At 45.7% G+C, this 55,048-nt stretch overlaps 1 protein-coding gene across 1 annotated transcript; it reads left to right on the top strand.

Moving 5' to 3' along the window:
- The first annotated feature begins 37,600 nt into the window (after window positions 1-37,600).
- On the top strand, window positions 37,601-54,087 carry LOC109908769 (nuclear receptor subfamily 2 group F member 5). Its single transcript, XM_020507457.2, has 4 exons — window positions 37,601-38,685; window positions 49,128-49,408; window positions 49,776-50,022; window positions 52,000-54,087. The coding sequence occupies exons 1-4, from the start codon at window positions 38,319-38,321 to the stop codon at window positions 52,314-52,316; spliced, it is 1,212 nt and encodes a 403-aa protein (XP_020363046.1). The 5' UTR covers window positions 37,601-38,318; the 3' UTR covers window positions 52,317-54,087.
- The last annotated feature ends 961 nt before the right edge of the window (window positions 54,088-55,048 follow it).

Below are 55,048 nucleotides of genomic sequence, written 5' to 3'. Positions count from 1 at the left end.
TATGTGGTACATTGAACTATATGATATGATATGAAGTGATGGAGTGTGTCTGTTTTGTCTGAAAATAAAATGTCTTGTATGTGAGGGCAGAAGTACGAGAAGTCAAGACAGAATAAAGGTGCAATGTGGCAGTTTTGTGGTTGCCATAATTTATGACATTATTTATATCATTATACAAATTTAATGAAATATTGCATGTAATGTTTTTGTTTTGCATACTACCTTTGCATACACATTGCAATATAGGTTTAGAAATGGATGTGTTTTGATTTTGAAATGGAACTCTAAATGTAGTACTAATGTTACCACATGAGGGCAGTATGTGCAAATGTTATGTTGATTTGAAGTGCAGCGTTGACAGAATGATGAAACATGGCTTCATTCTTTCATTATGACACTGCCTTTCATCAACTCTTCAACACAGTAATGATTAAATCCCATAATACTTTTTATTTCATTTCTCACCATAACAAAATGCCAGTGTTATAGCAACAGGGGATAATCACTCAAATTGTGGAATATAAAGTGTTGGTTAATAGAGATGGTCAAACTCGATTGTCTTAACTCACATACAGGGTGTATCACAGTTCACTTACTTCCTTATCAATTTGACTTATTAGCCTGTCTTTTCTAATTATTGTGGATGGCTTAGGGCCAGAAGACAGGGTGAAAGATGTTGGTGGTTCTCAGAATGACATATCCTAACCCTATCATGACCGTGTGTTTCTATTTCTGTCTCGGGCTGTATGTGTCAACGTGAAGGTCCTCTTGTCCTACCCTCAACCCCAGGACCTGCCAGAATATCTGTTATTACAAAAACATGTAAGAGTAATGGCACGAAAAACATTGTTGGTGATAGCCTAAACAAACAGTGAGCAAACATCTTTCCACAATGTGCTGTTTTTCCAATAAATTAGTAAACATTTTAATGTTTTAGGAGGTTTTATTGAAATATTTCAGTACATCAACAAACAGGATCACTTTAAAATATGCAACTAAATCAACAATATTCAACAGAGCCAAAACAACCATCCAAGCGGCCATTTTTCCCATGAATGTTTTAAGTGCTGAAAAGCTCATAAAGATGGTCCTTATTGAATGTGGAGACAACTCAAGGTTGACTTCTACAAACGTCCCTGTCTGGAATAGACAACCTGTCAGGCATTACAAAAGGCCCTGTAAGGAAGGTGAACAACTGGTGTCACTGGTTTGAAAAAGGAAAACAGTAACACAACCATTTTATGACCCTGTCTATTAAGAGTCAGGCCTCAGGGGGAGACGTAAACTACTACACAGGGGCAAAAAGCGAAGGGTGAAGGCAATTGCAATAAAGTCTACTGCCTCGGGAAGCAAAGACTTGTCTCTGCAAATTAGATTTACCTGTCACAATTCCAGGTGCTGTTATGAGGGAGTGGTGAGGAAGACACGTCAACCATTTTAAACCAGCATAGCATAGTGCTGTTGCAACAAAAAATGACGAAGTTGATTGGTTGATATCCTTCATGAGTTGTTATGAGATGAGAGTTTGTAGAGTTTATTGAACTGCTAGTTCACAACTCAATCAGAAAATTCTGACGGTGTATAGGTAGCATGGGTTAGGGTCAATTGCTTTCCAATTGGTAATACTTTGAAATGTATTCATTTAAAACTATAAGTAATGTTGAAATATAATGGGTTATCTTCAATTCATGAACTGAAAGGAAATTAAATTAATGGATGGACAATATTAAAAACTAAAACAAATTACAGCCAACTCTGGTAGATAGGCTGCTTTCCCTCTGGCTGGTCCCTGGTGATGATGGATCATTCAGGGGGTCCCGGGTTGCCCACGTGTCCTGGTCTGGGTGATCCATCAGTGGGAACCCACCTCAGTGGTAGCCTGCTCTACGTCAGAGCCAGGAGTAATGGTGCCAGGCCGGTCTGGGACCCTGGGCAAGGCAGGGTTCCCGCGATGGCCCCTGATTTACGCTCCCGGCTCTGGACCAGGTCTCCTTTTGCACAGCTGACCCCTCCAGGTTGGCGGTCAGGGGGGCTCGAGGAGAGGAGGGAGGGAGGCACCAAATGGGTGTCTACTCTGAGAAAAGGCCCTGCCGGGGCCTGCTTGACCGTCCCAGGGGACTATCTCCCTCCACAGCCCCCCTGGTCAGCTGCAGTGTCTGTGCAGCATGTGTGTGGAGGGAAAAGAGCTTGTTAAACACATTTAATTAAACCCCACTAGTAACAACACTTGTTAAATTTACATGTTTTGAATGATAAAGCTGGGGGTGTTACACATTAAAAACGATTAATCATTGTAGGAAATGTTACAAAGACCCATGACTATTATATGGGATGATTTGTACTAGCTTTATTATCCTATTTTGCCTTAAAAACATACTTTGGCATGTCTTCACAGTACACTCGTAGGTCAAAATAGGGAATACATCACATTCAAAACACTAATTACAAGTTAGAAACTTCAGAAAAGGTTTTAAAAGTTCACACTGATCTGATAAATAATCATTATCTGGTTTCACAATGTGAGAAAAAACAAGTGTTGGATTTAAGATGACAGTAATAGCCTATTATAAAAGCCTACTAAGTCCTTTAATTGGAAAGTTTTTCTCTCTCACGCAGCACACTGCCTACTAATGAATTCAGTGAATGGGCGGCTTGAAGGAAAAGGACAAAGAAAGAGATAGGGGAAGACAATATCCTTGTGTGGGAGAATTAGTTACACTCAGTAGTCTAAGTATTCAAAGCAGAGAAAAGGGCTGCAGGGATTAAGAGAAAAGTCCACACAGGTGGGCTCTGGGAGAAACCAGGGTCACATGACAGGACGTTACCTCGTTTGATAAACACCAGCCGGGCTCACAGGAAGAAGGAAGGGAGTTATTTTATAGGGGAATTAACTGGTGCTACACATCAGGTATTTATTAAGGCAGATCTCCCAGGTGTGCAGTACAACCAAGTCAAGCAAAACATCTTGGAGGGTTGCTTAATGAGAAACATCTTGGATCTAATCTTCATAATGGTCAGTAAATAGTCATACTGATAAGGGTTGTGATTTGAGACTAAGAATGAGGCTAAGCATATTTCAGTCTTCATGGGAGAGGAGTTAAACAATCTCAAACAATCAATCACACGTAATCACTTTTGCACATTTTCCTCTGCACATTGGTCAATCATGTCATTAGATGAGAAGCATTCTTCTACCTTTGTCCCTTTACATTTTCACTTATTTTATTCTGGGTGCAAGAATATTTGACCATCACAAACTCCAGTTATAAAAGAAGCATGTCATATCGATTGTTTTTTCCTTTTCAACCAAAGAAGACAAAATGTTCAGTTGTGTAAAAAATATCTACTCAATCCCCAAACTCAAAGGAATTATGAAATTGAGTAACATTTTACTTGTGCCACGCAGAGTATCTGCCTTTGTGTGATGACGACTTTTGGGTTGTGCATGGTTCGCTGACTCACATGACAGTGGAAAACCATGACTTCAGAGTTGAGTCTGGGGCTGGTTAGGCTGGTTTTGGGCCAGAGTGCACAGGCCTTACCCCTAAGCCCTCTGGAGGATCCACGCTCAGTAACTGACATGCATGCCTCTTATTCTCTCCCCTGCAGGGCTTCAACTAGAGGAGTGTACATGTCAAGACAGATGGGACACAGATAAGACTCCCTCTTTCAACCTCGTCTCTCTCTGTCCTCCCTCCTGCCTCTCTCAAGCTCTCTCTTTCTCAGCCCCCTGTCAGCGTTTCAGCAACCTCTGATCTTCTCTGATCTTTTGTTGATCTATGATGCGTCTTTTAACCTCTTCCCGTTCCTTTCTCAACCTTCCCTCTTCTTCTAATCGTCCTTCAACTGTTTTTAGTTTAGGACCCCCTCTCAATCTGCTCTCGGCCCCCATGCATAGTTTCTCTCGATGTTCTACGCACAAACTATTTTCAAACTTTTCTCAACTTTCCCTCTCAACTATTTCAAAGCATCCCCTTTGAATCCACTTCCAGCCGCCTCGCTCATTCTCTCTGAACTTTTTGTTTTTCTTTCGCAGCCTTTTGCTAACTTTTCTCAACCCTTCCCTCAACCTTCTCCATTTCACTCTTCACTTTTCCTCAACTCTCTCTCAACTTTTTAGCCGGCCCTCATGTCCATCCTCTGTAGACCACCTAACGTAGCTTGGCTGCACTTTGTCCTTCAACCTTCTCTCAACTTTTCTCAACCAGCCCTGCCATTCAAATGAGCTCCATGCTCCGCTTCTTATAGAGGAATACCAATGCTGAGCCCCTGAGAGAGCTGATAGAGCCTATTTATGTTTAATGCACAGCCTGAAGCTATTATCATATTACCATGTGATGTTATTGCTTTGCCCCCTGAGAATTACTTAATGTTCATGTTTTTAGTCAGAGGTTGTAAGTTATTCAAACATAAATGTTGGGAATCTTTTAGTATTTTGAGTGACAGCCGACAGAGGTACATGAGCCTATGGCTGTAGGGTGCGGCGCCTGCTTTGGCATCAACTCTCTCTTCCTTATGGTCTCTTTCTGGTTTAGTTTGTTGGACCCAAAATGCACTGACATGGATGGTTACTCACAAATGTAACTTCAACTCATAATTCATTCCCTGTCTATAAGAAATGATCAGAAAATGCTCAGATACTGAATAGATGAATGCTTCATTCTCAGGATGTTGACGAAGTATTTAAGAGCAAACAGTAGTTATTCCACATAGTGCTATGGGGTCCCTTTTTCCTGTTGGAAAAACAAGTGGTCACGGTTGGGTCACCCAAACCTAACGTTGCAGTAAACTCTCATGAATGCCCCCCATTCTATCCCAACCTGCTGAATTGCTGAGGAAAGGCACCTGGTGTGTGTTGGTTGTGGTAGTAGTGTCCTATAGAGATTGTTTGGCTGGGCGTAGGGCATAAAGGTCATCCCAACGCAAGGCCAGTGAATAGAGGGTTAATCTTCATCGCTTCAGATGTACGGTCAAGCTGAAAAGAGCCAGAACGCTTGACTCGGGGCTCCGACAAAATGTGATCTATTGTTCATCTGTCGGGCGCCCGTGATATATTCTATCCTACACTCTCGGACAAAACGTACCCGGCGATTATACAAGCGGGGCCGCTGGCCTGTAACAACGCCAGCTCAGGGAGTTTGGACACCAGGGTGTTTGACCTCTCGAGTCCTCTGCTCTTTTGTTCCCAGTGACCTCTGTCCCTTTACCCCCCCCCCCTCTGAACCTAAAATCTCAGTCCCCGCCCTCACTCTCCCACACACCCTTCACACAAACAAATAAAGAAATGGGGCCCTCCAGTTTATTTTATTAGCACTTTGAAACCCAGGCCTTTTAAAGGGGAGGAGAGAAAAAGAATAGGATTTATTAGGGTTGAAATAAAACAACGGGGCTCAGGTGAAGTTCTGGGTCAGATGGGGGTGTCACCGTGTTTGATTTTAGGAACCCCTCCGTTTTTGTCTTTGACCTTGGAGCTCTGAAATGGTGAAAAACGCAGACTTGGAGACCCCAGTTCATATGTTGACGTCAGTGAGTGAGGGGGGTTGGTGACCATATGGGCTCACGCTGAGGACCAAGGACCAATGCAGGGGTTATTTCTCTCATCCCCCCCCCCCCCCCCCCCCACACACACTTTTCTTCAACAACTAATAGGGATCAAATATTAAATAAAATAAATCACACACACATAACCAGTCCAGTCCTGGTGTGGTGTTTGTTCATTGCCAGGTGACTGTTGTCCCCTTGTCTAACTCTGTGATTTGACCTAGTGAGTAGTGGTGACAGGTAGGCAGCCCATGTCCCTTCCTGAATCCAATTTACAGTAAACACTTTCCACATCGGTCTCCGCTCTGCTGACCCTGTGTCTTGCCCACTTCTCTTGTTCCCTCTCCTCCTCTTCCCCTGTTCCTCTACTTTACAGTTGGTGCTCCCATCATCTTTTCCACTGTTTACTAAACAGACAACAGACTCTCTTGCAGCCTCACACCTACTTCCATACCCCTTTCAAAGGTGATTAAATCTTTTGTCTTGCCCATTCACCCTCTGCATGGCACACATACACAATCCATGTCTCAATTGTCTCTAGACTTAAAAATCCTTATTTAACCCGCCTCCTCCCCTTCATCTACACTGATTGAAGTGGATTTAACAAGTGACATCAATAAGGGATCATAGCTTTCACCTGGATTCCCCTGGTCAGTCTATGTCATGGAACGAGCCTAAAAACACTGTTCCTAATGTTTTGTACACTCACTGTATTCCAGCAGCAGGCCTGGCGTTAAATTGCAGTGCGAGACAGGAGTACTTAGGCGCTCATTCTGGGAGAGGGAAATCTGACAGTGCCAGTCTCCTTCCCTGAGGGGGAAAACCCCAGAGCACAGGGGAAGCACAGCAGCTATACACAACACTGCAGAACACAGCCTAGCACAGAACACACCTGTCTATCACAGAACACAACAGCCTAGCACAGAACACACCCGTCTAGCACAGAACACAACAGCCTAGCACAGAACACACCCGTCTAGCACAGAACACACCTGTCTATCACAGAACACAACAGCCTAGCACAGAACACACCTGTCTATCACAGAACACAACAGCCTAGCACAGAACACACCCGTCTAGGAGAGAAAAATAATAGGATTTATTAGGGTTGAAATAAAACAACGGGGCTCAGGTGAAGTTCTGGGTCAGATGGGGGTGTCACCGTGTTTGATTTTAGGAACCCCTCCGTTTTTGTCTTTGACCTTGGAGCTCTGAAATGGTGAAAAACGCAGACTTGGAGACCCCAGTTCATATGTTGACGTCAGTGAGTGAGGGGGGTTGGTGACCATATGGGCTCACGCTGAGGACCAAGGACCAATGCAGGGGTTATTTCTCTCATCCCCCCCCCCCCCCCCCACACACACTTTTCTTCAACAACTAATAGGGATCAAATATTAAATTAAATAAATCACACACACATAACCAGTCCAGTCCTGGTGTGGTGTTTGTTCATTGCCAGGTGACTGTTGTCCCCTTGTCTAACTCTGTGATTTGACCTAGTGAGTAGTGGTGACAGGTAGGCAGCCCATGTCCCTTCCTGAATCCAATTTACAGTAAACACTTTCCACATCGGTCTCCGCTCTGCTGACCCTGTGTCTTGCCCACTTCTCTTGTTCCCTCTCCTCCTCTTCCCCTGTTCCTCTACTTTACAGTTGGTGCTCCCATCATCTTTTCCACTGTTTACTAAACAGACAACAGACTCTCTTGCAGCCTCACACCTACTTCCATACCCCTTTCAAAGGTGATTAAATCTTTTGTCTTGCCCATTCACCCTCTGCATGGCACACATACACAATCCATGTCTCAATTGTCTCTAGACTTAAAAATCCTTATTTAACCCGCCTCCTCCCCTTCATCTACACTGATTGAAGTGGATTTAACAAGTGACATCAATAAGGGATCATAGCTTTCACCTGGATTCCCCTGGTCAGTCTATGTCATGGAACGAGCCTAAAAACACTGTTCCTAATGTTTTGTACACTCACTGTATTCCAGCAGCAGGCCTGGCGTTAAATTGCAGTGCGAGACAGGAGTACTTAGGCGCTCATTCTGGGAGAGGGAAATCTGACAGTGCCAGTCTCCTTCCCTGAGGGGGAAAACCCCAGAGCACAGGGGAAGCACAGCAGCTATACACAACACTGCAGAACACAGCCTAGCACAGAACACACCTGTCTATCACAGAACACAACAGCCTAGCACAGAACACACCCGTCTAGCACAGCACACAACAGCCTAGCACAGAACACACCCGTCTAGCACAGAACACACCTGACAATCACAGAACACAACAGCCTAGCACAGCACACACCTGTCTATCACAGAACACAACAGCCTGGCACAGAACACACCCGTCTAGCACAGAACACACCTGTCTATCACAGAACACAACAGCCTAGCACAGAACACACCCGTCTAGCACAGAACACAACAGCCTGGCACAGAACACACCCGTCTAGCACAGAACACACCTGTCTATCACAGAACACAACAGCCTAGCACAGAACACACCTGTCTATCACAGAACACAACAGCCTAGCACAGAACACACCCGTCTAGCACAGAACACAACAGTGTAGCACAGAACACAACAGCCTAGCACAGAACACAACAGCCTAGCACAGAACACAACAGCCTAGCACAGAACATAACAGCCTAGCACAGAACACAACAGCCTAGCACAGAACACAACAGCCTAGCACAGAACATAACAGCCTAGCACAGAACACAACAGCCTAGCACAGAACACAACAGCCTGGCACAGAACACAACAGCCTGGCACAGAACACAACATCATAGCACAGAACACAACAGCCTAGCACAGAACACAACAGCCTGGCACAGAACACAACATCCTAGCACAGAACACAACAGCCTAGCACAGAACACAACAGCCTGGCACAGAACACAACAGCCTGGCACAGAACACAACAGCCTAGCACAGAACACAACAGCCTGGCACAGAACACAACAGCCTGGCACAGAACACAACGGCCTGGCACAGAACACAACGGCCTGGCACAGAACACAACAGCCTAGCACAGAACACAACAGCCTGGCACAGAACACAACAGCCTAGCACAGAACACAACAGCCTAGCACAGAACACAACAGCCTGGCACAGAACACAACATCCTAGCACAGAACACAACAGCCTAGCACAGAACACAACAGCCTGGCACAGAACACAACAGCCTGGCACAGAACACAACAGCCTAGCACAGAACACAACGGCCTGGCACAGAACACAACAGCCTAGCACAGAACACAACAGCCTGGCACAGAACACAACAGCCTGGCACAGAACACAACAGCCTGGCACAGAACACAACGGCCTGGCACAGAACACAACAGCCTGGCACAGAACACAACAGCCTAGCACAGAACACAACAGCCTAGCACAGAACACAACAGCCTAGCACAGAACACAACGGCCTAGCACAGAACACAACAGCCTGGCACAGAACACAACAGCCTGGCACAGAACACAACAGCCTGGCACAGAACACAATGGCCTGGCACAGAACTCAACAGCCTGGCACAGAACACAACAGCCTGGCACAGAACACAACATTCTAGCACAGAACACAACAGCCTGGCACAGAACACAACAGCCTGGCACAGAACACAACGGCCTGGCACAGAACACAACAGCCTGGCACAGAACACAACAGCCTAGCACAGAACACAACAGCCTGGCACAGAACACAACAGCCTAGCACAGAACACAACAGCCTAGCACAGAACACAACAGCCTGGCACAGAACACAACAGCCTGGCACAGAACACAATGGCCTGGCACAGAACACAACAGCCTAGCACAGAACACAACAGCCTGGCACAGAACACAACATCCTAGCACAGAACACAACAGCCTAGCACAGAACACAACAGCCTGGCACAGAACACAACAGCCTGGCACAGAACACAACAGCCTAGCACAGAACACAACAGCCTAGCACAGAACACACCTGTCTATCACAGAACACAACAGCCTAGCACAGAACACACCCGTCTCGCACAGAACACAACAGCCTGGCACAGAACACAACGGCCTGGCACAGAACACAACAGCCTGGCACAGAACACAACAGCCTAGCACAGAACACACCTGTCTATCACAGAACACAATAGCCTGGCACAGAACACACCCGTCTAGCACAGAACACACCTGTCTATCACAGAACACAACAGCCTAGCACAGAACACACCTGTCTATCACAGAACACAACAGCCTGGCACAGAACACACCCGTCTAGCACAGAACACACCTGTCTATCACAGAACACAACAGCCTAGCACAGAACACACCTGTCTATCACAGAACACAACAGCCTAGCACAGAACACAACAGTGTAGCACAGAACACAACAGCCTAGCACAGAACACAACATCCTAGCACAGAACACAACAGCCTGGCACAGAACACAACAGCCTGGCACAGAACACAACATCCTAGCACAGAACATAACAGCCTAGCACAGAACACAACAGCCTAGCACAGAACACAACAGCCTGGCACAGAACATAACAGCCTAGCACAGAACACAACAGCCTAGCACAGAACACAACAGCCTGGCACAGAACACAACAGCCTGGCACAGAACACAACAGCCTAGCACAGAACACAACAGCCTAGCACAGAACACAACAGCCTGGCACAGAACACAACAGCCTGGCACAGAACACAACAGCCTGGCACAGAACACAACAGCCTGGCACAGAACACAACATCCTAGCACAGAACACAACAGCCTAGCACAGAACACAACATCCTAGCACAGAACACAACAGCCTAGCACAGAACACAACAGCCTGGCACAGAACACAACAGCCTAGCACAGAACACAACAGCCTGGCACAGAACACAACGGCCTGGCACAGAACACAATGGCCTGGCACAGAACACAACAGCCTGGCACAGAACACAACAACCTGGCACAGAACACAACAGCCTAGCACAGAACACAACAGCCTGGCACAGAACACAACAGCCTAGCACAGAACACAACAGCCTGGCACAGAACACTACAGCCTGGCACAGAACACAACAGCCTAGCACAGAACACAACAGCCTAGCACAGAACACAACAGCCTGGCACAGAACACAACAGCCTAGCACAGAACACAACAGCCTAGCACAGAACACAACAGCCTAGCACAGAACACACCTGTCTAGCACAGAACACAACAGCCTAGCACAGAACACAACAGCCTGGCACAGAACACAACAGCCTAGCACAGAACACAACAGCCTAGCACAGAACACACCTGTCTATCACAGAACACAACAGCCTAGCACAGAACACAACAGCCTGGCAGAGAACACAACAGCCTGGTACAGAACACAACAGCCTAGCACAGAACATAACAGCCTAGCACAGAACACAACAGCCTAGCACAGAACACAACAGCCTGGCACAGAACACAACAGCCTAGCACAGAACACAACAGCCTGGCACAGAACACAACAGCCTGGCACAGAACACAACAGCCTAGCACAGAACACAACAGCCTAGCACAGAACACAACAGCCTGGCACAGAACACAACAGCCTGGCACAGAACACAACAGCCTAGCACAGAACACAACAGCCTAGCACAGAACACACCTGTCTATCACAGAACACAACAGCCTAGCACAGAACACACCCGTCTCGCACAGAACACAACAGCCTGGCACAGAACACACCCGTCTAGCACAGAACACACCTGTCTATCACAGAACACAATAGCCTGGCACAGAACACACCCGTCTAGCACAGAACACACCTGTCTATCACAGAACACAACAGCCTAGCACAGAACACACCTGTCTATCACAGAACACAACAGCCTGGCACAGAACACACCCGTCTAGCACAGAACACACCTGTCTATCACAGAACACAACAGCCTAGCACAGAACACACCTGTCTATCACAGAACACAACAGCCTAGCACAGAACACACCCGTCTAGCACAGAACACAACAGTGTAGCACAGAACACAACAGCCTAGCACAGAACACAACATCCTAGCACAGAACACAACAGCCTGGCACAGAACACAACAGCCTGGCACAGAACACAACATCCTAGCACAGAACATAACAGCCTAGCACAGAACACAACAGCCTAGCACAGAACACAACAGCCTGGCACAGAACACAACAGCCTGGCACAGAACACAACATCCTAGCACAGAACACAACAGCCTAGCACAGAACACAACAGCCTGGCACAGAACACAACAGCCTAGTACAGAACACAACAGCCTGGCACAGAACACAACAGCCTGGCACAGAACACAACAGCCTGGCACAGAACACACCTGTCTATCACAGAACACAACAGCCTAGCACAGAACACACCCGTCTAGCACAGAACACAACAGTGTAGCACAGAACACAACAGCCTAGCACAGAACACAACATCCTAGCACAGAACACAACAGCCTGGCACAGAACACAACAGCCTGGCACAGAACACAACATCCTAGCACAGAACATAACAGCCTAGCACAGAACACAACAGCCTAGCACAGAACACAACAGCCTGGCACAGAACATAACAGCCTAGCACAGAACACAACAGCCTAGCACAGAACACAACAGCCTGGCACAGAACACAACAGCCTGGCACAGAACACAACAGCCTAGCACAGAACACAACAGCCTAGCACAGAACACAACAGCCTGGCACAGAACACAACAGCCTGGCACAGAACACAACAGCCTGGCACAGAACACAACAGCCTGGCACAGAACACAACATCCTAGCACAGAACACAACAGCCTAGCACAGAACACAACATCCTAGCACAGAACACAACAGCCTAGCACAGAACACAACAGCCTGGCACAGAACACAACAGCCTAGCACAGAACACAACAGCCTGGCACAGAACACAACAGCCTGGCACAGAACACAATGGCCTGGCACAGAACACAACAGCCTGGCACAGAACACAACAGCCTGGCACAGAACACAACAGCCTGGCACAGAACACAATGGTCTGGCACAGAACTGAACAGCCTGGCGCAGAACACAACAGCCTGGCACAGAACACAACATTCTAGCACAGAACACAACAGCCTGGCACAGAACACAACAGCCTGGCACAGAACACAACGGACTGGCACAGAACACAACGGCCTGGCACAGAACACAACAGCCTAGCACAGAACACAACAGCCTGGCACAGAACACAACAGCCTAGCACAGAACACAACAGCCTAGCACAGAACACAACAGCCTGGCACAGAACACAACAGCCTGGCACAGAACACAATGGCCTGGCACAGAACACAACAGCCTAGCACGGAACACAACAGCCTGGCACAGAACACAACATCCTAGCACAGAACACAACAGCCTAGCACAGAACACAACAGCCTGGCACAGAACACAACAGCCTGGCACAGAACACAACAGCCTAGCACAGAACACAACAGCCTAGCACAGAACACACCTGTCTATCACAGAACACAACAGCCTAGCACAGAACACACCCGTCTCGCACAGAACACAACAGCCTGGCACAGAACACAACAGCCTGGCACAGAACACAACAGCCTAGCACAGAACACACCTGTCTATCACAGAACACAATAGCCTGGCACAGAACACACCCGTCTAGCACAGAACACACCTGTCTATCACAGAACACAACAGCCTAGCACAGAACACACCTGTCTATCACAGAACACAACAGCCTGGCACAGAACACACCCGTCTAGCACAGAACACACCTGTCTATCACAGAACACAACAGCCTAGCACAGAACACACCTGTCTATCACAGAACACAACAGCCTAGCACAGAACACACCCGTCTAGCACAGAACACAACAGTGTAGCACAGAACACAACAGCCTAGCACAGAACACAACATCCTAGCACAGAACACAACAGCCTGGCACAGAACACAACAGCCTGACACAGAACACAACATCCTAGCACAGAACATAACAGCCTAGCACAGAACACAACAGCCTGGCACAGAACACAACATCCTAGCACAGAACACAACAGCCTAGCACAGAACACAACAGCCTGGCACAGAACACAACAGCCTGGCACAGAACACAACAGCCTAGCACAGAACACAACAGCCTGGCACAGAACACAACAGCCTAGCACAGAACACAACAGCCTGGCACAGAACACAACAGCCTGGCACAGAACACAATGGCCTGGCACAGAACACAACAGCCTGGCACAGAACACAACAGCCTGGCACAGAACACAACAGCCTGGCACAGAACACAATGGCCTGGCACAGAACTCAACAGCCTGGCACAGAACACAACAGCCTGGCACAGAACACAACATTCTAGCACAGAACACAACAGCCTGGCACAGAACACAACAGCCTGGCACAGAACACAACGGCCTGGCACAGAACACAACGGCCTGGCACAGAACACAACAGCCTAGCACAGAACACAACAGCCTGGCACAGAACACAACAGCCTAGCACAGAACACAACAGCCTAGCACAGAACACAACAGCCTGGCACAGAACACAACAGCCTGGCACAGAACACAATGGCCTGGCACAGAACACAACAGCCTAGCACAGAACACAACAGCCTGGCACAGAACACAACATCCTAGCACAGAACACAACAGCCTAGCACAGAACACAACAGCCTGGCACAGAACACAACAGCCTGGCACAGAACACAACAGCCTAGCACAGAACACAACAGCCTAGCACAGAACACACCTGTCTATCACAGAACACAACAGCCTAGCACAGAACACACCCGTCTCGCACAGAACACAACAGCCTGGCACAGAACACAACGGCCTGGCACAGAACACAACAGCCTGGCACAGAACACAACAGCCTAGCACAGAACACACCTGTCTATCACAGAACACAATAGCCTGGCACAGAACACACCCGTCTAGCACAGAACACACCTGTCTATCACAGAACACAACAGCCTAGCACAGAACACACCTGTCTATCACAGAACACAACAGCCTGGCACAGAACACACCCGTCTAGCACAGAACACACCTGTCTATCACAGAACACAACAGCCTAGCACAGAACACACCTGTCTATCACAGAACACAACAGCCTAGCACAGAACACACCCGTCTAGCACAGAACACAACAGTGTAGCACAGAACACAACAGCCTAGCACAGAACACAACATCCTAGCACAGAACACAACAGCCTGCCACAGAACACAACAGCCTGGCACAGAACACAACATCCTAGCACAGAACATAACAGCCTAGCACAGAACACAACAGCCTGGCACAGAACACAACATCCTAGCACAGAACACAACAGCCTAGCACAGAACACAACAGCCTGGCACAGAACACAACAGCCTGGCACAGAACACAACAGCCTAGCACAGAACACAACAGCCTGGCACAGAACACAACAGCCTGGCACAGAACACAACAGCCTGGCACAGAACACAACAGCCTGGCACAGAACACAATGGCCTGGCACAGAACACAACAGCCTGGCACAGAACACAACTGCCTGGCACAGAACACAACAGCCTGGCACAGAACACAATGGCCTGGCACAGAACTCAACAGCCTGGCACAGAACACAACAGCCTGGCACAGAACACAACATTCTAGCACAGAACACAACAGCCTGGCACAGAACACAACAGCCTGGCACAGAACACAACGGCCTGGCACAGAACACAACGGCCTGGCACAGAACACAACAGCCTAGCACAGAACACAACAGCCTGGCACAGAACACAACAGCCTAGCACAGAACACAACAGCCTAGCACAGAACACAACAGCCTGGCACAGAACACAACAGCCTGGCACAGAACACAATGGCCTGGCACAGAACACAACAGCCTAGCACAGAACACAACAGCCTGGCACAGAACACAACATCCTAGCACAGAACACAACAGCCTAGCACAGAACACAACAGCCTGGCACAGAACACAACAGCCTGGCACAGAACACAACAGCCTAGCACAGAACACAACAGCCTAGCACAGAACACACCTGTCTATCACAGAACACAACAGCCTAGCACAGAACACACCCGTCTCGCACAGAACACAACAGCCTGGCACAGAACACAACGGCCTGGCACAGAACACAACAGCCTGGCACAGAACACAACAGCCTAGCACAGAACACACCTGTCTATCACAGAACACAATAGCCTGGCACAGAACACACCCGTCTAGCACAGAACACACCTGTCTATCACAGAACACAACAGCCTAGCACAGAACACACCTGTCTATCACAGAACACAACAGCCTGGCACAGAACACACCCGTCTAGCACAGAACACACCTGTCTATCACAGAACACAACAGCCTAGCACAGAACACACCTGTCTATCACAGAACACAACAGCCTAGCACAGAACACACCCGTCTAGCACAGAACACAACAGTGTAGCACAGAACACAACAGCCTAGCACAGAACACAACATCCTAGCACAGAACACAACAGCCTGGCACAGAACACAACAGCCTGGCACAGAACACAACATCCTAGCACAGAACATAACAGCCTAGCACAGAACACAACAGCCTAGCACAGAACACAACAGCCTGGCACAGAACATAACAGCCTAGCACAGAACACAACAGCCTAGCACAGAACACAACAGCCTGGCACAGAACACAACAGCCTGGCACAGAACACAACAGCCTAGCACAGAACACAACAGCCTAGCACAGAACACAACAGCCTGGCACAGAACACAACAGCCTGGCACAGAACACAACAGCCTGGCACAGAACACAACAGCCTGGCACAGAACACAACATCCTAGCACAGAACACAACAGCCTAGCACAGAACACAACATCCTAGCACAGAACACAACAGCCTAGCACAGAACACAACAGCCTGGCACAGAACACAACAGCCTAGCACAGAACACAACAGCCTGGCACAGAACACAACAGCCTGGCACAGAACACAATGGCCTGGCACAGAACACAACAGCCTGGCACAGAACACAACAGCCTGGCACAGAACACAACAGCCTAGCACAGAACACAACAGCCTGGCACAGAACACAACAGCCTAGCACAGAACACAACAGCCTGGCACAGAACACTACAGCCTGGCACAGAACACTACAGCCTGGCACAGAACACAACAGCCTAGCACAGAACACAACAGCCTAGCACAGAACACAACAGCCTGGCACAGAACACAACAGCCTAGCACAGAACACAACAGCCTAGCACAGAACACACCTGTCTATCACAGAACACAACAGCCTAGCACAGAACACAACAGCCTAGCACAGAACACAACAGCCTGGCACAGAACACAACAGCCTAGCACAGAACACAACAGCCTAGCACAGAATACACCTGTCTATCACAGAACACAACAGCCTAGCACAGAACACAACAGCCTGGCAGAGAACACAACAGCCTGGTACAGAACACAACAGCCTAGCACAGAACATAACAGCCTAGCACAGAACACAACAGCCTAGCACAGAACACAACAGCCTGGCACAGAACACAACAGCCTAGCACAGAACACAACAGCCTGGCACAGAACACAACAGCCTGGCACAGAACACAACAGCCTAGCACAGAACACAACAGCCTAGCACAGAACACAACAGCCTGGCACAGAACACAACAGCCTGGTACAGAACACAACAGCCTAGCACAGAACACAACAGCCTAGCACAGAACACACCTGTCTATCACAGAACACAACAGCCTAGCACAGAACACACCCGTCTCGCACAGAACACAACAGCCTGGCACAGAACACACCCGTCTAGCACAGAACACACCTGTCTATCACAGAACACAATAGCCTGGCACAGAACACACCCATCTAGCACAGAACACACCTGTCTATCACAGAACACAACAGCCTAGCACAGAACACACCTGTCTATCACAGAACACAACAGCCTGGCACAGAACACACCCGTCTAGCACAGAACACACCTGTCTATCACAGAACACAACAGCCTAGCACAGAACACACCTGTCTATCACAGAACACAACAGCCTAGCACAGAACACACCCGTCTAGCACAGAACACAACAGTGTAGCACAGAACACAACAGCCTAGCACAGAACACAACATCCTAGCACAGAACACAACAGCCTGGCACAGAACACAACAGCCTGGCACAGAACACAACATCCTAGCACAGAACATAACAGCCTAGCACAGAACACAACAGCCTAGCACAGAACACAACAGCCTGGCACAGAACACAACAGCCTGGCACAGAACACAACATCCTAGCACAGAACACAACAGCCTAGCACAGAACACAACAGCCTGGCACAGAACACAACAGCCTAGCACAGAACACAACAGCCTGGCACAGAACACAACAGCCTGGCACAGAACACAACATCCTAGCACAGAACACACCTGTCTATCACAGAACACAACAGCCTAGCACAGAACACACCCGTCTAGCACAGAACACAACAGTGTAGCACAGAACACAACAGCCTAGCACAGAACACAACATCCTAGCACAGAACACAACAGCCTGGCACAGAACACAACAGCCTGGCACAGAACACAACATCCTAGCACAGAACATAACAGCCTAGCACAGAACACAACAGCCTAGCACAGAACACAACAGCCTGGCACAGAACATAACAGCCTAGCACAGAACACAACAGCCTAGCACAGAACACAACAGCCTGGCACAGAACACAACAGCCTGGCACAGAACACAACAGCCTAGCACAGAACACAACAGCCTAGCACAGAACACAACAGCCTGGCACAGAACACAACAGCCTGGCACAGAACACAACAGCCTGGCACAGAACACAACAGCCTGGCACAGAACACAACATCCTAGCACAGAACACAACAGCCTAGCACAGAACACAACATCCTAGCACAGAACACAACAGCCTAGCACAGAACACAACAGCCTGGCACAGAACACAACAGCCTAGCACAGAACACAACAGCCTGGCACAGAACACAACAGCCTGGCACAGAACACAATGGCCTGGCACAGAACACAACAGCCTGGCACAGAACACAACAGCCTGGCACAGAACACAACAGCCTGGCACAGAACACAACAGCCTAGCACAGAACACAACAGCCTGGCACAGAACACAACAGCCTAGCACAGAACACAACAGCCTGGCACAGAACACTACAGCCTGGCACAGAACACTACAGCCTGGCACAGAACACAACAGCCTAGCACAGAACACAACAGCCTAGCACAGAACACAACAGCCTGGCACAGAACACAACAGCCTAGCACAGAACACAACAGCCTAGCACAGAACACACCTGTCTATCACAGAACACAACAGCCTAGCACAGAACACAACAGCCTGGCAGAGAACACAACAGCCTGGCACAGAACACAACAGCCTAGCACAGAACATAACAGCCTAGCACAGAACACAACAGCCTAGCACACAACACAACAGCCTGGCACAGAACACAACAGCCTAGCACAGAACACAACAGCCTGGCACAGAACACAACAGCCTGGCACAGAACACAACAGCCTAGCACAGAACACAACAGCCTAGCACAGAACACAACAGCCTGGCACAGAACACAACAGCCTGGCACAGAACACATCAGCCTAGCACAGAACGCAACAGCCTAGCACAGAACACACCTGTCTATCACAGAACACAACAGCCTAGCACAGAACACACCCGTCTCGCACAGAACACAACAGCCTGGCACAGAACACACCCGTCTAGCACAGAACACACCTGTCTATCACAGAACACAATAGCCTGGCACAGAACACACCCGTCTAGCACAGAACACACCTGTCTATCACAGAACACAACAGCCTAGCACAGAACACACCTGTCTATCACAGAACACAACAGCCTGGCACAGAACACACCCGTCTAGCACAGAACACACCTGTCTATCACAGAACACAACAGCCTAGCACAGAACACACCTGTCTATCACAGAACACAACAGCCTAGCACAGAACACACCCGTCTAGCACAGAACACAACAGTGTAGCACAGAACACAACAGCCTAGCACAGAACACAACATCCTAGCACAGAACACAACAGCCTGGCACAGAACACAACAGCCTGGCACAGAACACAACATCCTAGCACAGAACATAACAGCCTAGCACAGAACACAACAGCCTAGCACAGAACACAACAGCCTGGCACAGAACACAACAGCCTGGCACAGAACACAACATCCTAGCACAGAACACAACAGCCTAGCACAGAACACAACAGCCTGGCACAGAACACAACAGCCTGGCACAGAACACAACGGCCTGGCACAGAACACAACAGCCTGGCACAGAACACAACAGCCTGGCACAGAACACAACAGCCTAGCACAGAACACAACAGCCTGGCACAGAACACAACAGCCTGGCACAGAACACAACAGCCTAGCACAGAACACAACAGCCTAGCACAGAACACAACAGCCTGGCACAGAACACAACAGCCTGGCACAGAACACAACAGCCTAGCACAGAACACAACAGCCTAGCACAGAACACAACAGCCTAGCACAGAACACAACAGCCTGGCACAGAACACAACAGCCTAGCACAGAACACAACAGCCTAGCACAGAACACAACAGCCTGGCACAGAACACAACAGCCTGGCACAGAACACAACAGCCTGGCACAGAACACAACAGCCTGGCACAGAACACAACAGCCTGGCACAGAACACAACAGCCTAGCACAGAACACAACAGCCTAGCACAGAACACAACAGCCTGGCACAGAACACAACAGCCTAGCACAGAACACAACAGCCTGGCACAGAACACAACAGCACAGGTCGTTCAAAGAAGATGTGACCCGTTAATTGCTGAATAATGTGAGATACTTGATAGAGGTTTTGTAAATGCACCAAACCAAGACAGGATCACCAACATGGCAAGGGTTGCTAAAAATGGATTAACTCTTCATCTGAAAAGAATCGACACCCAGAATCACAATTCTGTGATGAGGCCGACAGCAGAAGACAGATGTGAGGAGAGATGTGGGTAATATAAGTGGCTTGCTCCTGGATGGCCAACTAGGTCAAGAGAATCAACACGGGGGTGAAGGGGCTCACGAAGGCGTGAGGAGAAGGTCAACCGTGAAATCCCCCCCCCCCCTCTTTGCCACTGTGACCCCCCAGGGAGGAGCCATGAGGACTGGAGAGGAGTGTGTGTGTGTGCGCGAGTTAGAATAGTATGTCTATTCATGTTAAGTGTGTGTGTCTAATATTTCTGTGAATGTTTTGTGGTGTGTGTGCATGTATGTTCGTGTGTGTGTGTGCTTCCAAGTGCATGTATGTGTGTGCACATATCTAGGTCGGGGAATCCTGGTTATCTGCCCTGCAGTCAAACAACTCATCCTTGTCATACCCTGCCCCACTTGGCAGGTTTCTTTTTGCACTCTCTCCATGTCAGAACCCACCTATATAGCTACCGCTACGGTTACTTACCTATTGTTTACTAGGGGATTGGCTTCTCCTGTAAATCCTTATTTAGTCCCAATGTGCATTATTAAATGCTGAGACTTTAACATTTATGGTTGTAGTAACATAGACAGGTAAAGTGTAATTACAGTGTAGATATACATTGTTAGTACTTAAAACTGTTATTTTAATTCTTAAAAAGGACACTTCTTAATTAAGAAGGGTATTTATTTTCCAGTAATTTAATTTGACCTTTATTTAACCAGGCAAGTCAGTTAAGAACATATTCTTATTTTCAATGACGGCCTGGGAACAATGGGCTAACTGCCTGTTCAGGGGCAGAACGACAGATTTGTACCTTGTCAGCTCGGGGGTTTGAACTTGCAACCTTCCGGTTACTAGTCCAATGCTCTAACCACTAGGCTACGCTGCCGCCCCAGTAAGACACCGTAGCCAAACAAATTGCAATCAACACAGATAGTACGTCCCTCAAAAACGCAGACTGACCAGTGACCACTGTTCCTTTTGAAATGTGTGTTAAATGAACATCACATTGACTCATTCAAGTAGTAGCCATCCTAGTCCTAGAGAGTCACAGGGAGTCCTGGACTCAGTGTTCCTTTTCTCGCCCAAATCCCATCCATAAACTTGAGTTGAACACGCTTAACTCTGACCATTGCGTAAGACAGTCATGCACTGATGTCAAACCAAGATTTACATGACAACGTGAGTAATGCACACACTCCTTAAGTTAGGATTTGGGACGTCAACTAATTCAAAACCAAAGACAGTGGTGTTATGTTCATAATGACTTACGGTCATTTCAGTCCAAAACTCATGTAAACTACTAAACTGGACAGAGCTTGCTTCTTTCAGAAGAATCCAAACCATAATCGATCATCAGTGAGAGTGGCCTTATTTAAGCTTATGTAAGAGCATGGAGAGTGATTTCCCGAGTGAGCATAGTTTAACCGCTGCCATGCTGAAAGTCCACATAATGAACAAGCATTAACCTATGGTAGCCATGGTCACAGCTTGGAATTGATGACTGAGGAATTTACTGTAAAGGCCAGTCAGAGGACCATGGAGTGTGTTTGTGCGTGTGCGAGGACCAGGTGGTGTGTGTTGGACGGGGAAAAATGTATTTTAACAGCTTTGCAAAAGGAAATAAAAGTCCATGAGCAATCATACATTATAGAATATTTGATCAATCTTCAAGTACGGTAACCATAAAACAACCCCAAAAAAGTCCACTCACAGATAGTATGCATCTCTTTCGGTCTCCATTTTGTTTGTGATTGTGTGTGTATGTGTTCATGTGTGTGTGTTAGGAGTGGTAGGTAGTAGGGCTGGAGGGTCAGTCAGCAGGAGGAAGGCGGTGATGGTGGACTAGGCCCCTCCCTCAGGTCAGGGGAGAGAGGATGAAACCTGTCATTAGAAAGGTGAAGGGAAGAAAGGCCTCAACGGGGGAGCTATTGTCCCGGGGACGGCGAGGAGGTCCACCTCTTTAGTGCCTCAAATAACACGGCCAGGCCGCCATTGTGCCAGAGTGAAAGGGGGGGGGGGCTCCTAAACAGTGGTCAGAGGAGAAAGCCCCCCATGGGTTAGGGGGTTGTGGGGGCAATTTGGGGGGCTTTTCCCACTCTTGTTTTCTTTTTCTTTCTCGTCAGCTCATCCAGAACCCTTGGTTTGAGAAGATCGGCAGTGGTTTTATCGAGGGGTGTGCGTGCGAGTGAAGTAGGGGGGGTGCAGCTTCCTTGTCTTAGAGAATGGGGTGTTGCAGATTGAATGCCATAGTTTGACATCTAAGCTGAGGCTCAATGCAGAGTCAGGACCTTTCACTCATCCCTGTGTTTTAAGAGGACGGGTCAAACCAAAGACCAAAGCTTTCCTTTTTTTTCAGTGGCACAGTGGAGAGATTCTTTACAACTCTGTCAATTCTCTGAGCACCGACCGCAAATAGAAGAAATACACTTTCACGACAAATTAGCAGCACTGTTTGTATTAGGGAATCCCTTTAAAAAGTGGATGAAGCAGTTATGATGTTGTACAAAATGTGCACCATTCTAGACCACCTCTCCCATTTCCTCTCATTTCAGTGTTGTATGTTTTTCCCTTACAATACAGATACTTTAATCAAAGCAATTTCAACTTCTGAATTTCATTTACCTTGACTGAATAAACGAGTATTCTGCTAATTATGTATACTTTTCTCTAAAGCTGTTCCCACCACCAGAGCACCTAATAAACTGATTGGACTAATTACCAACTCCATCAGAAGGCTTTCACCCAATCCCAAAGCGCTGATGACTTTAGAGGGCCAATAAAACCTGCTGAATGTTTAGGAAACCTGAGAGAGAAGAGGACAAGCTAAAGTCAACAATGTCACATACTTCTGACAACAAGTACAGAGTAAGCAGGTCAAACACAATGGTGAGAATGAAGAGTGCTGACTGAGTGTTGCTCTGTGCTGGCTTGGTCTGCACGTCTCTTCATTGGGAACCTGTGGTAGATGGCTAGCTCAATGACCAATGTCAATGACACATCTGAAATAGAATGATGATCAGTGGTAACCTGCTGCTAGAGAAACATAGGAGAAGGGGAGGGAGGGAGAAAGCGAGAGAGAGCGAAAGAGTGTGTGCTTGAATGTGTATTGAGGGAAAGCAAGGATGTGTATTGGGAGGTGGAGATAGGACGATTCTGCATTTCCAATCCATTGAGAGATGAGGCAAATAGCAACAAGGCTCTCTAACAGTGCAAACTGTCACAACTTGTATTAGAAGGCAGAAGAGGCGGAGGAGAAGGAGGAGGAGCGGCTGCTTTGCCTAATCACTTTCCCCACTGACTTCTCAGAGGGGAAGGAGTGACAGATCACAGCCCCACAAGCACAATGCAGCAGTCCCATACTCCTCCCTCTCCTGTATTCCTTTCTCCTCCCTCTATCCTCCCCATCCCATTGAGAGGACGCCCGGGGTGCCTGGTTCTCTAGTTCTGCCCACTGGGCTATTGAGGATGTGATGGATGGCTTCATAAAGAGACTGTTGTTGAATCCCAAACCAGCCCCTTGCCCCTACCAACTTGCTTGGAAGGACCTTCGTTGTCATGTGTTGCTGACGGAACATAAAAGGTGACTTCCAGAGTGGCGAGGGGGATCAACTAAACCCATCAACTTTGGGACACACCCGTGACCTAAATGGTTTCATTTGTTACATGTGTCACACCTGGAAATCAATGTCATATAATTAGTCATGCCTCTCCATTCTTCTGTATGAAATTATGCAAACTCCAAACATATCGCGGTGCGTGTTGGGTTACAACTTCGCTGTGAAGCCGGCAGCATAGCTGGCTTGGTTGAAGTGGCTATTGGAGGGTCTAATTAGCCCCTACACCCTCAATCATTTGCACTCCCTCAGCTTTGGGACACTGATTTGTGGTTCAGCCTCTCTCTCTCTATCTCTCTCCTTTTCTGGGGTGGTAGTAGGGGCTCGTGGTGGTGAAGGAATTTTGGCCTCTCTCTCTCTCTCTCCCTCCCTTGCGCTCTCTTCTTCTCTTTTTTACTCTCTCTTTCTCTCCCTCTCTCTCTCTCTTTTTCTGTCTCTCTCCCTTTCTCTCCCCCTGGGGCTGAGGACAGATGCAGAGGCCTTCCTTTCCCAGCATTCCCAAGGGAGAGAGTATACAGGTCTTAACGCCCTTTTGGGGATGGAGGGATGGGGGGGTTGTTGTTGTCCAGGGGTCATGTATTTGGCGTCAAGTGATGCATAATTAATGCGTTGTTTGGTGTAATTTCGGGTGCTTTTCCTGATTTGGCTTTTAATTGGGTCGTTCTCCATAAAAGTATCCTGTAAAGACAAGTATTTTACAGGCCTAGTATTTTACATGGTTAGTTTGGGCAACACAAATTGACAGTTGAATGCAGTTGCAATTGGATATAGTTATTTAATTATGCACCTTCATAGGGTTAATTCAACTATGATTTTTGGACCTGCACGTTTTAAAAAAGTAGTTCCAGTTACCATTCCCCTAATCACATTTGTTCTTGTTAATATCCATATTACTGTAGTTTTTTTGCCCCAGTATGTCTTTATGTTGCAGCTCTTTGAGAGAAACTACAAACAGACCTTTCATACGGCTCTTGATGAAATCTTCATATCGCAAGCTGGCAGTTCTAACCAGTCTGGCAGTTATTTGGCTCATTCTCCTCAGGCTATTGAAGTGACAGCACATGGTGGTTTGACTGTGAGGACCCATTCAGCCTGTTGGCCTCCATAGCCCAGGCGTAAAAATCGGCTACATTTAATCAGACACGGTGCAGAGTTTAAAGAAAGGGATCAAGAGACCTTTATCTTAATGGATTGGCTACAGTTTAGGGATCCACCACACCGAGTTACCTTAGATGAAGGCATGCCACTCGGTAACAAACTAACTCAAACCACATGGTGTTTCCTGGAATTTTTAGGCTTCGAACATAAAAAGCTGTGTTGTTTAATCATTGGAGAAGCTAGACTGGGTTAGTTAATAAGGATATTGGTCAGCCGTGTTTTCAATTGATGAGTCCATCAAATCATTTCAAAATGAGGCAATCTTCAAAGAATTAGCAAAAGGGGAAAAAGTAAGCCTTGTTTTTTAACAGGATCATGTGACCTTCTTTCGCTTCTCAGTCTGTGGTTCTATTCTCCAGTCTATCAGTCTGTACATTAGAATTTCAAGCTTATGGCCATGGCATTTCTTAGAAATACAGAAATGAGAAGGCATTAAAAGGCCACCACAGTCCAACACAGAAGTAAATCAAGTGGTTTGACAAACACTCACCAGACAGTTTGCCGTTTGTCATGGACGTGAATGGAACTAAACGAGAAGTGCGGACACATCGTTCAGATCGACATTGCTCAGATACTGCACAAGAGGCCTTTTCAGACAGCTGCAACACTGATTACATTGTGAGAGGGCCAATCAAAGAGGAAAATGACGAGAGCAGTCACGCCGGACACACACAATGCACAAATGGCACTGGTCAGATGGTGGAAAGAGAGGTGGTGCACCACAGGGTTTTAGAGTCGTACTGGGGCTGTTGGGGCAGCGGCATGGGAACGGAGGACTCACAACATCTCGCAAACATGCACACACTTACGCACAAGTGCGCACGCACACTAACACAACAACGTGCATGCACACACATGCACGTCTGCAAGCCCGCATAAATGCAAGCATGAACACACACACACCGATACACACACAAACACACACACGCATTCAAACCTTGGTTAGAGACCAAGATATTAAGACTCATTATGCCATGTGCCTGAGGGGAGGGTTTGGCCTAGAGGCGTCCCAAGTGTGTGTGTGTGTGTGTGTGTGTGTGTGTGTGTGAGTGAGTGAGTGAGTGAGTGGGAGAGAGGGAGGGAGGATTGCTAGAACAGGGGATTTTTTTGTGTTGGGGGGAAAGAGAGGCTTGGACACTTCATCTTCTCTTCTCTGTGCTGCCAAAAAGGGCAGAGGTCAAAAGTCAGGGCGATTGGAGAATTCCGTGCTGCATGCCTACAGATCGGGTTTCAGGGGTGGGGGAGGGACGTGGACTGCCCTAGAGGGATAGGTGTGTGTGTGTGTGCGTTTGTGTGTGTGAGCTTGTCCGGACAGCTCTTTATTTAAAACTTCTCCTTACAGCTTTAGTGCTCACAGCATTTGAAACTTTCTCTTGAAGTTTACTGCTCTGCAAAAAAAAGCCTTTTGGGAAAAACTTGCCCAACATGTTGCAAAACTAACACTCCTAACTTGGTGTCTAGATTAGAACACCCCATCACACTGCATTTTGTAGAGTAAGCATTTACTGATAAAGTGACTATGGTGTGAAGAGATTTTAAGACAGGACTTGAGAACCAAAGCTAAACCTTTTAATCCAAACATAAATGATTTCAGCACTTTTCAAAATAACTTGGAACACAGGCTCGATATATGGTGGATTCACCTTGCGCTTGGGACAATAAAAGGCCACTCTAAAATGTGCAGTTTTGTCACACAACACAATGCCACAGATGTTGCAAGTTTTGTGCGATTGGCATGCTGACTGCAGGAATGTCCACCAGAGCTGTTGCCAGAGAATTCAATGTTCATTTCTCCAATGTCTTGAGATGCACAGAGATACCGTGACGAGATCCTGAGGTCCATTGTTGTGCCATTCATCCGCCACCATCACCTCATGTTTCAGCATGACAATGTCGCAAGGAATTCCTAGAAGATGAAATTGTCCCAGTTCTTCTGTGGCCTGCCTACTCACCAGACATGTCACCCATAGAGCACTAGTGGGATGCTCTGGATCGACGTGGATGACCGTATGTTCCAGTTCCCTTCTAATTTGGGGCAGCAGGTAGCCTAGTGGTTCGAGCATTGGGCCAGTAACCGAAAGGTTGCTGGATCAAATCACAGAGCTGACAAGGTAAAAATCTGTCTTTCTGTCCCTGAACAAGGCAGTTAACCCACTGTTCCCCAGTAGGCCGTCATTGTAAATAAGAATTTGTTCTTAACTGACTTGCTAACTTGTTAAAATAGTTCAGTTATCTGTTGTGACCACCTCATGCAGAACGACGCATCTCCTGTGCATAGAGTTGTTCAGGGTGTTGATTGTGGCCTGTGGAAAGTTGTTCCACTCCTCTTCATTGACTGTGTGAAGTTGCTGGATATATATATTTGATAAGGAAAACTGACTGGTTTTAAGGAAAACTTGAAAAGCATTTAAACAATCGGAGGTGTTTTCAGCTGTTTGGGGCGGCAGGGTAGCCTAGTGGTTAGAGCAGTGGACTAGTAACCAGAAGGTTGCAAGTTCAAACCCCAGAGCTGACATGGTACAAATATGTCATTCTACCCCTGAACAAGGCAGTTAACCCACTGTTCCAAGGCCATCATAGAAAATAAGAATTTGTTCTTAACTGACTTGCCTAGTTAAATAAAGGTCAAATAAAATATAGAAGTTTCTCCAAACATTATTAATGACAGCATTTCTTTCAAATTAGAGGAGAGTTGAGGGGGAAGCAAGTAACTTGCTGATTTGTTTCTTAAGTAAATCGATGTTCAATAGCTAATAACTGTTTTTACACCCAGCCCCAATGGGCTTAAACCGTCGACTCATCCACGATCAATTTAAGACGACATCCTCGGTTATACATTTAGCAGAAGGTTCGGTCATTCAAATGATTTGAGATGCAAAGCCCTACAGCCCTCAGCAACTACTTCCACCATTGTAGCCTTTGTAATTGATCATTAACGAACATGTGCTCCCAAGTCTCCAGTGGCTCCAAGACCCCAAATAGAGAGCACAGCTGTCTTTCCATTGTACTTATCCACGGAGCCACAAAATAACACAACGCTCTGAAGCCTACTGCCCTGGCTATGTGCTGGAATTTATAATGTTTACTTTCCAAGACTTGTAGGAGATGAGTGAAAAAGGTGTTGGGTGGTTGACGTGTGTAGGAAGCACTAGAGTAAATGTGAGGGGCTCACTTTTATGATTTCAAAAAGAATGACTGATTTATGGACATACAGGTGGTTTGTGGCCGGTAAAGTTACACAGAGAACTAAAGAGAGTTTAAAGGGACATGTCAGGTCAAACCCATAGAGAATTAGCTGGATAGTGTGTTATTATTGCACGGTGCAAACATGGGGAAAGTCATTCAACTACGACTGCTCTTCTTCAAGCCATGTTTGCTATAATACCAATGAGTGGATGTAATAGCTATTTAATCGTGTGGGTAATATTAACATACTATATAAAGGAAGTGTTGATTTTATGTTCATTGAGCCATCAGGCAATATTTTCTTTATTGAGGAATAGTACAATTTGTGAATGTTGCATACTGTAGAGCAGCCCATAGCAACTTATTCAGAAATGTCTCCAGAAGCTTGGGTGACACTCCAACAACATAATGTTGAAGTAAAACTTTTAAAACTTCATATTCTGTTAACTCATAACCAAATAATGTTGTTGACTCATTCTATACTCGTATTTGTAGCCAAAGTATAAATTGGAGAAAAAAAGACTTAAAAAACACCACATCAGACTGTTAAAAAAATATTTGCTATTTCCTTATAGAGGATGATGTCATATATTTAATATTTTTAATGACCGGTATATGCCCACACCATTCTGTTGTTGGTGTATGCCGACACCATTCCAACACTGAAAATATGCTTTTTAAAGTACTTAAAGGAATACTTAGATATTTTGGCAATGCCCTGCGTGCAGTTTGAAGAAAGTTGCTAACTAATGTTAGCGCAATTGCTAACTAGTGTTAGCGTAATGACTGGATGTCTATGTAACCATATAGAATGCTAGCTGTTACCATAGACATCCAGTCATTGTGCTAACGCTAGTTAGCATTGGCTCACAAAACTACCTCTATCTTCCTTCATACTGGATGCAGAGACATAAACATGGTGTCCACAATTTCATCTATGCACAAATTGTGTGTTGCAGATCAGGCGGTTTCGGGGTTTTGTGTGGATGCCAATAGACGTGTCGGCTTTATTATACATTAACAGTGAACAAGTGCTCCACTCACTGTCCCATTCACAGCTTCCACTGCACAACCTTGGCCCAGAGAACAGTGCAGTCACACAGAGGAACACACAAAGGTCAGAACCTACTCCCACCACCCCCTGTTCCCCCTTCCAAAACCAGAGACTCTCCCTCCCTTGCCCCTCAGCCACACACACTTCCCTCCACTCTCAGGCCCCCATCCCATCCCAACAGAGCCTATACACTGAGGCCTGTTTACAGTTTCAGATCCCTTACTACCCTCTTTCACGCTCAAATTTTTTTACACGACCAGGGATCATGAAAGAGAGCAAACGAGTCATTGATGGATCGGACGGGGGTCTAAACTCGGGAGGCCGGGGGCACAAACCCAGCCTCACCCCCAATCACCCCTTCCAGTCCTAGGGCTGTGTGAGTGGTGTGTTCTGATCAGGCCCGGCTCTCTCTCTCAGGTCCTAATGGGGCAACTCGTTGAGGGGGCCGTAGCTTTGATGCCGGCTGGGTTTCTTAACAATGTGTCCTTTCTGTGATTGGGGTGAGATATCGCCAGCAGGGTTCCAAGAGAGGGGAAAATGTAAACTACGGATTAGATCGACTAATGGCCCCTCGCCTGTCATTGACGTTAATTAGCGTTAATTAGGAGCCCCTCATTAAACGCGATGGGGGTACGGCCATGGAACCTGTGTGTGTACGCTGGAGGCTTTCTTTCAGAGCCCATAGGGGTCCATTTAGACCTGGGCGACTCGGTAGAGTTAAGTACAGTCGCTTTTATGTGAATGAATTTCGGAGCATGATGGGAACATGTCGGGAGTGCATTGGTAGAAATTCTCCCAGAGAATCTGATCGCCTTGTCCGGTCTTGTCGGTTTGACATCCTGTGACATTAGCAAATCACGAGCCAATCACCACAGAGTGTGGGGGTGTTCCCAAAGCATGGCATTGGTCCCACGTGGGGAAAAACAGTGCATCTCAATATGGATGGAGCACAGAGCAGACAATGCATGTATCATCTGGTAACTTTTTTCCTGCTGTGACAGGTACATTTGCTGCAGTCTATAAACACAACAAGACTGATGGAACAGACCCTGGGCCACATCGGACTGATATGAATTGCTGGTTGGGCCATAGGTTGGGGGCTTTACAATGAGTTGGTTCACGGGGTGTTGGAACCAAATCTGGTGGTTGTCTGCTGGTTGTCTGCTGTATATACTGTAATTTGAGCTTTACACACATATACACACACAAGTCAGGGACTCTCTGTTAGCATGGCGGCTGCAGCCACTAGCACTTGTCCGCTGATGGCTTCCCTCTGTTGCTCTTCACTCGCTGGGTTTTATCTTCACAGCTATTCAGGGGGTCCTCTTTTCTACTGTTCCTGGGCTCAAGCCACCCCACACAACTCTAACCCCAGTATGCCACCTTATAAACCTCTGATCTGTGCTTGTGTATCCACTGAGCCGGGAAAGTGGCTGTTGGGATTTGGGATTGGGATCTTTTTGGTTAAAATCCTCCTCCGTGGTACATAATCGGACACTTTGTTGGCTCAGTTAACCCATATTGTCATAGAGGCCCATTGGAACTCTGATGCTACTCAGCTTGCCGTCACATGACATGTGTTCTCCCCTCTGCTTAGGATGTCCACACACACACACACACACACACACACACACACACACACACACACACACACACACACACACACACACACACACACACACACACACACACACACACACAGGTCCACCATGTCTCTGTGACTCATTGCTACCTGAGGGGTGTTTTCATGTTGACATACGTGGCCACCCCTCCTGGCTAACTTGCTCTCATGCTTGATCCCCAGCAGGATTCAGCAGTGTGAAATAGGGGGGCCCCCAGTTTGGTGGCGGAGTAAAACAAAAAACAGAAGAAGGAAAATGCCTCCCTGGCCAACACCTGGTATCACTTTATTAACCCTCGGCTGTCTCGACCCTGAGAGCCCAGGAACAGCGGGGGCGGGGGGGGATATGGACGTCCCCACACTGCCTTTGAAGGGGGAAGTGATGCCCCGCATCGGAGTCCCAGCGATGACTTTACCAGTGCCATGACCCTCGTGACCTCGACCCCCCACACCTCCCCTCTCTCTTCCCCACCATTCCTCCCTCCCCACCTCCCCACAGCTGCTGGTTCCTATTGGCCGGCAGTGGAGCCTCAGTGGTGGAGGTTAGAGGGAGAGAAGAAGGGAATGGAAGGAGAGGAGGAGGAGGAAATGGAGGGGGCCATGGCGAAAGGTCAACTGTTGGTCAGAGATTTTTATTGGGAGAGGAGGAGGGAGGGAGAGGGAGAGGGAGAATGTGTTAAAGACCACCGTCTGAGATTTTAACAGTGGGGAGGGAATTTGGCCTTTTTCCACCCCTGCACACGTTAACTACGCAGAGATGACTGGACTGACCTGGCCTGCTGGCCTAATGATACGTTACTAAGAAAAGAGGAGTATTCTCCAAATGTTTGTTACTGAGAACAGAGGATTTCTCCAAACGTTTGCTGGTGGTTCTTGTCTTCTGTGCCTAGATATTGGACCATGGATTATAGCCTGGCTAGTTGAGATTCCATCATAAGGACGTCACATAGAGGACATCTGATGCAATCAGACACTAGAGCAGGTCTGGGATCAGTCAGAAGTCTGGGTGGCCCTTGACATGGCCATTGGTGAATCATGATCACAAAATAATCTATACGGCCTGATGAGGTGAATCTAACAGCATGCTGTCCAAAAGCATGACACCTAAACAGACCACACAGACAAACCTCCTTAATCTCATGCAGGAGTTATTGGAGATTATTATAATTTTTTAAATGGCATCAGGATCCCCAATCTTTCCGCATTGTGCTCGTATGCTGCCTCATTTCCTGTTTTTGGCATTCTTATCACCACAAGAGCACAAAGACGACATTTGGCTAAAACGCTAGCCGCTTCCAGGAGACGTACGGATGGCAGGCCTGTGTCAGCGAGGTTCCACTGGGAATGCATTAGGAAACTTGCTGGGCGGTGCTGGGTGTTCTTCTCCAGATGTCTGTCTTCTTCATGGTTGTTTCAATGGAAAACAGTGTCATACAAGGTTATCTCCTGACTAGGCCCCGGCCATGCAACGTCAGAACTGTTCAGGCTAGCCTAGTGCGCATGGGCTAGCAAGTCACAAGGGCTTCCCTTCCCTCCGCAGGGGCCAGGGGTTCATTTATTGGCCGATCACATGACCGCAGATCAGTGTAGAAATGCCTGTAAACATTGCATTATGAAGGTTGAGGAGGTTAGGTGGAAAAGTATCTGTTTCAGCCCCAAGTACACTATCTTGTTAAGCCCATTGGTCACAGTCTCAACGCCTGATCATTTATAATTGTGTCTATTAGGACTCAAGGCTGCCTGCCACAAGGCCTCCTTATACAGTCTTATGTATGGATTTCGGTAGTCATAGACTTACATGTTCCTCATGTGGCACAGCCAATAGACGGTATAGAGGAAACAGTAACACTCTACTGAAGATCTGAAATGCACTTCATATTTCACAAGAGTTCTGCTAATTATTTGCTTGTTACATAAATGTGAACTAACAAATTCTTAAACTGTGGAAAATGTATGGTATCATAAAAAGTGTGGAAGTGTGAAAGGGTATCTTTTTTGGTGAATAACTATCTATCTCTCTCTCTCTCTCTCTCTCTCTCTCTCTCTCTCTCTCTCTCTCTGTAGGCATCTTTTAATGGAACTGACATTCCTGGAGTGGTCGAAACAGAAGCCCTTGTTTAGGAGCAACCCTCCCACCCAATCCCTTTTTTCATCTTCCTAGTTTTGGAGCCTGAGATCAGAGGTCGAGACCCCCTCCAACTTCAGAGACATGTCAGGTCATGCTAGCACATAGCATTCCCTGTATAGCCCCACTGGAAAAGGCCCACTGACTCTAGGTTGTGGCAGGACCCTACACAAAAGGTGTGAGTAAGTGTGTGTGTTTTTAAGACAGTCAGTTGAAAGAGACTTTTGGGAGAAAGTGTCCATGTGTTTATAATTTTTTTACATGTAGTTTTTCCAACCCAAGTCCTAATATCAGTAGTTAGAAGACATGAATTATAATAGATTGTTTAACAACTATTAACTCTTTATCTATATAACTATAACAAGCCTGATGATATGTCATAGCTTCCTCTTTGGACTAAATGTACAGGAAGTTAGTGAGCTTGTTTGTTAAAAATGTAAACAATGAATTAATGTAGAAATACATAAAATGGGAAACTGAAAACTGAAAACAATAAGATGGTACTGAATTAAAATAAACATTGAATACTGTAAAACAAACACAGTGATTTATCCAAGGGTCAAAGTTGAACCGATAATAATAATAGCAATTTTAGGGAGTGTCTTACTGGTTTTGTAAAGGTTATGAGACTTAGCAGGGACTTCATTCATGTCATAACATAGCTTGCTCAGCAAAATGGCAACAACTTCATAACCAGTGCAAAAAAAGGATGAGGAATGAGCTTGGGATGGACAAACAGGGAAAATGCAGTGGGGAAACATGTGACCCCTTCCAACATACAAACAAATAACTAAATAAATCCTAAGGACACAGGGGTGAGGGAAGCAACCCGTACGGGGTCAGTGCAGGAACAGATAAATCTCCCTTAAAGACGCCATGCTTCTCCATGGTTAACCTCTTAATCAACCCCAATCGGCCAAAGGAAACAGCAAGGCCAAAAAAACTGTCGGCTCAGACCACTATAAAAAAGTAAACATGCTCACACATTCACTTTGACACAAACACACATTTCCTTGGATTTTCATTTATGTCTGTCTCTGTGCTAGCCTAGTTCTTGAAAACTACACTCCATGTAACTAGTTGGACTTGATCACATACATAGAGAGTCCAAACACCACTTCTTGTCTCTCTAAGGGCCTTAGCGAGGCCCTGTCCAACAGGTCATTCAAGTCCCACTTCTATTTTCGCCCCACACTCAGCTCACATACCTGATCAGTTTATGGACACCTTTCTGAAAATGGGTCATATTTAGCATAGCCAGAAGAAACATTGCATTGTGGGCCTCTGGCGTTGTCAGGGCCTCCATAAATTACCCAGTAAACCTGTTGCCTTTGCATTTGCTAGGCAATCCTTTGCGGTCATGTTTACCCTCCAACCCCTCTTACCCCTTAAACCCAAACCTGACCACCAGTTGCTGGGGTCATTTATCACTTAAACACGCAACAGTATTAGTTCATTAATTTAGGACTAACTAGTTTTGACATGGGTTAGGTTGGCATGAGCTGTAATATCAATTTCAATAACCAAGTTACAGCTAAATAACAACAACAATTACCCTAATTTATATTCAGAAATACAATCAGAAGTTGTATTGTCATCTTAATAAGCAATTAACAAAGGTCCATCAAATCAGGTCTCTTTATGGCACATCTGTACCTGCATTGACCCTTTTTTGCAATGACTCTCCTGAACTGGTTATGCACATCCATTGGACTCTACTCACACACTCACACATACACACACCCATGCACACTACATATGCCCACACACATGCATACTGACTCCACACACACATTCACAACCCCCCCCCCCCCCCACACACACACTCACACATACACACACCCATGCACACTACATATGCCCACACACATGCATACTGACTCCACACACACATTCACAACCCCCCCCCCCCCCCCCACACACACACACACAGCCTATACACTTTCACACTCACTACATATGCTGCTGCTACTATCTATTATATATCATGTTGCCTAGTCACTTTATCCCTACCTATATGTCCATAGTTACCTCAATTACCTTCGACTTGGTACTGGTACTCATTGTACTGTATACAGCCATGTTATTTTAACTCATTGGTATTCGTTATTCACTGTGTAATGTTTTCCCACTCCTGTCAGTATTTATGTTATATTTTATATCTATAACTCTGCATTGATAGAAAATGACTCATAATTAAGCGTTTCACTGGTAGTATATGCCTATTGTATACGTACCATGTGACAAATAAATACAATTAGAATTTGATGGATCGTTTTTATGCATTCTAATTAATCTGCCATGGAAACTGATCCAATTTCACTAGTTCCAAATCTCAACAGTTCACTTAAGTCAATGAAAACATAATATACAACTAGTATTGGTCCATCTACTTATGTTGAAGAATGGAGGAGGAGTACATATAGTATGCATTAAAAAATGAACAATTTTGGTTGAACCTCATTAAATGTCGCTTTGCTCAATTAAATTGACTTGAAAACTCCTCCAGCCTTCCCCATAAGCCTTCAACGTATAGAATTACACCCTAATTATTAGGCCCCCAAACCAAAAAGTGCCCTTGGTCACTAGCCTATAGCCAGTGGAATGCTCTAATAGCGAGTCAAGGGGCTAATTGGAAGACAGGTAAGGTTACATGTGACAACAATTATGCCGAGCGCGAGGCCAACGTTTTCGCCCGGGGCACTTGAAGCACTGCACTCAACCTGTCTAAAAGCTAAGTGGGGTCCTGTCCTCTTCGCGCTTTTTTCCTTTGGGTAAATCACTTCAACGTTAATGAAGTTTTTCCATTCCCGTAGCTTATTTCTGTGAATGTGATTAACCCAGGTTGTACTCTGTTTATACTTTAGGCCTACTGAATATTTGGTTTTACGCATGGTTTTCAAACCAACCTGCACCGGCAATAGGTTCGCTAATGACATTGTAATTAAGATATTTTAAAGATGAGTTATCCTCATTGAAAAAGTAAAAATCATAAAAGCAAAATGTGTGTAGCTTTGCATTTCTGAAAGCGCAAAGCCTTCACGACACACTGTTCGGTCTGTTCTGGTACAACTGTACAAAAACTAAATAGAAAATGCCTTCTAAATGGCACAGCTTAAAATTGTGTGAATGAGTTCAAGTCAGAATAGTTTCAACGGGTTAATGGCATTTCCATTTGTGACAATTTATTGGCCTTATGAGAGCTAACTTTTGGCGCACAAAGGTTGGGGACATTTAGGGAGTATTTCCCTCTGCATGTTATGACACGTCTGGGGAAAAAATCTACTCACAGATCTGTTGCGAGAAAACATACATTGTTGGTGTTATCAAAGTTGCTAGGCTTAAATGCTGTTATCAACATCTGACATTTCAGGCCGGAGTTAGAAAATATGAATTTGTATTTGAGTTAGTCAATATCGAAGGTAAGCTATAGGCCTATGTTCAAGTCACAAACAAATAAATGGCTGCAGAGTGAAAGGTTGAAAACATGTACTATTTTAGTTGAATTTGCTTCTAGTCTTCACATGGGATTCTGCTGCTGTCATGTACAATGGTCTTATTACTCCTCAAATGACAGATCAGGACCTGTCTGGAAAAATAATGAGGTCCCTGCTGTTTTCAGCTTGAAAACCCCATTAGAGAAAAACACAGTAGCCATCGTTAATTACTGCAATGGCCTTTTGTGCATTGATATCCAGATGGCAAATTTAGCTGCACAACAAACTGACAAAATGAACACTCCAAGTTTGTCAACTTGGTTTGGCACAATCGATAATCTTACTGTGAAAACTGCATAGCTTTCAGCACGTGGGCATAACATTAAACATTCAGAAAGAGTGCATTGCGTTATCAGTAGGATATACAAGTAATTAAAACGTATTTTTTTAAAGTGGGTATGATTGAGTTCAATAGCCATCAAATAAAAAATGAAAATAAAAGCTCAATTAGAGTGGGAAAGTTTATAAAGACTGATGTTTGGGGACGTATTTGACATATAAATGCCTATTACTTTGATAAAGGCATTTTACCCTTTGACTGAGGCCTAACAGTTTTGTGTTATTATATTTAAAAGAAATCTATGTCTACAGTGATTTGTGTATCCAGCTACACTCTGCTATACAGTAATAACACAGCTACTCTATCAACCAGAACATACTGTATAGCTAATCGGCGGCTGCGCCAATTGGAGAGTGCCTTACTGCTTTATTCTCCTCTGGCCAATTGAAACTGCCCGCACATGCGTATAACCGTTCTCGATGAGAGGAGGGGTCATGCCTTATATGGTAGTTTTGGCCTTATATGGGCACGGCTGTTTCGTGTCACTTTCACCAAATTCTAACTATGATTCTCAGAGATGGGACAGACAGCCGACGGGTGAAGTACATGTTTGGCAAAGATATCTGCTTGTGAACATACTGCATCTACCACAGAGCACTCCATCCATGGTTTATCGAAATTTCGATGCAGACCTCATCGTGGCGCACAACATTAGAGGAACGAAAGTAACGTTTCTTTTGGGATTGCACGTCCGTATGAGTTCACTAGATAACTTCGATCACATAATTGCGTAGAACTGTGGTCAGTATTGTGTTTTTGTGATTGAGAGAATATTTTGATTTAATTCAGTTCGAATATTAAGCAGAATAAGATTCTAGGCAGTCGATATTCATGAAAATGACACTTTAACGACCACTTCTCCATTCTGTACATGCTGTATTGTTAGTCGACTTTTCAAATACAATCAACGTTTTTGAGAGAGCGTGTTTATGGATTTCTGCGCAGAGCAGAACACTGGCAGTAGCCTCCATTCTTACGCAATAGTCATGTTGATACCGTGCTGTCTTCGTAAACTTTGATAGAAGTTTACAGAAGATACGTTTACGACAGGGACATTTGATTAACTAGAGAAAATCAATTTGAGAATATATTAAATACTTTTTGGAGGAAGTGGGAAGCGCCTTTTCGCCCAGCCTTGTTTTCCCAAGACGTCAGAACGGATTCTTATCTCCTCCCCGCGCTACGGAGTTGGACTCGTATCTGTTGTCTAACCAAATTGTTTTAGGATAGCATGGCAATGGTAGTAAACCAGTGGCAAGAGAACATTTCGGCGGATCCCGGGTCCCAGCTCCAGATTTGCAGTCAGGAGCCTGGCGGGACACCGGGAACACCCTCTGGTTCCACCCCGGGGAACGATGCACTTTCCGGGGACAAGATTCCCAACGTGGACTGCATGGTGTGCGGGGATAAGTCCAGTGGCAAGCATTACGGTCAATTCACATGCGAGGGCTGTAAAAGCTTCTTCAAGCGTTCGGTGCGACGGAACCTCAGTTACACATGCCGGGGGAACCGCGACTGTCCCATCGACCAACATCATCGGAACCAGTGCCAGTACTGCCGACTGAAGAAGTGCCTCAAAGTCGGCATGAGAAGAGAAGGTAAGACAAGATTTGAGATTCGGTGAAGACTGTAGCCTTTATGCAAATGTAATGTAAATGACTAAAATGATCAAATTGGGTTTTGGCGGACGTTTGGTGTCAAGAATATTGGTGCGTAAAGTTGAAACCATATAACGTTAGTACTTTAACGATGGATATCCGTGTCTTATAGATTTCCTGCTTCTATCAGTCATAGTTCTCCTAAAAGGCATTTGTAGTCTGCTGTAACGCAATGTTTGTTGTTTCAGATCGTCTACCCTTGTATTTCCTATTCAGTCCATAGTATGCAATTATTTTTCTCCCCTCGGAAAAGGGCTCCCTTTGTCTCCCCAATTAATTCTGTTGTTTGCTCCTCTACACCCTATCCGCTACAAGAGGGCCCGCTACATGTATTGTATTGTGTATGATTATGAACGGGTCAATTAGTGCGAAAGATGAACAGTGGCAACGTGCTCGCAAAGCACTGCGTTTCACTTTTAATCAGTCAGCTTGGACCTTGCTGCGTCATGTTCAATCAAACGAGTTGTGTTAATTACAACACGCGAACCAGACACTTGAAATCCTCATAAAAACTTTGCACATGCATGTCTCCATGCTGGACGTCGTTGCACTCTGTGTTTTATGCGTTACCCACCAACAATACTACATTTCTCTAATCATAAATATGTTTATCGCTGTGCAGTGTAGCCTACTCTGGAGTCAACCTTGTTAGTTTATTGTAATCGATTTTTATCGCAAATTATTTAAAAAATTATATTATGTACTGTAATTCTTGCTAAACCTGGCCACGCAAGCTGTTGTGGATACCCCAAAAGGTTCCTATGATATGACCATAAACAGTGCAAATAGTGACACAAACCGTAGTCAACAGAAGACGTGCGCTCTGTGCAGGAAGCACGCTGTGTTTAACTTCCAGTGTGTGAGTGTATCAAGCAGGCAGGCCTATTACAAACGAGGTCTTGAATACAGTAGCCTCTGTCAAAATGAACTAACTATACAGTACATTTTAGGTGGAAATACCCGTCCTATCGCCTAATATTATCATTCAAGGGATCTCGTTAGTGTGCTAGTGTGTAAACTGTACACAGTTCATGTAAAGCACTGCAGGGTAAATTTAGTCAGCCATGCCCCTTTCTGACTGAATGAACCCGAGGAAGTATCCTGACGCACCGCAGTCTGTTGACCTTTCATCTACATAAACATGCTCAATATGTTATCAGACCATTATTTGGCTACATTATATATTAACTACTGCAGATAACATTTTAAAAGGGATTTGATTTGCTATGTTACTATTATATGGTCTAGAATAATATTCACCAAAAACACGATTCAAAAATCTCAATTCTTTCAAGTGTTGATTAAATTGATACAGGTCTGTCATACGCAAAACAGACTCATCCTCATCGTGGATTACAGGCCTAGAGACATGTCCTCGTAAGTGTCAGTGCCTTTGAGGAACATTTTGAAATCGCACTTCTTTAAAATATTAAAAGTGTTGGTTTTAAATTGAAGATGATGACGTGGTTAATGCAGGCCTAGGCATAACTATTTTGTATATGCCTCATTTTCTAATTGACATTCAATACAATAATTATAATTGAAATGCTATGCAGAGTTGTGTTGTACTACAACCAAGTGTTAACAATGCTTTTAAACGGCAACCTTTGTGAGGTAGTAGATCAAACATATTTAAAAGAAAATTGTTTTCTTTAGGCCTACCAATCATTTTCAAACCCTGAAAGAAAATCAAATTATCTTCTTAGTCAGATTATTATTAACAAAATATTAGAGGCATAATTTGGTGTGAAATAGTCTACATATATGTTTCTAACTCAGCAATAGGGCCTAAGATAAAGTCCTACTAACTATTTGCCCTGAAAAGTTCAGAGGTAGCCTAATGGTGGGGATAATTAATAATAAAAGCACCAATTGTACACATTTAAATGCAGCATTGCAATCACATTAAAGGCTTACTGGTAGCAGCGAGAAAGCAGCAAGACTACACACCCAAAGCTACTTTTCGTCTTCCCCAGAGGTCATACATAAGTCATGTTTCTTCTACATAATGCACCTGGGTCGGCTGACAGAGGAGGCCATTGGGCTTTCTGAGTTATAATCCGTGTGAATTTTGGAACATTTTGGAAATACACAAATGTACATTCCTGCCCTGAATATGGATTTGAAATCATCTCAAAGTGATTGTTGAAACTATCAATAATTGACTTTGTAATAGTTATTACCACTACAAGGTATTGCCTACTTGTGTTATGCAAGCCATGCACAAAATAATCATCTAAATATCATGCTATTTTCGGCACATGGATTGGTAACCAGTGACGTTAATTCATGGCTGCCAAGGGAAGCTCCCAAAAAATTTACCAATAAAAAAATATATACTGAACAAAAATATAAATGCAACATGTAAAGTGTTTCATGAGCTGAAATAAAATATCCCAGAAATATTCCATACACACAAAAAGCTTATTTCTCAAACAAAATGGCAAAAATTGGTTTACATCCATGTTAATGAGCAAATCCCCCTTTGCCAAGATAATCCATCCACCTGACAGGTGTGGCATATCAAGAAGCTGATTAAACAGCATGATCATTACACAGGTGCACCTTGTGCTGGGGACACTAAAAGGCCACTCTAAAATGTGCCTTTTGTCACACAACACAATGGCAAGTTTTGAAGGAGTGTGCAATTGGCATGCTGACTACAGGAATGTCCATCAGAACTGTTGCTAGAGAATTTAATATTAATTTCTCTACCATACGCCGCCTCCAACGTCGTTTTAGAGAATTTGGCAGTACGTCCAACCTGCTTTACAACCGCAGACCAAGTGTAACCACGCCAGCCCAGGACCTCCACATCTGGCTTCTTCACCTAAGGGATCATCTGAGACCAGCCACCTGGACAGCTGATGAAACTGAGGAGTATTTTTGTCTGTAATAAAGCCCTTTTGTAGGGAAAAACTGAGTCTGATTGGCGGGGCCTGGCTCCCCTGTGGGTGGGCCGACAGGGGAGCCAGGCTGAAATCCATAGATTAGGGTCTAATTCATTTATTTCAACTGACTGATTACCTTATATGAACTGCCCCTCTGTCTCTGTATGTGTAGGCCATGTATCTGATGTTGTCTGGTTAAAAGAGTATGACATTGTTGTCTCTCGTAGCATTGAACGCAAGGGAAGCCAGCGAGCATTTGGCCTCTATTGATAAAAAAGTATCAAATAATAGCCAATCAGCATTGAGCAAATCTGAGTGAGCTCAACTGTGAATGGTCCTGGTGCACCAAAAGTACAAAAGCGTTAAGGGTAAGCAGCTTGGATTTGGCGTCACTCCTATCAAATTGAATTGAGAGCATACGTCATTGACAGAAACAACTTGAATTGTTGCGTTGTTGTGTTGTTGTCATCCGGTGGCTATGGACTTGTGGTTTTACTTAATTCTCCATACTGGCAATAATTATAATGGCGATTCTGATCCAACCATTAATTCATACATTGTTGTGCCACTGGCCTGAGAGGATGGAAGTTCAGTATGTAGCAAGTTTTAGAAGGCTAATGTAACAAGCTAATGTTGCCCATGAAAGGAAGTTAGATTAGTGAGCAAACATTTTAGCCAGGTAGCCTAGGACAACAATAAATAAAAGCATGTACTGTATGACAGAGTGAAAGACCACTTCGTCAACATGAAAAAGAGGAGGATGGCATTGGCCTTTCTCAACAAGTAGGGTGAATCAACATGTATTTTCTACAGCTCCTGTTTCCTTTTCGAATTGCGGTAACTTTCCATTGTTCTAAGTCAATAGTTGTTTAAAAGGTCAAAAAATGTCAGAAACATTAACTGCTTGACCATGCTGTAGGTCATGTAGCTGTTTGTTACAGGCTAAATGCTTTGTGGACTTCACTGGATAGAAGTTGCTCTCTGGTTTTGTGATGAAACAAAGGTGTGGTTGAATTTATTCTGCCACTGTGTCTTCTTATCGTCTCTGCCTTTAGGCCTATATATCACAGTGTCAAGGCATATGAACTAACAGGTTATAGAGCAAACCATGTAATTATCACAACACATACAGTAGGTTGTAATATGGCATTTTTCCTGGCTTCCCTAGTGATTCTACCCACACCCTTCTACTGTTGGTAACATGTGTAAAAGTAACGTATTGATGGTCTCTGCCAGTGAAAATAAACAAATATAGCAGAATATCAGCAACAAAGCATAGAAAAACAAACCTGACAGGTTATGTTTGTGGTTAGGCGGGCCTTTCTTGTCGACCAAGTCGCTGCCCCTCATCTCCCCTCCCTCTCCAAAAATGCACCACTCCCTAGTGGCGAAATTCTGTAAAACATGGCAACGTTTTAGTAAGGTACAAAATAAATAGTAATTGATCCTATCTATGCTATAACTTGCTACAAAATGTACTGCACACACATCTTCATGATTTAAGATCAGTGTCACATTCGCTGGCTAATTCAGGAGTGTTTATTTGGACAGTTCAGTTGATCTTTAGGGTGACCCTTCGTGTGTAACTTGACTGAGAGGTCACTCTATTTCAGCCCACATAGATATCGAATATCTCGTGTTAAAGGTTGATTTATACTAAACAGTCATGTAAAAGGTCATGTTTACCTCTTCACTGCTCTACCTGTTTGGCACCTCTGGCATCTCTACTCTACATGTTTCTCAATGACATTCCTGCTTAGAGTAGAACACTGGTTTAAGGGATGAGGAGGGAGTGAGGAAGAGAGAGACAGTGAACCTGTGCAACTGGCTGACAGTTCCTTGGGCTAGTTGGGAGTGAAGTGCATATCATGTTCTGCTGTCGGAATGTTCCGATATGTGCTCCTCTGACCTTAGTGAGACCAAAAAAGACCAATATAGACTGTGATGTTTGTCAAATTCACACGTTCGAAGAACACACTGTATACTTGACACATTGACAATTTTACATTCACAACTAGCAGCCTTCTCATGCATACAATACATTCCCTACCAGCTACCACACATAGTGACATGGTCACAGAGATTGGCATGGACAGGCACACTGTCCACTAGTATGGGAGCTACTTCTCGTATGGGAGCTACTTTTAAAAAATGAAACGGGTCGCGAGCTACTAATTTTTTCTAGCTATGTTTTCTGTCAATATACCTGCTAAAATAATGGTTAATAAACAAGCGGGGTCCTATAGAATTCTTTTTGATTTTAGATGATTTATTTTTTGATTTTCCCAACTGATGTTTTTTTCTTAGTTTTATTTTTCCTGGTTTTAGATTTTCAGATTTTTTTCACTCTCAAAATTGCAATGATTCATAGAGAAACAACAGAATTGTATGGTCTGAGTCCATGTCAAAGCGCAAATTAAATCAGAAGACTCTTTTTGTAGGTCTGGAAATAAAACTAGCAAATTATTATGTTTGTGTGTTATTCCCCTTTAGTTGTGCATCTGGCCTTTTAATTGCACATCTAGCAAGTGAGGATTGTGTCATCTAATGTGCTGGTCTAGTAATGGTTCTGTACTACTAATGCTCATTTCATGGCAACGTTTTCAAATAATAGATACAAATGATATACTTACTCATGATATACTTCTGCCAGGTATGCCTACTTTGCAGTTAAAATTGAATTGAGAAGGATTGGGAGAAAGTATTTCTGTCAACCCACAAGACAGTTATCACATCAACTGGCTACACACGGAGTGACAAAAACACGCACCACACAGACAGACTGGGGCAATATTGATGGAAATTTATTGGCAGATGGTGTTAGGTTTGGCTTTTTAAGCCAATAGTGGCTAACTAGGGGTGGGATAATATCAATAAATAGTAGCTGGGAGCTTGTGGTGTCTGATACTTCTGAGATTTGTTTATGACAGTTTGCCGTGGAATACATGAAAATTGCACGTACTTTCAGAATTGTTTGGCGAGTTACTCATAGGTGGGCTGCGAGCTACTGGTAGCTTGCTATCAACCTGTTGGAGAACCCTGCTCTAGATTGTTCATAGTACGTACATAGTTACGACTGTTCATAGACAGAACATTCAAAGACAGATTATCTTCATTATGACTCCTAGTGTGTGTGTCCTTCAATGGTAAATAACACAGGGAAAGACCTGTATATTGATATTCAGTTACTCATACATAGGATTATGAAACACATCACTCTTGACGAGACTCACTGCTACAGCTGGTGACCCTTGGTTCACACCGACCAAACACAGAGACGGATATACTGTAGGTCAACAGGAACCAGAAACTAAACATTAATAATGGCGATGTTCAAGGTCCAAATGTGAGGTTGACTCTATTGAGAAAGTACCAGGGCTCGCTAACTGACTGCCTTTATTGACTAATCCATAAACGTTGTCAAGTTTGTATGAGCAGGCAAACCGAGACTAGTTTGACCCCTAAACTCTGGCCTGCCAAAACATTCCCCTATTACAATACTGTCATAGTTTATTGACATGTTAGAATAGGTCTCTTTAAGTCCAAGCTGGCTGTAAGGTTCCAGCACCATGGCTTCCATATTGACAGAGGCCTTGCCATTATTCACTGCCAGAAAGCAGCCTCCATTGAAGTGATAGGCCACAAAGAGACCATAGAGCTGAGGCACTAGTCGTTTCCCATTCTGATATCCCCAAGGCTAGCATTTAATATTTTAGAGGAGGAGGGATGTGAGTGGAGGAATAGAGCTCACTCTGCAGAGATGGGCTTCCTTTGACACCTCAAGGTGAATAGACTCCAGTTCACGATATATTGCGTGTCATATTGTCATATTTCTCTGTTGAGTCTCTCATTTTCTCTGTTGTCTGTACAATAGCCAGGTTAGCCTATTGCCACAATATGAAAGGCTAGCATTTACAGTAAGTCCAGCGTTATCCATACTCATTGTTACATTTTGAAGTATCGTGTTGTTTTTGATTCCAGGCCACTTTACACCAATTTTCTTGAGATACAGCCATTGAGTTTTTAACTCAATGTAATGAAAATGATTGAATCGCTTGTATAGCATAGCTTGTTGTGTGATCTCTTCCATTGTAGAAATGGATATGAGTGAGTAGAGAGATGGATAGAAAGCCAGAGCACTCCTCCGTGCAGGGTGCATTTCTGTTATTAATTCATATCTGCTTCATCAAAGCAGCGCCAACGTGACTGGGTGGATATTAAAGGGCCTACGTTTGCAGCTAACGCGTCTGAGCATCCTCACCAGGAGCTCTCTCCATCTCCGTCTGTCTGTGTCTCTCTTTTTCCCTGTCTCTTTACCCGTTCCCTCTCCCTTTCCACACAATGTCATACTTAACTCTGTCTCCCTCCCTCCCTCCCTCTTCCTTGATCTCATTGCCTCTTTCAGGGATCCCCCTCCAGCATTGAGGAAAATCCCGCTGCCACACGCCACGTCTATTTCTATGGGCACAAGCACGGTTCATGGCACAAACTGTTCACAGCCCTCTTGTTGGTGGAGAGAATTTTGCAGGTTTAAAGCTTCTTTCCTGCAATTCTACACATTTTGTCATGTCTAATGTGTATTCATGTGATATTTATAGGTCTCTAAGGTATGCAGGGGGGGGGGGCACCCCTTCTGACCCTTTGGGGGCGTGCCCCACAGTTTGGGAACCACTGGTTTATTTCACCACTGGTTTATTTCCCCCTCTATTTCTCAATTCTCTACTCTTATACTCACCATCTTCATTCTCAACCTCTTTCTTCCTCTCTTTCTCTCCACGTCTTTCTCACAGCCTTGGCCCCCTTTCCTCTGTGAATATGGAGTTGACAAAGGGTAAATGGTTTGACTTTTTGCCGGGGGATTGGTGCTTCACTGTAACCCTTGCATGCAGAGTGAGAGCAGTGACCCCAGAGTTCAGAGTTCAACCCAAGCTAAAGGAGTCTGTCAGAAGCACAGGAATAACAAATGAATGTCACATCACACACTCCTCTCTGAGTGGGCTTACACAATACACACTGCTTTACTGTCCAAAATAAGCAATTTTTTTGTGTATCTGTGTTTGAATGTTACAGTATCTTGTGTTTTTTGTTAGCAGACTTTTAAGGGACTACACGAAAACCATTATACTACTTATCGCCGTTGACAATGAGGCTGTGCCAAATCTGTCATGCTTCTAGTACATAGCCCCTGACTATGACCTTTTACAGGAGCAGATAGTCCTTCATTGTATTTATCTACAATAGTTTGCTCAACTGTCTTGTACTTCTAGCACAGTGACTAAAGGCCAAATAAGGACAGCCTTGGTGGGATGAGACATGCTTAACTCCATGGCCACACTCTCTCTGTGACTCGCTGTGGTGGTGTTTTTTAAAAGTCATGGCTGAAATCGCCCATGATACCTGTTTAGTGCCCTTTTCTCCCCTCTGACTTATTTATGTACCATATTTTATCCGTTGGGGAATAGTTACAGGGGAGAGGAGGTTATATGTAGTGCCGTGGTCTTTCTGTTTGGGGTTTTAGGCTCTTTAGTTGTTTGGTCCCACTGTTTGCCAGTACCTCTACTGTCAAGAGATCAGGATTTGGTCTTTCCAATCACACTAAGCCACTGCTGACCAATTAGAAATCGGGAAATCGATTATGGCAGGCATTCAAATCTGTCTCTACATCCTCACTCTCACTCTCTCTCATCCCATGCCACTCACTATCTTTCTCCCTCTCCCTTTTATCCTGTCTATGCCCTTCTCTCCCTGTCTCATTCATTTCCCTTGCTCATTCACATAGAGATGCTTTTCAAGCGTCATTTCGACTCAAGCACTCATGCACTCACACACAACCTCTTCAAAGAGGCTTTTCAGAAGACAAGTGGATGGGGTGGATTTGGCATCTGGTGCATTACGTCATTAATCATTATGATGCATTAATTATTATTATTTTAATTCAGATAGTTATAACATACTAACCTCTAATGAAGGGCAACCATGCTCTAGAAAAAGTTCAGGTTTGGGTATGAACAGGAGTTGTTTTTTTTGTGAGTGACATGGTACGGCCCATTGTGCAATGCTGTCTCTGTACGCTACATTGTCGTTTGCAAAATGAGGCAACATTCTTTCCCTGGGACAGGAGTTGCTTGTGTTCAAGGGAGACCAGTATTTTTTGGTCACAAACTCAAATGTTTTTCTAATCATTCAACAGTCTTGAAATTCGATGGACATATTTATTGACTTACTATGTTCTTGAGTGATTTGACCTGTACTCTTTGGTACACTGTAGTGTATTCAATTTTCACAGCTGTTGTGTCGAAGGACAGGTGATGCTGAGTTTCAAAGTATTTTCCAAACCCTAGCCTGTCCTCCCTCCCTCCCTCCCTCCCTCCCTCCCTCCCTCCCTCCCTCCCTCCCTCCCTCCCTCCCTCCCTCTCTCCCTCTCTCCCTCCCTCTCTCCCTCCCTCTCTCCCTCCCTCTCTCCCTCTCTCCCTCCCTCTCTCTCCCTCCCTCTCTCTCCCTCCCTCTCTCCCTCTCTCCCTCCCTCTCTCCCTCTCTCCCTCCCTCTCTCCCTCCCTCCCTCCCGCGTACTCTCTCTCTTTCCCTCCCTCCCTCCCGCGTACTCTCTCTCTTTCCCTCCCTCCCTCCCGCGTACTCTCTCTCTTTCCCTCCCTCCCTCCCGCGTACTCCCTCCCTCTCACGTACTCTCTCTCTCCCTTGTTCTGTAACTGTAGAGGGAGTTATTAGTCAGACAGCGGGGATGACTGAACAGGTGTTTTCCAAATGGGCTTTGAGCCGCCGCTTCTTAGCTCGGCGGGGGTGGGGATGTGTGCTTAGCCTCTGCGTGCCCCCTTCCCCTTCGGCTGAGCCATTTGGCAGTGGGGGGAGGGGGGGGGGGGCAGAGGTGTGAAGAACCATAGTGTCTTTACTGGCTGCTGGTTGCCATTACTCACGGATGCACGGCACCGGTGTCTGCCGGTCAGGAGACAGAGTGCCGACACATTTAGAGCCGCAGAAATTTCCCCCCGTTTCTCCACACTTTGCACCCCCCACCTCCAACCTCCACCCACCTTCCTCCTCTCCCCAGACATGGCTTTTAGCTGCTAGCCCCAGTGTGATTTGGCCCTATATATTCCCATTGAGAAAGAGTATACTCGTCTGAGTGCCTCTAGATACTGCTTTATGACACAGTGGTAATTGCAGCCTACTAAATCAAGGCAGTTAGTGTTGGACGCAGTCATGACGATGGGAATGCAGAGAAGCTTCAGGTCCTAAATGTTACTGTAACTGTGCCAGCCTGGATTGAAATAAAGCCTCTTAGGATAGATGGATAGAGTACAGCCACATAAATGAATGAAAGATGCAGTAGTCTAACCAAGTTAGCCCCATGCCAAACAATTAGCTTCTAGCTTATTTGCTTATGAAATGTCAAGAGGGAAAATGTATTTTGCTCATAAAATTCAAATGCTTTATCTCCTCATTTTCTTAACCCTTTCTTTCTCTCTCCCTCAGCTGTCCAGAGAGGCCGCATGTCCAACTCCCAGTCTAGCCCGGGTCAGTACCTGACCAATGGCAGCGACCCTTACAACGGGCAGCCCTACCTATCAGGATTCATCTCTTTGCTGCTGCGCGCCGAGCCTTATCCCACGTCCCGCTACGGGTCCCAGTGCATGCAGGGAAACAACCTGATGGGCATCGAGAACATCTGCGAGCTGGCCGCACGGCTGCTCTTCAGCGCTGTGGAGTGGGCCAAGAACATCCCCTTCTTCCCTGACCTGCAGCTCATGGACCAGGTGAGGACGACCACCCTGATTCCTGACTAGAAACTCTGCCTGACTAGATCTTTTTTTTATGCCTGACTAGAAAATAGAAATGATGAATGCTTAGAGATGTGGTGTGGTCACTTTATTTGGGTAGTCCCTTATGGATGAGCTGTAGATGCTCAACACAGATATTGCCCAGAACAAATATATGTATATTGGTATGTCATGTAAAGGTTCAATTGTGGGGTCAGCAGCCTTTAAAAGTTTGAGCATATCACTAACACTTGCCATACTCAATCATTTGCACAAGGAAGAAACACTATTATCCTTGTTTCCCAGAACCACCCTCGTCCACTCTGAACTAACCAATTCTGCCATCATTCCTCCCGTGCCCTAGGTGGCGCTCCTGCGCATGTCATGGAGTGAGCTGTTTGTGCTGAACGCGGCCCAGTGCTCCATGCCGCTGCACGTGGCACCCCTGCTGGCGGCGGCTGGCCTGCACGCATCGCCCATGTCTGCGGAGCGCGTGGTGGCGTTCATGGACCACATCCGGGTGTTCCAGGAGCAGGTGGAGAAACTGAAGGTTCTGCAGGTGGACACGGCTGAGTACTCCTGCCTCAAATCCATCGTGCTCTTCACCTCCGGTGAGTGGCGTTGACTTTAGTGGTTTCTGTTTCTATATGTCTTTGTTTATGTCCACCTGTAGGATAGTTTGCGTTGTATTTTGTGCAGAACTACACATTTCGGTCGTAGTGGTCACTCCAGATAAGTTAGCAGACGTATAGAGTCTGCAGTACAGCGTGTGGTTAACAACAAAGTGGTTAACAATATCTTTGTAAACAATGTATCAATAATGTATGGATACCATATCAATATTATCATGGATGGACTACTTTATGAGCTAAAGAAGCGTAAATATTGGTGAAATAGCAATATAAAAACAATACTTTGCTTATTGCTTTGATACACCACTTTTGCCACTGTATGAGGCACAGTACATCATTTTGGTTATTCTACGCCACCCAGAATGCTGTCAGATCTGGGATTGGGATGTGTGGAGGACTCATTGTTTATGACCCAGGGGGTATGAGTGTGAGAGAACCCAACTCTGAGCTCTTGCTTTTTGTTTCCTGTCGATCGCCCTTTTCCTCGTCTCCATCGCACAGCTTGTCAGAATCACGTTGCATATACCAAGTTCTGGCTCGCACTCTTCCATTTGGATGGCTGAAGAACCCCTTCGCTCTTCTCATTTATTTCATCACCCTCTTCTCCTTCACGCTTCCATCTATTATTGAAACCAGTCAGACAGCCCCTCCCCTTTCCTCCTCTCCAAACCCCAGCCCTCTCACCCCTACCTCCACCACCGTGCTTGAATTATTCATGGTGGGTTGCAGCGACAAGGGGGATTCGCCACAGCCCAGGCCCTGACCTACACAACCCCTGTAGCCCTGAGCATCCATGTGATCCATCCCACAGCTCCAGCCAACACACATGCATGTACACACAATGAGACACACACACACACACACACACACACATGCATGTACACACAATGAGATAGACAGACCATTCGTAGACCAGGCCCCCCATCGAGACCTGCCTGCATGAGCTAACAAGGACAGACAAAATCTCAATACCCCCCTCTCACCTCCGCCCTCAGACATTCCACCCTATATCCCAGTCCCATCACCCCAAATCAAAGAGCGGCCATCTTACCACTGCCACCATCCTCATCCCCAGAGTGTGGCTGTGTGTGCCCAGGGAGCCAGACAAAGGGAGGAGATGCCTGTAAAGGATGCCTGCGGAGGGGTCGTGGTAGCACGCGCGAGCTCAATCACACAGACAGAACTAGCTTTCTCAGCCACTGATGCCTCACACGTACCCTAAAATGGTGGATAGTTTAAAAACTTAATGTCTGCCCTCAGTGGGAAATGTGGCAGAATTTGCAGTTATACCCCACCTGGGGGGGGGCCCTCTGCGACAAAATTATGAGGCACATGAATCTTTTGTTACGCGGAACTGAAGCTCAGCTGATCCAAGTTTGCGCAGGGGGGCGATTAAAGGGTACTGTAACAAAGGGACTAGCATGCTGGGTGGTGGGTAAAAGATCCTGGCCCAGTGCTTCTGCTGCACACTAGAGTAAAGCACTTGGGAGAAAATGACCCTCGCTGTTCGATGCAGCCTTTAAACAAGGTTCATACTGGGGACAGAAACACTGGCACAGTAGTACTGAACGTGCACTACAGTACCTGTGCAGTACACTAAATGGGACTTTGTTTTGAGTTCACCCATCTCTGACCCCATAACCACAGAGCTCGAAGGATGTGAAAAGTATCTCACACAGTCGACACGCTCGCTGTGTGATGTGAGTCTCACACCAGGGACTGGTGCTAGGGGAGGTGTGAGAGCAGGGACAAAACCTCGACCCACAACTGAAGGCAAAGGGAATTGTATTCCACTACATAGAATGACATATTTACTTAGGGATGCAGACATTTCAGCTCTAATGTATGTACGTAGCTGGACACAATTTCACATTGCATGTCAGTGTGAGGTCGACTCATCAGAACCATAATGAACCAGAAACTCATCAACACCTAACCTTCCTATCCCTTTCTCAGATGCCATGGGCCTGTCGGATGTGGCCCACGTGGAGAGCATCCAGGAGAAGTCCCAGTGTGCCCTGGAGGAGTATGTGAGGAACCAGTACCCCAGCCAGCCCAACCGCTTCGGCCGCCTGCTCCTGCGGCTGCCCTCCCTCCGCATCGTCTCCTCGCCCGTCATCGAGCAGCTCTTCTTCGTGCGCCTGGTGGGCAAGACGCCCATCGAGACGCTGCTGCGCGACATGCTCCTCTCTGGCTCCAGCTACAACTGGCCCTACATGCCCGTGCAGCGCGACCGCCCCATCTCCCTCCACTACAATGAAAACGGGCCCTGAGGAGGACGAGTCGTCGCGTATTCAGCTCTTCATCCATCCTTCATCGACCATCCCTCAATCCCTCCCTCTGTTTATCTCCTCCCTCCATCCCCTGGAAGACCACCACCGTTCTGCCAAAAAGCAGACTGACCACCTCACCACATCCCTACCCCATTCACCAATCCAGCCATTCACATGCCTCTTCTCCAGGGGACCACGGCCAATAGAGAGACAAGGAGGCTGCCATGGCCCCTCCTACTTCGCCATTGCCACATTTGAGAGGTGACACTAGACGGGCCGGCTGGCAGAAGGGTTTTTGCGCCGTTCTCCTGCAGCTCTGTCGAACTTACGCCGTTAAAGACGACTTTGTCAGTCTCGAACTCGATGCGGTGTTGGCTACTGGCGACGCAGTCACTCTATTGTCGGCACTGTGCTTGCATCTAAAGGAGACGTGTCCAAGAATCTCCACTGTATGGCGATTTAGAGCAAGGCCTTTGCCGATATAACTGCTTGACCGAGAGAGCCAGGCCAAAGGTTCTTCATCAACCAATAATTTTTTAATTAACCCAAAGCCATTAAAAAACAAATGCCAAATTTCCTTGGAATTTTCAGAAGACATTTATTGTGTGTGTGTGTGTGTGTGTGTGTGTATTAGCACTGTTTATAATGAGAGAAATTCATGATTGTGTCCATATGTATGTCATTGACTCATAGACATCCACATTAAGGGGTATGTTGGGACTAGCTCAGGTTCAGGTTGGGGAGACAGGACAGACAGGACAGACATGCCACTATCAGTAGGAAACAGAGAATCACTCCTCACCCAGGGCAAAACACCTATCAACAGCCTGTACCAAAGTGGAACATGGATATTAATTGTTTGGATTATCTTTGTGGTAGTGGTGACAAAAACACCTTTTGGTTTGTCTATAATTTGATCTTTTACTTGTATTTAGACGTCAGAGGGTGTGGGAAGTTGCAAAACAAATATATATATATATATACAAAAATAGGCACTTGCAATGTGAAACTATCCAGAACCCACACTTGCCCCACTCCCATCATAAACACAGCACTGGTAGATTCTTCCTCAGCCGCCATTTTGAGGTCAAAACTACAGGGCCACTAACTGGTCAGTGTACTTCCGCCACTGTTTCAAAGCAGAATATCATACAAGTATCCCTTCATAACATCTATATAATGCTGTCAAAGGAATGACATAACATATGCCAGTTAATCCCTGTTAGTTTCATGTCACATCACAAAAAAATAAAAATTGTTATGGAGCCTGAACCAATAAGCATTTGAAAACTATAGTTGTACTTGCCTTAGAACAAGATTTTGTCACTGAGCATTTATTTTATGACTGTGCCATAATCTGAAGTTACCTGTTATGACAGGCAATATATCCTCCATATGAGGCCACCTCAATTCAATTGTCATTCAAGCAGCATACTAGGAAATTGTATTACTAACCTCCAAACCTCAATTAAAGTTACAATTGTCATTACTGTGATTTAGCATAGATATTATTGTGTTTTTGTTGCCATCAATTGATGACGGGCTGTAAGGCAACATTGATTGTTGGACGACCAGTCTGTTTTTTAACGTGGCACTGGGGTATCAGCAACAATTATTGGGATTTGAAAGCCATTGGGACCTTGGAGAGCAGGACTGTCTGTTGATAAATTTGTTCACAGAATATTTCTATAAGAGTATGTTTTTTTTTCTCTATTTTTGTTTGGAAATTATGGATCCATTAATTGAAATAAAAATGTGTTGTTCACAGTTATTTCTCCATCTTGTGTTGCTATGATCCGAACCAGCTAACATCCTACTCTATGAATGTATTGCATAATGCTGTTAACACATGACTTACAGATGTCATAACCATGACTAACATTTTAGATGTTTAACTATACTATCAAAGGTTTATTCACTTCAAACACCATGGCATATTCTGTCATTATGACTACAACATAATACAACTAAATTCTCTTACCAAAGAACAGGCTGAAATCAGGTGATACACCAAGTCGATATGAATTCAAGTGGCCATTTTAGACGGAGCTTATGACAGGTGGCTCAAGTCATATGGATAATTCCATGTAGTGCAGTCCATTGGCCATGAGTAGTAGTCACTCAGTGTGGACAGTGTGTTTATCTCAAGCTGTTTGGATATGATGGGGTACAGAGGCATGAAACAAATCAATGCTCTAAACTAATCAGTGAGAAACAAAGTGGGGGACTCAACCAACTCTCACGGCAGGGTGTAGCCCAAATGTTGATACTCCCCTGCTGTTAGTGTGAGAGCGAGAGAGTGTAAACAAACACTCTGACCTCTCACTTAATGATGTACGTGTGTGTTTGAGTCAGGGAGAAAAAGAGAGAGAAAAAGTGAGAGAGAGAGAATCAAGAGAAAGTGCACACATGGTCCTCGACCCTTCAGTTCAAGGTGGTGTGTGTGTATAAGAGAGAGAGAGAGAGAGAGAGAGAGAGGCTTGGTGGGTGGGTGGGTACTGTATGTGTAAACAACATCTGTGGTCCTTCACTCAGATTGGCAGCTCTGTGGCAGCCTGATAAAGGTAAGAGAGAAGAGCTCACAGGTCCTCCGCCTCCCTAAAGACATGCTTTATATTCAGTCATTCTTCCCCCGCCCCCCTCCTCCCATCACACACCACTACCCCACACTGTAACCTTGTGCCCTTTACACCCCACCTCCCTCCCACCAACTGCCTTAAAGCCTTCTCCCT

The sequence above is a fragment of the Oncorhynchus kisutch genome, linkage group LG2 (genome assembly GCF_002021735.2).
Source record: "Oncorhynchus kisutch isolate 150728-3 linkage group LG2, Okis_V2, whole genome shotgun sequence".
Lineage (NCBI taxonomy): Eukaryota > Metazoa > Chordata > Actinopteri > Salmoniformes > Salmonidae > Oncorhynchus > Oncorhynchus kisutch.
This window is presented reverse-complemented; position numbering and strand designations above follow the sequence as displayed.

Excerpts from the sequence above, each read along its gene's own strand:
- LOC109908769 (XM_020507457.2), top strand. The coding sequence starts at position 38,319 with ATGGCAATGGTAGTAAACCAGTGGCAAGAGAACATTTCGGCGGATCCC. Across the intron at positions 38,686-49,127 it reads AGTCGGCATGAGAAGAGAAG|CTGTCCAGAGAGGCCGCATG; the intron begins GTAAGACAAGAT and ends TCTCTCCCTCAG. Across the intron at positions 50,023-51,999 it reads CATCGTGCTCTTCACCTCCG|ATGCCATGGGCCTGTCGGAT; the intron begins GTGAGTGGCGTT and ends TCCCTTTCTCAG.